A 55,183-nucleotide genomic window follows, 5' to 3' on the forward strand; every position below is an offset into this window, starting at 1 on the left:
CCTTGCCTTGAGATTTGGTACAGATATGGAACAAGACGATCAAAGATAGATAGATATATTTAAAAAAAAAAACAATAATGTGACAGCCAGATTAAGCCCCAGGATGAAAGAATTTAATCTTGTCCTATCTTCTTGTCAAAGCATATGGGAACCTTTTAGGTCTGTATGGAACTTAATGGCATTTACATCCCGATAACACTTTCCTTTTTTTGTGATTGCAGCCAGTAAGCAGTGATTGTAGTTGAACCTCTGCATTTGCTGAAATGAAATTATGAGTTTTGATTCTTTGCAAACAATTACAGCCTAGAGGTCCATTCAAATCTATATCTTTCTCAACGGATTTTGGCTGCTCCAGATCCTGAACCAGCTTGGGGGCACAACCTAAACTTTTTAAAAAATATTTTTATTAAGATTTTCATAATGTAAAATACAAATGAAAATAAAGATGGGGGGGGAAGGGGAAAGAAAAATGTGGGATGAAGAAGAAGAGAGGAAAAAGCAGTGATTTCCAACTTTTGTTCAGCACAGTAAAACGCAAAATAAAACTTTTAACTTTTACGCATTTAATAAGCACGTCAATTTATTAAAACTACGCCCTACACCCTACGCCTTTTGATCCTGGTGCTTTCCAAAATAGGTAGTTGTGAAGATCATCGCAAGGAATCTTCCAATCGCTTTTAAGGAAGTGCCTAATAGTTAGAGATCGGCTCTTTGTGCGTGCGGGTGTTTTTGCGTGTGTCATTCCACAAAAGCAAACCCTTTCTGAAAATGCCAGCTGTTGGGCTGGTGCAAAACCAGAAAGCTGGAAAAGAGAAAAAAAGAAGTCCTTGGGTACGTGTAGATACAATGAGTTCTGGTTTAAATGGACATTTTCAAGGGGAATTTTGATAATCCTCTATAACTCTATAAACCTCTATAACTCCTGTTTGGGCGGGGGGAGGGGTTGGACTAGATGACCTATAAGGTCCCTTCCAACCCTGTTATTCTAATTCTAATTCAACCCTCAACCCCTCTTTGAAAGAATGTCTCCAAGCCACCCAACAGCCCCATAGCTGTTTTCTGCCCCTCTTCTCTGCCTTGGTAAACAGATCCCCATGATTAAAAATCTGAGCTCTCCATGGTTATCACACACAAAAGTATGCATTACACACCCTGTCACAGCAGGTTGTCATTATAGAGTCGCAGGCTAGGAAAAATAAATGCCTCACTGAACAAAGTGGAAGGCAGACATTTTTCACTGTCGGGGTGGAAAAGCTTTAACAACTGAGAGAGAAGAGGAAAAGGCTGGATCGCCACAGTCCTCTTTCTTTCTAATCCCTTTTTTCAGAATATTTACAGATAGAGAAAAATAAATACTTCAGAGGAGGAAAAGGGCTCCTTAGGGGATCTTACCCTAAGCAGATTTACTTGTACTCACTTGCTGATGAGATTGCTGTTCCTTCCTTTCTGAGTTGTGCTTTTCTATTATTTTTTTTGAAAGCTGGGACTAAACAGTGTGACGCCTGAGTAAGTCGTTAGTTCAGGCTAACGGGGAAATATTCACCGATCTTTAACGTTCCAATATTCGAGTAGGAAAAATGAAAAAAGGTGCTCACTAAAAGAATGCAGTTGGTCTAATGTTGTGGTATATATCAAACAAACACCAAAGCACACCCACACACCAACCATTATTTCCCTTTGTTGACGAACGGCACCATCACAGAGATGGAGTTGATAGAATCAAAGCTTGAGAGATGCAAAGAAAGGTGCAAGGGTGTAAAGAAAAATCAGGTTTGTTAACCAGTTGTTAGATTTGTATTCTGCCTTTTTTTCAGGAACTTAAGACTTGTAGGTAGATAGATTGATAGAGATAGATAGATAGATAGATAGATAGATAGATAGATAGATAGATAGACAGATAATAGACAGATGATAGAAGAGAAGATAGATAAGAGTCAGATACATACAAATAAATAACAGACAAGACAGATAGCTAGCTAGCTAGCTAGCTAGCAGATAGTTAGATAGGATGGCTAGCTAGATAAAAGATGGATAGATAGATAATAGACAGATAATAGAAGATAGATAGATAAGAGTCAGATACATACAAATAAATAACAGACAAGATAGATAGATACCAAGTAAAAGAACTTTTATAGGTTCAAACTTATCCAGAAATTCCATTTTGATACCCAAATGGACACTGTTTGTCACCAGCCCTTTATGCTCTCTTTTTTGAAAGAACTTCTGTGTAGGTTATAGGTTGACCAGCAACCTATCTTAAAGACCATCCTGTAAGATAGTTGACATAGAAAGTTTGATTAGCCTAAGTGATTATAGAACTATTTTTGTAACCAAAAGGGATTCAGGGACTTTTCCCATTCCATCAACCCCGAGAAATACAATGACCTTCAGCTTGGATGTCCAACACCATGACAGAAAACTTTCCCACCTTCCCCAATGCTGAAGGACATCTTCAAGATCATCCGACATTCTAATTCCCGTACATATATTGTATGCAAGTCTCATGACACGAGAACAATGCTTTCCCCCCCAATACAATATGATAAATAGAATTAATAACGTTGCTAAAATAAGATCCAGCCAACACGGCTAAAAATACAATCTCCCCATAAAATGTTCTTGGCTCCTGAACAATGTGGAGCAACGGAGTACAAATTGAAATTGTTTATTTGTGTCTATTCAGTAACGTTCCTTCCATCATAAATGGATTTGTCAAACATCATTAGCCTTGCCCTTTCAAACCAAAACCAACAAAACTTTTATTTGATTCAGCGGCTGCATATTCTTGGACCCTCACTAAAGCACAGCATTATGAGGACTGCTGAATTTCCATTTGGACATCTTCACGTGCCTTTGTGTTTGCCCCTCCTGATGTTAACGTCTGCATTCTTCTGAGGTAGGGGCCTTCAAACCTAGCAACTTTAAGACCTGTGGGCTTCAACTCCCAGAATTCCTCAGCCAGCTGAAGCCCACGAGTCTTAAAGTTGCCAAGTTTGGGGACTCCCGTTTTAAGGTCATCTTTGGTCCAGCTCCTTCTTGCAAGCTGATTACTGAGCAGGCATTGGGTTTGCAAGCGTAGACCCCAAGATTGACACATTTCTTCAGGATGTGTCAATACAGGTAGCCCTCAAATTACCACCACAACTGAGCCCAGATTTTTTGTTGCTAAGCAAGAAGTTGTTAAGTGGGTTTTGACCCAATTTACGACCTTCTTTGCTCTGGTTGTTAAATGAATCACTGTGGTTGTTAAGTTAGTAACACGGTTGTTAAGTGAATCTGGCTTCCGCACTGACTTTGCTCGTCAGAAGGACACAAAAGGGGAACACGTGACCCCCCCAGGACGCTGCAACTGTCATAAATATGAGTCAGTTGCCCGGCGTTTCAATTTTGATCACATTCCCATGTGTGCAATGGTCATAAGTGTGAAAAACAGTCATAAGTCATGTTTTTCGGAGCTATTGTAACTTTGAATGGTCCCTGAATAAACTGTTGTAACTTGGGGACTATTTGTAAAGTCAAGATGGTTTCCCCAATGGGATGGTCAAAGTTCTTTCTGTTTTATATCTTCATTTTTGACCGCTCCAGTTAAGAGAAATCGTCCTCTAAGTTCTGCCAAGTGCTTTATTTCATTATTCTCAAACACATCGTAGATATTTTTATTCCCTTTTCTTTTTCAAGTACAAGTTTATCTGTTTAACACAAATAGATACAATGGGGAGTAAGTTAATCCTATTAGTTCCTGAAGATCCCCAGCTACAATGGAAGATTAGGGCTAATCTTGGTGATTGTTATTATGTTGTTTTATTCTATTGGTTTTTATGCCTACCTTTTACTCATATGTATCTACGTTAGGTGAATATATTGCTCTAGAGGTAGTCCTTGAATTACACCCATTCGTTTAGCCACGGTTCAAAGTTACAACGGTACTGAGACAGGTGATTTAGGACCAGTCCTTGTCCTAACAACCGCAATTCCATCCACAGACACAGCGAGCAACAACCAGCCTACAAACCCCTCAGAATCCAAATTAACCACACAACTGACCAGAGACAACACTGGCCTTCAACCATCCCAGACAGTTCAGAAACCAACCCACAAGCTCAGAGAATGAACTTCCACCCTCATCCTAACAACCGTCTCAGCATCTTCAAGGTCACGTGATTAAAATTTGGGTGTTTGGCAACTAGCATCTATTTAGGATGGTTGCAGTATCTTGGGTCACATGACTGCTGATTACGACCTCCCAGCTGGCTTCTAACAAGCCAGGTCAACGGAGGGAAGTCAACCATGCTGGCTGGGGAATTCTGGGAGTCGAAGTCCAGGGTCTCAAAGTTGTCAAATCCAAGGGCTTAAACAAAGAAGCAGAAGCACCATGAATTCTCGACTTAAGAAGTCTCCTCCTAAATATTCTAAAGCATCTTTACCTCTGTAAACTAAAGAATTTCAGCCTTCGGATCCCATTCGTGGGGTTTGCTCCGCAGTTTTGCACGGAGCTTTTCCTGGAAACCTGCATTCTGTTCATGCTCCACAGGTTTTTCAAGGATACATCATGCCTCTCCTCTCTCCACAGACACATCCTGCTGTGTACAGTTTCATGCACTCACCAAGTCTCCGCGGGTCTTTTGCACGGAGGAAAGGTAAAAAGTTCACCCTGCCAGCTCTGTCTCTTTCGCACTGATAAGCAGCTTTTCAGCTATCAAAATTGGTGAATCTTTTGGCACATCATCAACAGAAATCTTTCCAAACATCAGAGAAGGGGGGGGTGAGATGGAGAATTTAGTGTTATGCCCAGCGTAAAGTTCCAAATCAGCCCACTAGTTTATTGAGGAGGAGGAGGAGGAAGAGGAAGAAGAGGAGACAGTGGATGGTCTCCATCAGAGTGGTGAATGGGGTACCCTTGGAAGACCAAGTTAGTGGAGATTGTCCTGGAAATAGCTTAGTTAATATCTTAGTTCAGAATTGCACTCCTCTTGTTTGCAATATATATATATATATATGTATGTATGTATGTATGTATGTATGTATGTATGTATGTATGTATATATCTTCCATTGGAAATGCATCCAAGCAAAATAAAAATAGAAAAGAAAAGAAGCGGGGGGGGGGGGGAGAGAGAGAGAAAGAAAATCATAAAAATCTTTCGCTGTGGCTGCCTGAGGCGTATTTTAGTATTTGGTTGGTTGCCAAGCTCAATTTATTTCACTGTTTCACTTTTAATCGCTCACTTAGTTGAACGTAAGTAAAAACACACACAGAGTTTGTTTTCGGGGTAGTTTCCTCGCCGCTGCTTCAGTCTAAATATATTGCTAACAGCCTCAAAAGCTGTAATAATTTGCTTTGAATTCTGCAGGAGCGAGAGAAATTTCTCCTCCTTCGTTTTCACAGAACTGGGTACCACAGTGTGGCTTAGAACCACACACAGCCTGAAGGCAAGACAAGTTTTTTTCCTAGGAAAAAGTTTTTAAAACAACAACAACAAAAAAAAAACAACAACAATCCTCCGGCAAGGCTTTTATTTCTAAAATACAAATAGTCAAGAGTTCAAACTCATTTGCAAGCCAAAACGCTGAATGAAAAGATCCTGTGGATTAGCTGGTTAAAAAGAAGAAGAGAAAAAAAAGTGGTCCAGAACCATTCAACTCTATAAGCACTCAGAAAAGCTACTCTTTGATTTGAAAAAAATCAACTTTCAACACAGAATCGGTTTCAACTTGAGAGATGATTCTTTTTCATTGGTCTGTACAGAATAACAGAATAATGTAGTTGGAAGGGACCTTGGAGGTCATCTAGTCCAACCCCGTGCTCAAGCAGGAGACCATTTCAGACAAATGGCTGTCCAGTCTCTTCTTAAAACCTTCCAGTGTTGGAGCATTCACAACTTCTGGAGGCAGGTCGTTCCACTGGTTAATTGTTCTCACTGTCAGGAAATTTCTCCTTAGTTCCAGGTTGCTTCTCTCCTTGTCTAGTTTCCATCCATTGTTTCTGGTCCTGGCTTCAGGTGCTTTGGAGACTAGGTTGACCCCCCCCCTCTTCTTTTTGGCAGCCCCTCAAATATTGGAACACAGCTATCATGTCACCCCTAGGGTTAGTAGAAATAGCGCTCAACTTACAACTATTTACTGACCATTTGAAGATACAACAGCGCTGAAAAAAGAGAATTACGTCTGTTCTTTGCACTGAAGGCCATCTCAGCATCTGCAAGGTCACGTGATCGTTTTCAGAAGGAGCCGTTTTAAGCAATTCTAGCCACAAAAAGGAGGATATGGCTGTAACAAAGCCCCTCTACTTATTGACAGAACATCTGTTGGTATTTAAAAGAAGGCTTTCTTGGGCATGTGAAGTAAGATATTTTACACTTATGCCCTCAGGAGCTAGAGAAGTGTGGTCAGTGCTGGAAATAATAGGTTTCCTGTCTCAAAACGTGGAAGAAGAAAAAAAGAGAGGGAGAAAAAAAAACCTGCAACCCCAAAACAGAACATTATCTATCCTCCCCTCCCAAAGCGCATCGTTTGCTCCAAGTCTACTATTAGATTACTCCCCTTGTTAGGCAGTGCTTCCTGCCACTTACCGTCCAATCTAATTCATCCAGAGAGGGAGGATTGTAAAGATCAGCACTGGGAAAGACGTACCTGAGTGTGCAACATGTAGTGCACATGTGTTCTTCTGCATGTTATGTAAAAGACAGCCGGCCATATTTAAAGCTGTGTCACTACCAGCAGGTATCTTTAGTTCAATTGAATATATATTTCATTTAGGGAGTTCTTGATGTTCTCTGAGATTGGCTGTTTGATTGCAGACGTTTCACGACCCAGCTAGGTAGCCTCATCCATTTGTGAGATGGGCGGCTCTGCATGTATGATGGATAAATAAAAGGATAAAAATAAATGATAGGCAGGGAGCTGGGTTAGTCTAAGTAGGGTATCTGGATGCGCAAAGGAGGAACTGGGCAAAATCTGCAGCATCAGATCGGCGTGGCATAATGGGAGCTGCGACAGGTGAAAGGTTTTGCTAATGAATAAACTGAGGCGCCTGGCTAGACCGCGAGTTCTAGTTCTGCCTGGGGGACCTGCAGCTAGTCATTCTCTCTCAGCCCAACTCCCCTCACAGGGTTGCTTGTTGCGGGGGAAATAAGAGGAGGAAGTAGATATGTTTGCTGCTTTTAGTTATTTGTAAAAATAATGGCATGATATAAATAAACATATGCAAATGTCAATTGGAAAACGTGTTTCTCCTTTTTTTTTTTTTTTTTTTTAAAAAAAAGCTTTTTGCAGGGAGGGGACAAAGCACTTCCAAACCTTTTTTTTTTTTCTCAACATGGCCTACCTCAAAGGGCTGGCGTTATGTTTGCCTTCCCTTCCATATGCACATTGCTGGGAGGAGGACGAGGGCCCCTTCTGTTTCCTCAGCCTGCTTGCATGCCTCCCTCCCTCCCTCCCTTCGACGACAAGTCCCATCCTCCTCTACCTGGGGAACATGGGTCCGGCGCAGGGAGCTCCGCGAAGGCGCGCCTGGCTGCTTTAAACCAGGCTGGGAGAACCGGAAGTGGAGCTTCCGGACTGCAACTCCCGGCCTGCCTCGTCGCCCTCCTGCCGCGCAAGGGTTTCTGGGAGTTGTAGTTGGCTTGCGGCCGAATGGCCGCGCAGCCCGCCAGCAGGACGGGGAGACAGGAGGGCCTCGCTTCTTTCCAAGGTAGACTGCCTCTGGATGGGGAAATTGCAGACCATGCCCGGCCCTCTCCCAGCGCCCCAGGGAGGGTCCTTGATCCAAATCAAACGGGAAGGGTTGTTGCAAAGCTTCGCCTTGGCCTTCGGTCCGCTTTCTTTGCAAAAGTCAACCGTGCAAAATCTCATCCTTTCTCCGCCCCAGAATTGCACTTTTGCCTATTGAAGCATCGGATGGGAAAGTCTTCCCAGCAGGCAAGGGCCCCGGGCCAGCCGCGGGCGTTGCAAGGTTCCTTTTTGCAGCTTGTAAAGAGGAGGGGGAGGAAGAGGAAGAGGAGGAGATGGAAAAGAGGAGGAGGAGGAAGAGGGGAAAATGAAGAGGAGGAGGAGGGGGAGATGGAGGAGGAGAAGGAAGTGGAGGGGGAAAACGAAGAGGAGGAGATGGAAGAGAAGGAGAAGGAAGAGAAGGAGGAGGTTCTAGGTGGTGTCACTTTGCCCCTTACCCTTCCCATTGGGCATGCTGGCTGAAGCCTGAGTTCAGCCACATTGGCCTGGCCGTATCCTGACCCTCTGTGCCACAAGCGTGCCACGAGACTTCTAAGTGCAGAGAGTCCACCCTATGCAGATAGTCCTCAAGTTACAACCATTCATTTGGGGATTGGTCGAAGTTACAACGGCTTTGAAAAAAGTGACTTACAACCAATCCTCACCCTTACGACTGTTGCGTCTTCCCAATGCTCACATGATTAAAATCCGGGCACTTGGCAACTGGCATGTACTTAAGACAGTTGCAGCATCCCAGGGTCATGCGATCGTCATTTGCAACTTTCCTAGCCGGCTTCCAATAAAGTCAAGGGGAGGAGAACTGGACTCTCTTAACAACCGTATGCTTCCCTTAACAACTCTGTGATTTGCTTATCAGCCGTAGCCCAAAAAATCATAAAAATGGGATGTGACTCACATGCTTAGCAAAGGAAATTGTGGTCTCCATTGCCGTCGCGAGTTCAAGAGTATCTGTACTTAATTCTGACTTTATTCTTTTTTTGGCGCAGAGAGGAGAGGATCCAGGAGAGAATCACCCTGCAGGAAAATAAAGTTTGCCTGCCTCTCCTTCCGACAACCTTACGCCGGGCTGGTTTTGAATGACGTCAAAACCATCGAGAGCCGTTGGCGCCCAGTGCTGGCAAACCACCAGGGTGGGACGGTGGCCGTCCACATCGCGTTTAGAGACTGGGAAGATGACAGCTGGAGAGACCTCCTCTTGAACAGACTTGGGTGGACTTCGGCTCAGATTGAAGATTTGTTAGCGGAGGGGGAGAAGTTAGGCCGAGGGGTTATCGCTGGTACGACCTGTCTCTTCAACCAAGCCGGGGTAGCAGCCAGATTCACGCTGTTACGGGGTGGCCCAGCATGGTTTCTTTGGTTCTTGGCCTAGGACTTTGCAGGAGCCCAGCTCTTGGGTCTTGCAAACCATGGCTGGTGACTTTTTATACTTCTAAACCCAGCATTGTTGCTGGTTTGCAAAAGTATGGTTGACTTAATACCATAGATTAATGTTTGTCAGCCTTGTCACCTTTATGATGGATGGACATCAGCTCCCAGAATTCCCCCAGCCAGCTATGCTGGCTGGGCGAATTCTGGGAGTTGAAGTCCACCCACCCTAAAGGGCTGGCTGGAGAATTTTGGCCCAAATCTCCCTAAAAATCACTAAATCTTACCAAGTTTTGGTATTTCCCCACCCCTGAAATTTTAAAGGGCTCGTCAAGAAAAGTACCCAAACCTCACAAGATCTCATGTATACCCCAAAGCCTATAAGGCTGGGTAAATTTGCAAGATTTGGGCTATTTTATTTTTGTGCCCTGACAGCTTGCACCCACGGAACCACAGACTAGCCTAAGAATTTACTAGCAAACCACGATGGAACGCAACATATAAAGCTGGCCACGGTTGTTGCAAGTATGTTTTTCTACGTGTTCTAAGCTTGTCAAGAATCGCCTCACAAAGAGGCGATCCTAGGTCACAGCAGAAATTTCTTGGGGCGCAAAGAGAAAATTATCTGCTGTGAACCCCCCCCCCCATAGGCATCAGGAAGGGCATTCGGCCAGCAAACGCTCAGCTCCATTCAGTGACCCTGACTCCAGACACACACACACTCACACACACAAACACACACACACGGTACAAGGGATTGCAGGATCGTTAAAAGAATATAAGAGGAAAAGAAGAGGAAAAAGAAATAATTTTCTTTGGGGAAAAAAAATAAATCATGTGTTTGGATCTTCCACCATAGGTCTTATTGACGTTGGGGAGACTTTTAAGTGCATGGACTGTTTGCCTCCCGAAGACATTTTGCTATTGGAAAACAAAGCTCTTCTCCGTGGTCTTGAAGGAAAATACTTGACGGAGATTTCCAACCCCAGATGGCTGCGGAGATCCATTCCTGCACGAGGACACAAGGACATGTGGGAGGTGAATATCCCAGAAGATCTGATCCCTTCCGTTGAATCCGGTTGAACTTTTCCCTCAGGACTTGCTATTCTTCTGGTGATGGGATTGAACGGAACAACTGTTCTCAGTTTCGGTCACGGCAGATTTTAACTTTTTTTTTTTAAGTTTATTATTTTTTTAACAGAGTTCAATAATCATTATTCAACAAAAGCGTGTTGTCTGAGTATCTTATTCACTAATAGAAATTAAATTCCTAATCCCTAAATCTTTGATAAAATAGGTCCCAAGTTTGAAAATATTCTGTTTCTTCTTTTTCTTTCAACCTTAAAGTAAGTCTGTCCATTTCCGCACAGTCTAATTTTTTATTATTATTTCTTCTTCTGGAGGTATTTCTTCGTTCTTCCACAAATTTTAACTCTTGTGTTCAGAACTGCTGTGCGATTCCTCATCGTTGGACTTGGGATAAATTCAGTCTCCAGGGAATTCTGCACTGTTCCAAAGGTGTTATTATTGGATGCCATCAAGCTGAAGTTCATTTCATTAGAAGTACTGGCTTTTTTTTTTAATTGTAAAACATGTTTTTCTCTTCCTCCACGCATACATTATCCAGTAACATACATTTTCGTCGCATAAATGAGGTGATCTGCTTTGAAGCATTTCATTATTCACATTTTTAGATTTCAAATCATTAGCACGCAATAGGATTACAGGAATTCTCCTGGCCAAATTTAATGGTCCTTGACTTAAGATCAATCACTTAGCAAAGTTACGATGGATCCGCTCCAAAAGGTACTTAATCCAGTTCTGTAGTCACATAACCACATTTTGGGCTCTTCACAATTGCATTTATCATTGTTACAGCGTCCTGCAGTCACAACGACCACAATTACAGTTGTAAGTTGAGGACTATTTCTCATGCTCCCTCCCTGCTCCCGCCACCTTTACCAGAGAAGCCTACAAACAAAATCACACCCAAGGAGGAGAAATTTGTGGCCTTCCAGAATTGTTGACCTCCCAAATCCCTGCATTCCTACAGGCTACGTCATCTGGGAAGTCTTTCAGACATGTTTGTAGGACCTCAAGTTCTCCAACTCTGGTCCTGGGCATGCTTACGATGAAAGAGTCATTTTTTCCCCATACATTTAAGAGAAGCAATGGAGCCTCCAAAACCTATGCCATTAATGCTGATTGTGTACTATTTTTCTATCTAATGGAAGCCCATTCCTCAAAAAGCTAGACGTTCCACCCTCTCTCTTTGTGTGGTTTCATGCCCTATTTTTAATATGTGCTTCTATAGTGTCTATGTAAACTCTTGAAAGCAATGAGAGAATTTGGCAGCGTTGAGGGAATTTTTCAAGTCTGAACAAATTAGTCTGAATCTACAATTTTAAAATATTCCCCTAGTGCCTTAAATTACAGGGCTCTGCAGCTCTCAAATCGGTGAGTTTGAAAGGAGGTTTCAGCAACTTAGGCAATTCAGATGTAAATATGACAATTTGACTTTTTTCCTTGCTATCCCACTTGTGAAGGATTTAACAGAACCATTGTTCTCAATTTAGATCACAATAAATTTAACGGCACATTTAGGACTGCCATGTCACTCCTTATCATTGGATGTGGGATAAATGCAGTATCCAGAGAATTCTAAAAAAAAAAAAAAAAAACTTAGATGGCATAAAGCTGAAGTTCATTTAATTAAAAGCACTGATTTTTTTTTAAACATTTTTCTCTTTCTCCGTGCATACATTATCCAGTAACCTACATTCTCGTTGCATAAATGAGGTGATCTGCTTTGAAGCATTTCATTATTCACATTTTAGATCTCAAATCGTCAGCGTACCATGTTACTACAGGATTCTTTTTGCCCAAATTTAACGTTACTGAACTTTGTGGCACCATGTTGAGTAAAAGCAAATACTTTGGGTAACAAATCTGAGGCTGTTGATAAAATGAACTCCTGCTTGGTTAATACATAGCTGAAAATTATGAAAATAGCTGAAATCTCTTTAAGAAGACAAATGTTAATCAAAAAATATGAGAACCGCCCCACAGTTTATAAATAATGTGTCAGAGATGACTTCCCATCCAAACTAAATATTTGCTAGGATTACAGTACAAGGTTTTCTTAGCTTACATCCTGCAGTTCTTGATGTTAATTTTTGTCTAGCATTTTTATTAAAGGAATAAAGTTCAAATTTGCAATATCCATGAATATCAAAAGAAATGTGTTTTAGGAAAGCAAAGCAAACCCAGAATCATGTAGATGTTTTAGCCAATTTAAATACATTTAGAGTAAAGTGTGCTTCTGGCTACTCAAAGTATTAATTTGCTGTATTAAAAAAAGAAAGAGAAATCAAATAAACTGAACAGAAGAAACAAGATGAGCATTATTAAAAATCAGTCAATAACTTGCAACGTAAGTCGTCATCTTGACTTCACCAGATCTTCAAAGTTGATGAAGCCCAGATCCAAGCTGAGAATTTATAAATATTATACAGGAAGGTCACAATAGCAACAAATTAAAATGTATTGATGAATTCGCTGTTGGTCCTTTGACTACGTATCTTCCCATTGTTTTGTCCTTCGCTAGATTCAATAAACTTTTGCCCCCCCCCCCCACCTTTTAGAAAATGCGAACAAGATCTAGGTACACAATAAAAAAATCTCACAATTCAGCCATGTTTTCTTGAACCAATCACTCTCCCTTAAGCATCAAGGTCAAAATCTGTTCAGGTAATTGTCTTCTCGTTGCGTAAACCCACGGAGATCTCAGTAGACTGAACAGATTCGTAGTAACAACTTAGGAAGGGGTTAACTTTTAGTGTTTCTCAACCTTGCCCCCTTGAAGATGCGTGGACTTCAACACACAGAATTCCTCACATCGTCAAGGGGTCAAGACTGAGAAACACACTTTTATTCTCTAGGATACCTACCTTGAGAATCGGGAGGGCAACGCCCCCAAGACAATGACAATGACAACACACAGGTCATTGTGACTCACCCACTATAACACCATGTCACACATTGTTCCCAGAATCAACCTTTGCAAGCATCCTTCACTCTTCTTTCCTTTCCAAGTTCTGGTGCCATGACCAATTCTCTAGATTTTTAACCGGTTAAATGATCTCCTCTGCAGATTTTAAAAACCCTTCGATGTCCCGTGAGCTATTTACATCAAATTGTTCCTAACCACAATTGGCCAACTTCAAAATGTTGCCTGCAGAGGCCAAGAACTCTAAAATGGATTTTGTTGAGGAAAAAAAACAACAACCTGTGGCAACAAAAATGGGAAGCTATTAATCCAAACCTAGGCAATTACTTCCCTAGCTACTTCTCCCCAATTTATACATTTAACAAGGAAACCTTTGAGGGGAACATCCTTCTTGTGTTATCCATGATGAAAGAAATACAAAGAAGTTAACCTAGGTAAACCAGACAGGAAGAACAAAAGTTTATTCTTCAGTCCACGCCATGGTTGAATTCCCTTATTTTTAAGTAGATTCGAAATGTCTCCAGCCTTCTCCTGTCCTTTTTTTTTACCGATGGTACCCAGCATATTCTGCCGTTTTGGGTCCAGCTCCTTTGGAAGCGGACGGGGTATTGGACATACAGTTGCAGTTGGGACAATGGTGGTAGGAAGGAGTTCGGAGGTGATGGGAAGACCTGGACATGGAAATGGCCGAAGCGGCTGCTATCATCGGCATGGAGAACCACGGATTGCAAAAAGGGAGGATGCTGGCCCAGTGAGCTTGCATGGCTGATAAGTCTGGATACATGGTTGGGAAGGTGGGCAGCCCCATCATTGGCGCAAAGGGACTGTTGGGGACAGGCGGGATGACGTGATACAAAGAGGTAGCCGAGGTGGTAGTGGTGGAATCGATCTCGTGGGTGTTGACTCGAGCATGGCTGGGGTGCTGGGGTAAGTGGAAAGGAGCCAGCTGGTTGATCTTGTTCTCAGTGTCTTCAGGTGACCCCTGATCTGAAGACTTCAAAGGACTTGGAGAAACAGCAAACCCACTTCTCAGACGACCTACCGTTCCAGCCAGGCCTTTGGTCACGGGTGGCTTCCGGAGAGCAGATTTGTGCATCTTGTCCTTGGGAGAAGTTGTAAGGAAACTATTTTCCCTGGAAGACGATCCCAGAGAAGGTGGACCTTCTGGGCTTCTGGATCTGCTCTTCAAGCAGATTTCGCCAAAGTCTTCCTCTAGGGAGAAAGCCATGGGTGGCATGTTTTTGATTCCAACTCTTCGCTTGCACCTCGCAAGTAGGTGAGGGCATCCTCTCTTGAAATTGGGGTTATGGTAGAACTGGAGCTAGAATGGGGGGGAAAAAGTGGGAAGTGGTTAATCTTCTGAGGAGGAATCAAAAGCTGAGACATTTCTCATTTCTCGATGTTTACCTCTGACCCTGAATATCAATGGTCTAGAATAGATCAGGGGTAGGCAACCTTGGCTCTTTTATGACTTGTGGACTTCAACTCCCAGAATTCCTGAGCCAGCATTGCCTACCCCTGGTCTAGATGGAGCAAAGTGGTTTGCGTGTATTTTTTCGTGATTTATAATGGTCCATTTACAGTCCTTCTCATGAATACGAGGGGATATTGTAGCCCAGAGAATATCATGGGCCTACAGTTAGTGGTGTTGCCCAAACGTTTGGAGAGCAGCTCATAATATTAAAAGACAGGGCAAGTGCTGCCTGCAGAATGAAGGAGGACTTGGGGGACCAGCTAAAAGCCACTGAATTGTCTGCTAGATGGAAAATTATGCATTTCACCTACATGAGCCACTTCAAAAATGAAATAGTCAAAACAAGACAGGAGGCACCTGTCCTGATGTTGCCCCCATCCAGTGTCCTGTATCATAGGAATAATTGTGCACCAGGATATTGAATACTGAAGATGAATTATACTGCTACAATTGCGGTGCAATATAAAACAACGTTTTTTTATGTTTGCTTTACAAGCTCTAATTGCAACAAGAGTCTGCTTGAAATACACTTGTCCAACTTACTGCTTTTCTACAAAACTAGCATCAAACAGTTGTCTGAATAGCTTAGCAGAATTGGCTCATTCAAGTATCTGCTCTTGCTTTACTGAAATAAACCATCTTTATAGTGGCTTAATGCTAACGATTCACAGGCTGCAATAATCCAGCACATAAAGCCGTAGGACGCTTAGCCTTTGAAAAAGCTGTAATCTTGTGTGAATTTAGCCACAAGAAAGATGTCTAGTAGGCTGTAACAAACCTACCCTGTACAGGGAGTCCTCAGCTTATGACCTCAGCTGAGCCCAAAATTTCTGTTGCTAAGCGAATCGCTGCAGTTGGTAAATCAGTAACACGGTTGTTAAGTGAAACTAGCTTTCCCATTGTCGTTGCTTGTCAGAAGATCGGCAAAAGGGGACACCGCAACTGTCATCAATACAAGTCAGCTGCCCAGCATCTGAATTTTGATCACGTGACCACGAGGGGGGAGATACTGCAATGGTTGTACGTGTAGAAAAACAGTCATAAGTCCCTTTTTTCAGTGATGTTGTAACTTGGTCACTAAATGAACTGTTGTAAATGGAGGACTGCCTGTATTCAGTTAGCACCTTCCCCACCTTCAGTGAAACGTATTTTCTGTTTACTGGCATCGCTCTCAGGACAGGACTAGGAAACATCCCGTTCTTTTGTCAATTGATTTCATGCCATGTACAGGATTTTATTTTTTTTGAGTCACGTCCACTCCCAATTATGACAACCCTTTTTGCCACGAGCCACCGGCACGCTGTGCCCGTGGGGGAAGGAAGGCGACGGTGGTGGGCCCAGCAGGGTGGATGCAAGAGGGTGGAACCACCATGGCCGGTTTCGCAAAAGGACGGCCTGAGCCCACGCCGTGGTGGATCTACAGCAAGGTCGAACCCACGGTTAAGTGGGTTTTGCAAAAGCTGGGCCTTACCTTGCTAAAGGCGTAGGCGGCCTTTTCTTCCGCTAAAAACTCGACGAGGGAGGCCGACCGTTGGAAATTCTGCCTCATCTTGCTGAAGCCATAGAGGTTCAGCTGGCGGATGAAGCTCTTCATGCAGTCCGTCTCGAAGATGCGCAGGGGCCCTTTGCGCTCCAGCACCTCCTTCTTGAACAGCTCCTCGTCGATCACCACGCAGTGGCCCTCATCGTCCCACCAGAGGGACTTAAACTGCTCGCTTTCCACGATCTTCCAGAGCTTCTTCGGGAAAGTGAGTGAGAGGAAATCGTTGTCCTCCAGGGCGGCGGCATCCTCGCAGAGGGCCAGGCGGGGCCGCTTCGCCCAGGGACCGTCGCTCAGTGCTTGGAAGGCGTCCTCTTCGATCATGGACCTCAGGGCGAAGTCACCGGCGGCCGTTTTGTCGTGCAAGGGCGCGGAGGAGAGGGAAACGGCAGGAGGGGCCGTCTCATCTTCGTCGGAGATGGGCTGGGCTTGCAGAGGGGGAAGAGCGGCGTCCCGTTCCCTGGGATCGCCCAGGTAACTTTCAGCGGTTGCCATGTTAGGCCGCTTGTCAAACCATGCCGATAAAGGTGCCGGCAGGTCTATTAAAAAAAAGGAAAAAGCAAGAGGCTAGCCAGCAGGAGCTTCAGGAAAGAGTTCTGGAACATCACAATGCTTTTATCTGGGACGGGTGTGACCTCACACAATGGAGGCTGGTTTCCTAGCAGGCGAGATCATAATGGCAGGAAAAGAGAGAGACAGGCTCACGTGCAGCTGCACTGAAGGAGGGGAGAGGATTTTGGGGCGAGGGGAAGAGAGAGGGGGTGGGTTACAGAGCTCGCCTCAAAGTAGCCATTGAAAAAACTAACCAGCATATATATATAAATTGCACTTCGAGGCCAAGAGTGGAGAGACAGAACATGGCAAAAGATCCCACATTGTTAAAAGAGATTCTCCTGAGCAGCTGTGGACCCTGAAAAGGAAATCCAGAAGAGAAATCTGAATCTCACCTCCAAGCCAACTTTACTTAGCATTTGCTCAGAAGTTGCAAGTTTATACAGAAATAAGATTTGGGGGAATCCAAAACATACTTTTCAATGCTAAAGGGCAATTTTCCACCTAGAATGGTGTGTGTGTGTCCAACCTTGGCAACTTTAAGACTCCCAGAATGCAACCCTAAGCATAGCTAGCTGGGGAACTCTGGGAGTTGAAGTCCACAAGTCTTAAATTGCCAAGGTTGGACACCCCTGATCTAGAAACTAAGGATTCCTTGATGGATGCTGCATCAAAACAAGTGTTTTCTTCCATTAAGGGTATTGTAGTCTTTTGCAGTGAGTCGTGCAGTGTTCCCCAATCCTCATCACTACTTTTTTTTCTGTCCTCTCTTGTATATTCTCCTGCGGTGTGGTGGGACATTTTCCTAGCAGCTGCACAATGTCCTTTCTGATTCTCACATTACATTTGTGTTTCTGATCCTGATAAAAATTCTACCAAACTCTCACACCAGCAAAGTCCTCCTTCAATAGCTCTTACCTGACCCTTCCACCCCAGATATTTGAGAAGGTTAAGAGTTTGCTCACGCTTACAAACTCATTCCCGGCTGATATTTTTCAGTTTCCAAGAAAATAGGCTTGCAGAAATCCTGCAGGTGGGTATGCTTCAGACAAAAACAAAGCACTCAGCAAACTTGGGGATGCTTTATTGAACAGTGAGGATGTGAGAAATCAGGATTTGCCCAAATGTAATATTAACAAAAGTGGACATTTTTCTGAAGATCTAGCAGTCTTTCTCCCCACCCCGCCCCACCGCAAATGGTACAAAGACTGGGGCTATTTACAGGGAAATTTACATACCTCTTCCAAGGCAATTTAATCCAGCATGGAAAGTGTCAACAGTCCTACCGAAGACCCGCGTCCGAATAGTGGTAAGATTCATGGTTCAAGGGGAAAAATCGAAATGTGTGAACAGCTCGGTCTAAGGTATTTCAACCGAAAGAGAAGCTGAGAGGAACACGCAACAGCCACGCACCAGTGATGACACATTTCGTACAGCCTTTTAAAAAATACTTTTACATATTTATAATGTACAGACTCGTGTTTCCCCCCTTCCCCCCCAATATATTACACTTCCAAAAGTTCATATAAATACTATGTACAGGGGAACATGACTTCCACCAATGAGGAAGGTTCATACATCAGAAACTTCCTTTTTGGTTTCTCCAAAATACACACCCATCCACTGCAGGATGGTGTGAGCGCAAAGCCCTTCGTGGGCCTTTGTCCAGGGGGAACTGTGGACAGGAAAACTCAGGGTGGGGTGGGGGACTGTGAAACTGGATGACCAGTGGCAAACTATGACTTTGATGCTGAGAACAGAGCTCAAATCTAAGTCTGTCGTTCTGTGAAGGCAGATTCGACCGTTTCCATCGCTGAATGCTGCCAGAGTTACTGGTTTCTTCCTGCTTTTCCTGGGCCGATATTTTGCACCCAAGACGGACACTTCTCAAGGAAATGACACGAATGCAAATTCACAGTGCCAGCTGCCGAGGCCCCAATCCTTAGTTATCAACAAAGTAAGAGAAAGGCATGAATTAAAAAAAAAATATAAGAATAAGAATAAGGATTGGCCACGGATACCCAGTGGTGATTATCACATGGAGACATCTGTCCTTTCAGAGTTCGTTTTTAATCCGGCATGTCGATATTTAGTTTGGGTGGCGGTATGACGTACTTCCCGGGACTCTGCGTAATGACCACTCCGGCTTTTTTGCGAAACATCGGAGCAATTTTGGGAGCTTCCGGAACTGGAGTTTCTTCCGTTTCCTCGTTATCTTCGTAATGCAAATCGTACGAAATGTTGCCGTACTCTCTCAGGAACGGGAAGATCTCGAGGAGGAACTGGCAGAAGTCTTTGCGAACGCCGAACCACCCTGCGCAAAGGGAAGTCGTTGGCAGTCACTCACCCGTCCCATTGGAGGAGTCCCGCCTCTTCCCTCTTTGAGGGGGTCCTGGGTGGTCTCTGAGCTTGGCTTGTTTTCTTACAGCTGTTTCTTGAACTGACTAGGTAACGTCATCAGTGATGGGAAGGGGTGGGGTTTGCTTTCAGTTTATATTCTAGTGCAAAGGTGTCAAACTGCCGGCCCGTGGGCCAGATGCGTCATGCCGAAACCGTGCCCACCCCAGCCCTAGCAATAGGGAAATAGTTGTGATATGTCATGACACGTCACGTGACGTGGCAAGTTTGACACCCCTGTTCTAGTGGCTGGCCCTGTCCGTGTTGGTGGGGATGGTCTTGGAGTGTCTTTGGTTGGGCTGTTTACTGACATGGCGAGGCACTAGAATATAAACTGAGAGCAAACCCCACCCCTTACTAGCGCTGATGATGTTACCTAGACGGGTCATGAAACGTCTGCAAAGAAACCATCAAATTCAGACAGCAGCCAAGGACCCCACAGTCTTCCTCCTCCCCCTCTCTGCAAACCCCACTCCTTTCTAGCACTGATGATGTTACCTAGGTGGGTCGTGAAACATCTGCAAGAAAACCACCAAGCTCAAAGAGCACCAAGGATCTTCCACCGTTCAACCCTGAGCTACAAAGATTCTCTTTTATTTTTTCCCTTCTCTGCACTTGAATCCCAGTTGGAAGAAGGAAGCAGAGCTCTGCGGTAGATACTTACAGTGATTGCCCCCTTTCTGGCCAAACGTTGTGGCCATCAAGGTTATCAGCGAAAGCCACAGTGGAACAAAGACGGGTATGTAGGAGAAGGAGTTATGCCCATCCAGTCTGTGAACCAGCAGGATCTAAAGAGACAAATGGACAGCTTCAGGAGGGAACAGAAACCTAGCTAGTATCAAACCCTTCTTTAGCTAATCCTTGGCTTACAACTGGTTGCTTAGGGACTGTTTAAAGCTACAACCTACCGGGGAAAAAAGGGACGTAAAACCCAGATCCAAAGCTCTGAGGTCAGTTGCTCTAGGCAACTCTGCTGCATTTATAACTGTTTGCAGAGTCTCCCAGTAGTCAGGCAATCACATTTTTGTAATGGTTTTGCTGAAAACTGGCGCTGACTTTGTTTTTGGCAAAATTACCCCAGACTATCGGTTCGCTTCCAAACTGCCGTGTTCGCTTAACGACCGCTGCAAATAAAGTCATAATTCACGGGCTCCCTTGGCCCACACAAGTAGTATTGCGATATTTGGTTTCTAAAGACTTTCACGACATGCAGAGCAGGCTCGACCCCCTTTCTGCCATGTTAATCCTATTTGCAGCCGTAGGTATAACTGGGCAGTTTTTGAGAAAAGGGAGCCTATTTCAAAAGATTAAAAAGAAAAATAAATGGTTCACCTACTTCAAAGGTGAGCAACGGAACCACGATTGTCATCCAGCTGATTGCCATAGTAATGTGTGTTCTTCTTTGTTCGGCAATCACGTCCATCGAGCGTAAGAACAAGACTGACCAGACAATATAATACAGCACGACCAAACAGAGAAAGGACATCAGGATCCACAGAGGGACACAAACAACCTAGAAATTAAAACAGGGGGGAGGGAGGGGAGAGAGAGAGAGAGACAGTCACCTGTCACTCAAAAGGACTATTCATTTCCATTCTACCCATCAAATGTTCGAAAATCCAGGCTCTAGCAAGGAGTATGAATGTTTTGAAATATTTATGTGGGGTTCCTTTTAGCACTGATGTTATTAATAGGTTGGGTCATGAAACATCTGCAAGATAACAACCAAACTCAGAGAGAACCAAGGACCTCACAATCTTCCTCCTCCTCCTCTCCACAACCCCACTCCCTTCTAGCACTGATGATGTCATGAAATGTCTGCAAGAAAACCACCAAGCTCAGAGAGCACCAAGGACCCCACAGTTCAACCCTGAGCTACAAAGATTCTTTTCTATTGAAGTGTTTATTTTTGGTAGCATGCAAGGATTTCTCTTCTTTTTTTAACTTAACATTCCCTAAAACGCTTCCTACAATTTTACCTCCAGTCCCACCTACAGGCTGGATTTTCCTAGAGGAGTTATCATTCAAGTCCTAATTAGATCTTACACTGCTTAACTTCTTCAGGTGACGATGCTGATTTTCGATTCTGCAACTACGTCACCGTCTCAAAAATCTACAGTCCTGATTTTGGTGTGCCGGCTGCTACCCACCTAACCACCCTGACATTCGGAAAAGAGAATGACGTGTAATCACGGTTTACGTACAAGCCACGGCCACTTGATGATTTCGTCCAATCGGAGGGCAATAAATATGAACTGGAGTATATTGACAGAACACAGGATTTCCAGCTGGGAGAGAAGAAAAGCAAATGTGTTACAGTCAAATAGATTTTGCTGCAACCAGCAGAGCTACAAGTTACAAAGTACCTTGCAACTTAATGCAGAATACTCCAGTTGAATAAAAAGTCTGCTCTTTCTTTAATTGAGGGGAACATTCTCTCTCTCTCTCTCTCTCTCTCTCTCTCTCTCTCTCTCTCTCTCTCTCTCTCACACACACACACACACACACAAAATAATTATTCTGAATTATAAAACTTATTGTTGGGCTCCCAGGAATAGCACATGGAGTTCCTTAAGAGTAGTTTACTTTATTGTTCTTCACCTAGAGACAGAATCTTGCCAGACTAAAGCAACTATCTGTATAACTACTGATATACTCAGGGATGAGGTACAGAGGAGCTGTTTTAACCCTCCTTCTGCTGATCAAATTTTCCAAGCTGCCTCTCTACCTGCTGGGAAACCGCCCCTCTTTCCTGGGAATCCAGACCGCATTCCACCCCACCTATAGCCCAGTACTTCTAAAGATGTCACACTGCTCCAAAGGCAACACAATGCCAATCAATCTACATCTACAAAAAACAAAAACAAAAAAACCATCCACAACCTAACTAAAATTTGGGACTAGCTTTGAATTATGACTCACTCCTCCGTTTTCTAACGTGGACCGTCCTCACCTCCAGAGATCTGTCATGCCGGAAGCCCCACACACAAGCAGCCACGGAGACCGGAGACACGAAGAAGAGGGGCATGAAGACCAGCAGCCAGAAACGGGTCCCTCGCTCGATTCCATCACAGACCAGAACTTCAAACATCAGCAGGAGGAGGTGGATGCCGACGGCAATTAGCATGGCTTTGAACTCCACACACGTTTCCCCTTCTGCTCTAAAGAGTACAATTTGAGTTCTGTCAGCTCACACGTACTACAAGTTTCCCCCAATGTTTCCTGATGTTTGTTCATCACGGGTCCTGTGTGAACCTTCCAAAGAAGATTTGCAAAAAAGACTCACACAATACATTTGCAAAGCAAGCATGGGTCACTCTTACCGATATTGTGGGTTGCGGGCCCATACTCCAGTCCCCACGGAGGCCCCCACAATAACCATTAATTTCCACAGCCATATCGGAGCAAAGACTGCCCAGTAGCTCCACTCGATCTTGTTATCCAGCCGGAGAGACAGCAAAATTGAGAAGAGCAGCAGGCAGGCATAAATAAGAAATTTGCTATGGAAGGAAAAAAAAAAATAAGAGGGAAGAGATGATCAATTTCTGACATTTACCGCCTTCAGAATCATTGTGTGTAGTTTATACCTCAACAAAAAAACCCACCCACCTGAGTCATTAAGAAGAGGCGAACAGATTCCTAATAACACACTGAAACTTCTTAATTTTAAATCCCTTTCAGCAGCTTCCAGTGCGCTTTGAAATCATAATCTTAATTCTCCAGTTAACCGATGCCAAAGATATATTGTTTTAAACCAGTGTTTCTCAACCTTAGCTATTTAAGATATCTGGATTTCAACTCCCATAATTCTGGGAGTTGAAGTCCAGGCATCTGTAAATACACCAAGTTGAGAAATACTATTTTAAACTAAACCAAATAAGTTCCTACTGGGCCACAAAGCTCTTTAGGTAACATATACAGTGCTGTTTCCTGAGAACCAGGTTGTTATTCACATATGCTGAGATTGATACTAGGGATGGATAGAACCCCACACGTAGGGAACTAGCGCCTTATAAAACAAAAAGCACAGCTGTCTCGTCCCACAGGGATTCTGACATCCAGCTCTTTGTAATTCCTTACTTCAGCCACCCCAAGCTGTTTCATCTTCCCCAATGACAGCTGTGAAGTATTGCAATACACCGCAATAAAAATCAAAGCAGAAACTTTTTCAGGACTGGATACTCCCCCACCATTTTTCCATGAGGACTTCAGACAGTTTCCTTTCTGTTCCGATTATCCACAGCTCATTCGGTTCTCCAAAAATATATCTGAATTATACTGGTTATATTTGGAAAAAATAACAAAAAAACCAGATTATTATTTGGCCTGAAAGCTGAGCAAGTCAGCCTAAGCGTCTGATCCTACAAATCCTCAGTGGAATTCTGGGTATTCTACAGAAGTTTCAGATACTTTCCAATTTCTTAAAATCCAACTAAATATACAGTTAAAACAATTCATTTAGTGACCGTTCAAAGATACCACGGCACTGAGAAAAATGACTTACTACTGTTTTTCACACTTGCAACCGTTGCTGATCCCCATGATGACGTGATCAAAATTCGAACGCTTGGCAACTGATTGTACTTATGACGGTTGCAGTGTCCTGGGGGGGGGGTGTCATGTGATCACTTTTCGCAACCTTCTGACAAGCAACCTCAATGGGGAAGTTAGATTCGCTTAACAACCATGGTAACGAAGGTCGTAAAACGGGGGCTGAAACTCACTTAACAAGTGTCTTGCTTAGTGACGGACATTTTGGGATCAATTGTGGTGGTAAGTAGGGCAGTAACCAATGGAACCACCTGCCTCCAGAAGGTGAATGCTCCAGCACTGGAAGTTTTTAAGAAAAGACTGGACGGCCATTTGTCTGAAATGGTGTAGGGTTTCCTGCCTGAGCAGGGGGTTGGACTAGATGACCTCCAAGGTCCCTTCCATCTTTATTATTATTAACTGTTCCACAGGACACCAAAACGTATCTGCTAGCTCCAAAAGTGGACTTTGTGGGATGCTACACAAGACCCTGAGTGGTAAAACCACACAAACACACTCTCCTTTGATGCAGTGTTTGCCCTCCTCTCAGTTTGGAAAAAAGAAAAGACAAAATTCATTAGCAGGAATGCAGGCGGCTTCCTTCCCAGGCCTCCCACCAGGAAGCAGAGTAACACGACAGCAGCTGCCTTCAGGCTGTCATTATTCAGTCAACACAGAGCAAGGAAGATTAGGAGTTAGGAAGCCGATAGCTACGATTCAGCGGCAATTACAGATGTTCATAAAAACAAGAGTGAAGAGGGTTGCAAGGGCGACAACACGATGTGATTGGAAACGATCAGAAATGTTTGTAAGCTCAGCTGATGAGATTGTTTTGCGCGGGTTTGCTCTCCGAGCGTGCCGTTTTGCTCCTTACGATTATAGGGAAGCGATTTTTCAAGTTATTGTCCATCTCTTAGTTCTTTTATCCACTCTAGTTTCATCCCACCCAAGAATGGGATGTTTTTGGATGGCTTAATGTCTAGGATAATAATGGGCGAACCTGGTTATGTTCTTCAAGTGCAATAAAGGCAGACTGGTTAATCTGTGGGGAGCACCAGATGTATTGTCAGCTGAAACAACACTGCTGGAGAGAGGAAGGAAGGAAGGAAGGAAGGAAGGAAGGAAGGAAGGAAGGAAGGAAGGAAGGAAGGAAGGAAGGAAGGAAGGAAGGAAGGAAGGAAGGAAAATAGAGGCATTTTGAGAGTTTACAAGGTTGATACTGTAGGGAAGGAAACTGTGACTGAATCTTCCAGCTTCCAGACTGGGTAAAAGAGTTCCAATTTTGCCTTGGCAGGCTCCCCTCTGCCTTGTTTGGCTCCCCCAGAGCGATGGCAGTGACATGACTGGGAAACTTTGTTTCAAAGGGCCAAGCAAGCTCATAAGGCTCAATTTGTATTCAGTGATTTAGCTGTTCTGTAAAAAGAAGCCTGGATACAACACCCTGTTCCTAGCTTCAGAAGGCTGCAGAGGCGAGGGGTTATTCTAACGAGTGAAAATGAAGAAGGATGCAATCCACCACGGTGTGCAAGGTGCAAAGAGAAAAAGGAAGTCAATGTTTTTACCATATCCCTTTTATGAGAAAAGTCGGAATGTTTTTCCATGTGAGAATGCTCTTCCGTGTGAGAAACTAAAAAAGGGAATCAATTCTGAAAGCTCCTTCCTCCTTAGTAGACCTACTGTTTTATTTACATAGTTTCCTCTAGCCCAGGGACTTGGTGTAGAGCTCTACAAATGCTTGCTGAAACTACAGTTTTACTCTGTCAAAAGACAGTCTGCACTCCCCTCAACGCTTCAGATTCTCCCAAATCCCATCAGCCAGACCCACATCAAAATTGGTGGGTGCTACCAGTCTGACACTACTCATAAACTAATTTTTAAACCCAGGATATTATTTTTAGATTACTTTCCTAGTGCTACAGCTGTACTCTATATCCCATAGGTAAGAATGAACTTTTCCTTGTTAAAACAGATCCCCCCCCCCAATACTTAAAAACATTAGCCCTGTGGCAAGGCAAGTTTTGACTTTCCTTTTTTTATCTAATACTTAAGATTTAAAATTACAGCTCAAATAGGGCACAATAGAAGTGATAAATATTCCATTATCCAATGCAAGTCACAACAGTGGCTAGGGCAAGGGTAGGCAACCTTGGCTCTTTTATGACTTTTATGATTCCCAGAATTCCTTGAGCCAGCCATGCTGAGGGGAAAGGGAGAGGTTTCCAAGTTGAGCTATGGTGGCTCAGGAATTCTGGGAGTTGAAGTCCACGAGTCCTAAAAGAGCCAGAGTTGCCTACCCCTGGCCAGGGAATTCCAGGAGTTGGAAGTCCGCATGTTATAAATGTACTAATTGAAAACTCACAATAAAAATGAAGTCTGATCTGTATGGCATTGTTTTCTCAGTATGGGCAGATGGGTGGGTACCACTGTCAGGCTGATATCCTTCCTCCCCTGCCCTTCTCAAGATCTCCATCCCTAAGTCCAAGGAAGGATTGAGGGCATGTCTACTATGAGAGGTCTAGGACAACTCACAGTGGGCAACTTCCCGCGAGACTATCCATGTGGAACAATTCAATGAGACAGATGTTATCCGCCCGTGTTTCTTTGACATTATTTCCATTGGCAAACATGGGAATAATGTAGAAGAAACAGTGGTATTGCATTGAGTTATTCCTCATGGATTGTCCCAGAGCAAATGTGGTATTGTGAGAAGCCTTGAAGCCTAAGACCAACTTCCCTCCTAAACAATAAAGCCCCCCACTACCACAAAGATTACATTTTTTAAAATTTCATTTATTTATTAAGTGTACATGCCAACCCATCTCACGTATCCTACATTAGGGAACTCTAGGGTGGCAAAGCTATTTGCATGGTTGGGAAGACATGGGTTCAAATTCCCGGGTGCTTGTAGCATCACCTTGACCAGCTGCCCTCTCTCAGCTCCAACCTGCCTCGCAGGGTTGTTGTTGAGGGGATACAAACCAAGGGGGAGCCCCTCCCCCCGCATGCCACCCACCCTCTAGGGGGAGGCCATGAACTTCCAAAAGGAAAAAGGGGACGTTTTTCCAAAATACAATTGGCCAAGGCCAAGTCATCTGGAAGGATCCAGGTACTCTGAAGATGGCTGTGCGTTATGGGAACTGGGCTGTGGCTTATGGGGATTATAATCCAGACCTATCTCAAAGGGGTGGATCTCTTTCCCCACCCCCAAATACTGGCTGTGCCTTATGGGGATTATAATCCAAAGCTATCCCACAGGGCTAGATTTTTCGACCCCAGCCCCAAATATTGGCTTGCACTGCAAGGTCGGCTTCCCACCCCCACCGCCCCCCCTCCCAGGGCTCCCGGCTCCCCTCGCTGGCCCCGCCCCTTCCGCCAGGCCCCGCCCATTTCCGGCCTCTCCTCACCTCGGATTGAAATCTTGAAACAGGCCCCTCAGGTTCATGGCGCTCCGCCCGGCCTCGCCGCTCCTGCCGCTCGGTCACCACGGCCACATGGCGGTCCAGCCCGAAGCCTCCCGCAAAGAAACCCGGGCTCCCCGCCTCAGCTCCCGCAACCATCCGCCGCGTCCCCTCGACTCCGCGGCCGGGTCGCACTGCGGCTGCGCCGAGACCGGGCCGCGCACGCGCGGACCTCAGAAGCGGGCCCCGCCCCAACCTCTCGGCATCGAGTCTTTCCTTCCGCGCCTTCGCGCTCCGCCCCTGACGCTAGAAGAGTGACGTAGTGACGCAGCGAAGCCGTGCCCTCTTATGGGTGTGCCGGGCGGAAGTCTCTTCAAGGGCGGCTCAATTTTGTGCGAGGGCGGATTCTGACAGTGGCCAAATACGTGTCTGGAGGGTTGCTATTTATGTGGGGCAGCAGTGGGTGAATAAACTTGATTTATTGCAGAGGGGAGGCACAGACATTAAAGGAAAGAGCACTGATATGCACTGAATTCCTGGATGAAAAGGATATAAATGTACCACTGAAATGAAATAATCAGATTGCCGAGGATGTTCGAGGCAGATCCAGACAACGTGGGTTCCCCGGAGGGAAGACCCTGACTTCGTTTTGTTCGAGGGACTGATTGCATTTGTTCGCTTGACTTTTCTCTGGTATGCAAACCTGTCCATTTTATCTGCCTTTTAAGTTCGCTTTTATTGTTATTTTATTTGCCCCATGACAGTTCTGTATATCACGATTGCTCTGCGTGCTGTTGATTTAAAGGGCAAATGCATGGAATCCATCAAATGCCAACCCTTGTGAGTGGCAGCCTTCCGATCAAGCTGCTGGGCAGGACTGGTTCTTGAGGGATGAGTGCCATCTGGTGATCAACTGGTAGAAGGATCGATCGAAGAGGATCTCAGGGTTGAACTTGTGGGTTCCTTGGTGCTCTCTGAGCCTGTTGTCTTGCAGACGTTTCATTACCAAACTGGGTAATGTTATCAGTGTTAGAAGGGAGTGGGGTTTGCAGAGAGGAGGAGGAGGAGAACAACAACTCTGGGTCCTGGGTAACAGGACGCAATTCCTACGAAGGGCTGCAAAACCCAGCTCGGCGCGCATTAGCGCCTCCGCAAAGCAGCTCGGCGCGCCCTGGAATCTCCGCCGTCGCCCCGCCGTTGGGGTGGCGCTTGGGAAGAAGCCCTGCCCGCCGCCGCTTCCTCCTCCTCCTCCGGAGACGGCTCGGGAGCCTGGCTGGGCGGCGAGAGACCTTCCCCGGCGCGGCCATGGCGCCGGACAGGCTCCTGCAAGCGGCTTCGCTCCGTCTCCTGGTCGCCGTCTGGCTGGGCTCCCCGAGGGCTGCAGGTGAGGCTCCAGGCCAGCCTCTGTGAGTAGTTGTGTGCAGCTATTCCCAACCGCAGCTAAATAACTCTTTTTTATCAGCTACTAAAACCAAATTAATCTTTTTTTGTTGTTCCATTTCAGCATTGGAAAGCCACTGACATTCAGGTTTTTTTTTTCCAATGGTCTTCCATTGGATTATGCTTTTAATAAATGTGTTTATGAAACTCTCTCCCCTCCCACAAGAGTGCTTAAAAATGTGGGGATGATTCATAATAACATGAGAAAACCACCGTTTAAACCAGGACATGTACAGAAGCTGCTAAAACTTCCCTATGTTAAATGCTCTTGCAGTGTCTCTAAAGCAGAAGTGAAGATTTTTGGGAATTGTAGCCTCTCTTGTCTTCTCAATAGTCTTTTTTCCCTTTCCTTCCCTTTCCTTACCATAGGGCAATTAGATGAGATGATTAGGCTATCAAAATCAAATCCAATTAACTCTGTGCATTGTCTTCTTCGAAGGATGTTGTTTGTTTTTGGCATTCATAAACGTTTATGCTTCCTGAAGTTTAGGGAATTAATCTTTGAAAGTATTCAGTATACGGTACTAAACCACTGCTACCTTTTTTGTTTAAGAGGGGTTAACAGGCTAAAATGACCTGCTTTGCGCTTCCACCGTGGTCCTTCTTCCTCCCATTAGGATCGGCTGCTGGTGCTCAGAGACCTGTCCATGATTTTCAGCCCGGAGGCTTAAATATCCTCTTTGTGATTGCCGACGACTTGCGCCCTGCCCTGGGGTCTTATGGGGACCCCCTGGTGAGATCACCCAACATCGATCAGCTGGCCTCTAAAAGTGTGGTGTTCCAGAATGCTTTTGTCCAGGTAATTGATGTCATCTTCATTATTTATTTAATTTTTGTGGGAGGGGGCGTCTTGGTTGTCTCTGCTATCTGAGCAACATCACAGATCAGGTTTTCCTCCCTCCCTCCTTCTCTCTCTCTCTCCCTCCGTCCCCACCCCTCTCTCTCTCCTTCCATCTCTTTTTCTCTTTTTCATTTCCTCCATCCCTTTCTCTCTCCCCCTCCCTCCTACTCTCCATATCTCTATCTTCACCCCTCTCTCTTTCTCCCTTTCACCTCTCCCTCTCTTTCTCTCCCTCTCTCTCCCTCCTTACATCTCTCCCTCCCTCCCTCTGTCCCTCTCTCTCCCTTCCTCTGTCCCTCCATCTCCCTCCCTCTCTCTCTCCCTCCTTCCATCTCTCTTTCTCTCTTCCCCTCCGTCCCTCCATTTCTCTCTCTCTCTCCCTCCATCTCTGCCTCCCTCCCTCCCTCCCCCCCTCTCTTTGTGTGTGTGTGTATGTTTGTGTCTTTTTTTGCCTCCAGCAAGCCGTCTGCGCCCCAAGCAGAGTCTCCTTTCTCACGGGCCGTAGACCTGACTCCACCAGGCTGTATGATTTTAACTCGTACTGGCGAACACACGCAGGAAACTACACCACGTTGCCGCAGTACTTCAAGGAGAATGGGTATATCACCCTGTCCGTTGGGAAGGTTTTCCACCCAGGTGAGCTTCCCAAGACATGGGGGGGAGTAGTGGGGGGGTGGCTTCCGTATGAAAGTGTTCAATATCCAGATCCAAAAATTGGGGCCAAACTCTGTTCTGGCTTCCGTTTCTCAGGCATCTCCTCAAACCACAGCGACGATTATCCGTACAGTTGGTCCATCCCGGCTTTTCATCCGTCTTCTGAAAAATACGAAAACACGAAGGTAGACGGGCACGACGGTTGTTGACAATCAGCGGTCACTGATCATACAAGTTGTCCTCGACTTAACGACCATAATTTCTGTGGCTAAGGGAGACATTTGTTTAGCGAGATTTGCTCCATTTTCCCACCTTTCTTGCCCCGGTTGTTCAGAGGATCACTGCCGTTGTTTAAGTTACTAAAATGGTCGTTAAGCGCAACTGGCTTCTCCCATTGACTTCGCTTACTTTTTTATTTATTTTATTACTTTATTTTATTTTATTATTTTATTTATTTTATTTATTTTATTTTATTATTTTATTACTTATTATTTATTTTATTTTATTTTTATTTTTATTATTTTATTGGAAAATTTATATTGCCGCCCACTCGCAACACGGTGACTCAAGGCAGCTGACACGGATCCAAGAATGCCATGTAAAAGCAGCAAAGATAAGAATAAAAATAAAATAATAATATAGATCGTCAAAAGAGAGGACGGTGAAGTCTTTTTTTTTTTCTTAACCTGTTGCTGGGCCAACCTTGAGAGTTGACTTTTCCGCCACTGATTTGAAGAAGTGGTGACAATTCCTTCGCCGCTGGAGTAAGGAGTAGTAGAGAGGGGGTAGCACTTGCTCTCTCCTGCCTCTTACTGCTTTTCTCTCGCCTTGTTGAGCTTGCCCTGGCCCAACAACCAGATTTCTTTATGCCGGTTGCCTTCCAGGTTTGCAAAGGGAAAGACGGAAAGCTTCACGCCAACTTGATCTGTCCTGTGGATGTGGCCAAGATGCCTGAGGCTACTTTGCCGGATATTCAGAGCACCGAGGAGGCCGTCCGTTTGTTGAAGACTCTGACAAGAATCAAGAGGACGTTTTTTCTGGCTGTCGGCTATCATAAGCCCCACATCCCATTCAGATACCCTCGGGTAAGTGACATTTCTCTTAGGTGGGTCTTCAAAAAGATCGCTCCTAGAAGGGTCTTGAAAAGAAAGAAGAGGTTGGTGCTGAAGAAGTCAAAAGGACTTGGCTGGTTGATTATCTAAACCAGGGTTTCTCACCCTTGGCAACTTAAAAGATGTGTGGACTGAAGAAAGATTGTGTGGATTGAAGTCCACAATCTTCAGTCGGCAGAAGTGAGAAACACTGATGCAACGTATACATCATAGAGGGTTTGCTGTATTTTTATGGCTGGCTAAATTTCCCCCCAAAATCCGAGCATTGTGTTCCATAGAGTCATCAACAACTGGGAGAAAAAAAAATGGAAATTGGGTGAGGTTCCATGAGTAGAATTAACACTTTCACTGGTTGAGTTGCCTAAGTTAAAAGAAGTAGATGTAAGAAAATATCTCTTGCTAGGAAAATATGTATTTATTGTAAAAGTAACAGAGCCCAGCCTGAAGGATAGAGACTCGTTAGAAAGCAAATCAAATCTAACCTCTCCTCTCTAGAAATTTCTCAAATTATATCCCTTGGAAAACGTCACCTTGGCTCCCGATCCAGCCGTTCCTAAAGGACTTCCTTCCGTGGCCTACAATCCCTGGATGGACCTACGGCGGAGAGAGGATGTGGCAGCCTTGAATCTCAGTTTCCCTTACGGGCCCATCCCAGAACACTTCCAGGTAGAGTTGCCGAAGCCCGTTCTGTCACATTTCCATTAGATGAAAATGGAGGGTCTGACTCTGAAAGACACTGGTGGGATAGGGAGGTGGGTGGCCGATCTCCTGTTTTTCTCTTACAGGCAGTCCTCAACTTACAACGGTTCATTTAGTGACCATTCAAAGTTACAACGACACTGAGAAAAGGAACGTATAACTGTTTTTCACACTTAGGATCATTGCAGCGTCCCCAGGGTCACATAATCACAACTTGGATGTTTGGCAACTAACATGTACTTATGGCTGTTGCAAACGTCCCCGTGATCACGTGATCAAAATTTGAGTGCTTGGCAACTGGCATATATTTATGACAGTTGCAATGTCCCGGGGTCACCGTATCGCTTCTTGCAACAAGCAAAGTCAATAGGGATGCCAAGTTCACTTAACAACCGGGCCACTAACTTAACAAGGGGTGGCAAGAAAATTTGTAAAATGGGGCAAAACTCACTTAATAACATTGCTTTGCTTAATTTGGGCAGACAGGCAGTCATAAACGAATCTGCTTCCTAAAAAACAACAACACCTTCCAGTCCTCTCGGGGGCTGCTTGAATTGACCGCGTAGCAGGCTACAACTCACTTTCCTTCCCGTTGCAAACCGTTTTGTAGCGGAAGATTCGTCAGAGTTATTTTGCCTCCATCTCCTACGTTGATACGCTGGTGGGGAAGTTGCTGAATGCCCTGGATGAGGCGAAGCTGTCTCACAACACGATGGTGGTTTTCACCGCAGATCACGGTAAGACGTCCGTGTGGCTTGGAGACAGCTGCAAATGCCACAGCTTTGTTTTCCGGAGAAGGTTCTTGAACGTAAGGGATTTTAGCTCTTGCGTCAAGATCAGCCTGCTCTGTGAACCAGCTCGTACACAATGGGCTATCCATTGCAATGAGTTATGTCAGGGTTTCCCAACCTTGATACCTTTAAGACTCACAAACATCAACTCCCCAGCAGGCTGGGGAATTCTGGGAGTTGAAATCCATTCATCTTAAAAGTTGCCCCATTTGGGAAATCCTGAGCTATGTGGAATCTTAGGCAATACTGCGCTCTAAGCCTTGGTTGCTTAGAGATGAAATTATTAAATTATTAAATACATGGGGAGGAATCATACTAATCAGGACTACAGCACTCATAATCTCCAGCTGGCTGAACAAGGAGGGGAAGTCCAGCTAGGGAAAGAGAGAGTACTGCAGATCTGTATTAGTTAGATCTGCTTTGCTGTGTCACTGCTTTGTCGAGACTTGCTCACGCGTAAGACGAAGACAGTGTCTTTTGTCCTTGCATTCAGTCTACAGATATCATTTACAATCTTTATTGAGGCAGCTAAAGTGATGGCTGTAGCATCAGACACACCATGTTTGTCTCTCATTGCTCTTTCTGTACCCATCAGGTGTAAAGCAAAACACACGAGTATAAAATAGCAACTTCATTCTTAATGCCTATTTCACAGGAATCTTCCCAGATTGGCAGTTTGCACCTGGGAAGGACTAGATAAAGTTTAATGGCATTCAAGAGGGGTGGGACTTGCCCTCTTATCCCTACGTAATCTTTCCAGACTAATTCCCCGTTTGACTCCTCAATTCAGCCAGTCTCTTTCCAACATCATCTCCTACTTTGTTCTAAGACTAACTGAAGAGTTTTGGAGGTTTTAAAAGCTCGCTTGTTTTTTGATTTCTTTGTGGTCGATCCTAATCAAGGTACTATACTCAATTCTTGATTCTTCTTCTTTTATTCCCCTGGATGGATCCACAGGACTGCTCTCAATGTTGTCTCTCCTCATGGTTCTTGATTTCATTTAGGCTGGTCGCTGGGTGAACATGGCGAGTGGGCGAAATACAGCAACTTTGATGTAGCCACACGAGTGCCGCTGATGTTCTACGTGCCAGGAGTAACAACTCCGAGCTCTGATCCAGGACAGAAAGTTTTCCCATTCATTGACCCCTTTGCTCAAGATCTCCCATCTGGGCTTTCAGGTAAAAAAAACCCAGCATTAACCGTGCAAAAATTAAAAGTGCAACCTTTTATTTCTGATTTAATTAGGTCTTCCCTGCTTTTTTCTTGTTAGATTTTATTTAACGCCAATATATATTTTAGCATGAAAATTCTGCTGGCCTGCTTTTGGTTTTGTAAGCTGTTCTGGGGAAAAAACACTGAAAGTAGATGCCTTTCTTTTACATTCCATGGCTTCAGTTCAGTTATAATTGCAAAGCCACAAAATGGCTCTGCTTTGCCAAGGCTGGGCATCAACAGAACTCACATTCTGTTTGGCATAAAACACATAATGCCGAACACAGAAGAATGGATGCAGGTTGCAGGAGGACCAATTCTGATTGAAGGTTGGGAGAAAAATGAGTCTTAAAGATAAAGACTATTTGACAGGGGAACCAATTCCTTGAATTAGACTCAAGTTGGTCAACCAGCTATTGGTTATCCTTGTCCTTGATTGATTTCAATGAACTCAACTCAAGGATTCCACTTAAGTTCCAATGTATTTCGATCTTGGCTGGATTCCCGGGCAATGGTCATCTATTAATTGGGTCTGCCATTCTTCTGCCTGGAGTGGCACAGAGTCTGGATCCCAGGAGGGAAGGGTTGAATTCCAGGTGGGGCCAAGAGACAGCGTAGCTTAGTTTGGTAGGGAGGAAGCAAGTTAAGAAGTCTCCTGCCTAGTGATTCTCAAAGTGTATCTTTGGCGATGCTAGTACTTTCTTTAGTTTGGCACAATTTCTCTCCATGGGTGAGGAACAATAAAGGAGACTACTCAGAAGTAACTCCAGGTGTCGTTCTTGGACCTGACACTCTACTCTAACTTTTCTCCTATCCCACTCCAGGAAAACCTAAAGAAATGGTTGAGTTGGTGTCTCTGTTCCCAACGCTTGCAGAACTGGCTGGACTGACCGTTCCTCCTGCGTGTCCTCAGCCTTCCTTTCACATCCCCCTTTGTAGCGAAGGGAAGAGCTTGGTCCAGTATTTCCCATCCTCCAGTGGAGGACAGAAGAACCATGGCTGCACACAGAACGAAACCCCGGTTGCCTTCAGCCAGTATCCCCGTCCTGGAGACATCCCTGCACTGAATTCTGATTTGCCATTGCTTCAAGACATAAGAGTCATGGGCTATTCCATTCGTACAGCCGATTACAGGTGTACTGTCTGGTTTGGGTTTAATCCCAACAACTTCACAATCGATGTGAACGACATCCACGGGGGAGAGCTGTATTTTGAAAAAAGCGACCCCAACGAAGATCACAACTGGTACAGCGAAGTCCCGCGTGGATTCCCCATTCCCAAGCTTTGCAACGTAACCGATTATTTGAAATTGGAATCAACTTCAATTCGATGAAGCTCCATGAAGGAATTGACTGCTACGTGGCTTGTGTATACGTCCTGCTTTGTGTTGTACACAAAGAAGTCTCCAGGAATGACCGTTTTTATATCAAATATAAAATATGTTCATTAAAAGAAATCTCCTTGTATGTATTAAATAGTTCTGGAGAAAATAACAATAATAGAAAGAAGGTAGAAAAGAAATACTAAGTGATCTAAGTGTAGTTCTCTGCATGTTCTCTTGGAGACCAAGGAACATGCTACTTGGGAATTCTGGCAGATGCCCCCAAATACCTGGAGGGACCAGGATGGGAAATCTGAATCGCACCACTAGGGAGCCAGTGGTGGTCCTTCTTTTTAAGTTTTTGTCAAGTGCGAAGAATCAAGACTCCATGTTAAACTCCAGTTAAGATGATTGCTCATGTCTATAAACAAGAATCTAGTCAACTAATGGTCAACACTAAATGGGCCCTAGTTAAGAGTTAATGGACTTGGAACATTTGTGTGCATGTACTGATTCTAGGCTGGGTCCTCTCTTGATCCCACTCCTCCCTTCCCTCCTACTGTTTTGAAGAAACATCTGGCTATCTAGAGAAATAGAATGTCCGCGGTCTTGTTCCAGATCTATTAAGGTTGTTCTGATGTCCTTTCTTCCACATGGTTTTGACTAGCTAATTTTCCTGGGAAGCTGTTTTTCTAGTTTCCCGGAGTTTCTCTATTTCACCCAAACTGTGCACAATTTGTACTCTGAATATATTTCGGAAGGAATGGGCTTCTTCACCGGAGGACAGCAGCTGTGCAGGCAAATCTTTCCATGATACGGTTCATCAACAGTAGATCCCCAAAACAAATCTATTCAAGGCATTTTTATGGTTGCCTCAAAGAACTAAAATAGGAAAGAGCTTTCAGGCCATTTTATGGCTAATGCCCTGATTTATTTAACTGTAAGAAAGAAGTGAGAGTAATAAAAAGATTCTCGAGGTTCGGTTAAATTCCAATTTTTGTCATTTATTTAAAGGGATAGTTGAAAGTAGGCATGCTTTAGGAATCTCTTTTCAAAGATCAGCCAAAATGGCTAGAGAGGGACATCAACATTCAGCTGGCTCCTATTGATGGATATTTTTTGTTTTGTTTTACTGTAGTTTTTAAAATTATTTCTCTCTCGAGTGGGAAACTCAGCTGAGTTTTGTTTAGAGGAGGCAGTCCTATTTATTGATTTCATTTTGATAGCTGCCCATTCCAGTGATGACTGATGGGCAGCATACAACATATTAACAAGATGAGATCCAGATGAGATCCAGGATTCTGGGACTTGACTTACTTTTTTCCTGATAGATCTAGCAAGGGGGTGAAGAGAAGGATGAGGGGGGACATGATAGCAGTGTTTGAATATCTCAGGGGCTGCCACAAAGAAGAGGGAGTCAAGCTATTCTCCAAGGTGCCTGAAGGCAGGACAAGAAGCAACGGATGGAAACTGATCAAGGAGAGAAGCAACTTAGAACTAAGGAGAAACTTCCTGACAGTTAGAACAATTAACCAATGGAACAACCTGCCTCCAACTCTGGGAGTTAAGATCCAGAGATGCTGGCTGGGGATTCTGGCAGTTAAGGTCCAAAGATGCTGACTGGGGGACTCTGGGTGCTGAAATCCACACATCTTAAAAGTTGTTAAAGTTGAGAAACATTGTGTTATGCTGCTGAAAAGCAGCAGGGTGTAAATCTAGCCTCATCCACTAGAGGTCACTAGGACTATGGAGAAAAATTGCTTTAATCCCAACTCTTTCAACTCCAGAATTATTATTATTGGCTCACTTATCCCCTTTCCTTTTATTTGATGGCCAAGATGGACAGAGGACTGCCCTTCTCTAACATCACAGGCATTTGTGCAAAGTAATCCAGTAGCTCTAAAGGACATCTGAATGCATAGGATTGCAAAAGTAACTTAGGGCAGCAACCGGGAGGACAGAGATGGCATTGAGAGAAATATGGGGGTAGGTGTTGCTGTGTAGAAGAATCACAATTTCAGGTTGTTACAGTTTGGGAAACCTCTTACTTGCAAAGCCACTAACAACAAACCAACCAACCAACCAACCAAGATCAAAAGACATATAATAGGAAATAGATATTGTATTTGCAAGTCAAAAATGCCCAATTCTGTCAATTAATTTTTGACCGAACCATTAAGAATGCCTCTCCATCAGGTTTGGCACAGAAAAGATCAACATAGAACAATTGAGCATTTTATTTCATTTCTCTTGACTGTTGACAGCAAAGCGAGTCTAGCAACTTCTACAAATCTTGTTTTGCTTTCTACCTGCATGTTTTTAATAGTAGGAAAAAATACTCCACAGTAGTCATATTTTTGTTGGGAAATTCAATGTCTCTTCCCCTTTCTCCTGGCTAATTCTTGAGCATAACCCAAATCCAGTTTGTTATTTTTCCTCGGATGCAAAAAACGTGGAATTGCCACTTTATACTTAGAGAGAAACCAGCAATTTGGCCCCAGGAAATAAACCCTGATTCATGTACCCAGCATCACAAAACCTAGTTACCAGACAATATGTTCAGAGCAACTCATTGGCATCTGTTAATGACCTCCAAAATCATTTTTCCCCTCTGAATTATTATTGTTGGGAATAACAGCAGAAGTGGGCTAATGAACAAAATGTCATCCTTGTTGACTTCCTAATTTCCTTTGATTTGATCCAGTCTGACAGAGTTCCTGCCACTTTTTCTCTGCCAACGAATGGCAGCCAAGAAACAAACGGGATTTCCAAAATTCAGGCTTCACTCTTTCCCTAGATGTTGATGACTGCACGGATGAATTGAACATTGCAAACGGCGCAGGGTTAAGATCAGTGCAAAAACAAAGAATGGAAACAGAGACAAGTCATCAAATAGGCTTTAAGCCGAAATTTATTCAACAGGTTTAATAAAATTATATTTCAGTAATCCACTGACAAATGCCGGCTGGGTTCCTACATCATCCTTGGCCATTTGTTTCTCAACTGTGGCAACTTTTAAGAGTTATGGACTTCTACTCCCAGAATGTAAGGGAGGCTGCAACTGTTGTAAATGCATCCCATTGCCAAACATCTAAATTCAGCACGTTTTCAGTGCTGTTGTAACTTCCTTTGTCCCACGAGGTGATCAATGGGCTTATATGGATTTGAGGGCAGTTATTGAATCTGCCCTGTCCTGAGACTTTGTAAGGCTTTGTTTTTATTATTTTATTTACATTCCACCTTTATTATTATTATTTTTATAAACAATTCAAAGCAGAAAACGTACCTAATACTCCTTCTTCCTCCTATTTTCCATGCAACAACGACAACCCTATGAGCTGGTTTGGGCTGAGAGAGAGGGACTGACACAAAGTCACCTGGCTGGCTTTCATGCCAAAGGCAGGACTAGAACTCACCATCACCTGGTGATTGTCCCAAAGTCACCAAGATGGCTTTCATGGCTAAGGCAGGACTAGAACTCACCATCACCTGGTGATTGTCCCAAAGTCACCAAGATGGCTTTCATGGCTAAGGCAGGACTAGAACTCATTGTCTCCTGGGGATTGGCCCAAAGCCACCCAGCTGACTTTCATGCCTAATAGGACTAGAACTCACAGTCTCCCAGTTTCTAGCCTGGTGCCTTAACCACTAGACCAGACTGGATCTCTTGATAAGTTTTACAAGATTTCCTCATATTTTATATCAGTCTCGGATGGATTGGAGTGTCAGAAGCCTCCATAGCTGTGGAGAGAATATCTCTAAAGACTCGAGAATCAGATGTTCTACTGATGTTATTGAGGTGCACCTAATGTGGCCTAGCTGGATCGCAGGTCTTATAATATTGTCTCTCTAGCCTGGGTTTTTTTTTTATTGATTGATTATGGCCTTCTGACAAATGGAACTTGGCCCGTAAGACAGCGAAGACGAGAGCCTTCCTTCCATCATCTCCCTACATCTGGCATCGCTATAAATATTTGATGGCGTAAACAACAAATAGCTCTTTATGAAACTCATCCTCCGCTTCCTTCGGGTTGTAGATTATCGCTTCCTCATTTGCATTTTGCATGTTTCCCTTCTTTAAAAATGGCAAATGAAATTGCATTCCCATCCGTCCAAGTGGAAAGCTAAATAATGAAACAGATATTGGAGCATTTCCCAATCAGCGAAAATGATGCCCTGGGTTGGTGGGATCCAGAGATTGTTGTTGGGGCGGGATCCTTAAAATCAAGAGGACTAATTAGAATTCATCTAAATGTATGTAGGGAATGCTTCACCTAGAATTAAATTTGGATCCCACAAAGTGTTTTTAATTATTGCCTTGCTTTATTAGCCAGAAAAAAGTCAGCATCACTATTGTGAAATCATGTCAGTATTAGCGAGGAGAATAACCATTCCGGAAAGATCAATCATATAAACTAACCCACTTGCTTGTCCAATATTTATGCAAAATAACACATCTCAATATGTCATCTCAACCCAGTTAGAAAATTCATCTCTCTAATTTCTCCATCTCTCCCAGTAGTGAAGGGGAAAAAAACACCGTGTTTCATTTCCAAGTTTCTAATATATTTCATTCTTCTGTATATTCTAATCCATATGTCCATTTCAAGTGACTTAATAAAAACAGGTGCTTAATTTGCTAACTAATGGAACTTTCTCCTTCTCTTAAATCCTGGCTCCATGATGAAGTAGTAATATTCCTCATCTCAGATCCAGGAATTGTAGCAAGTATCCCTCTATTAATATTTTAAGAGTTCCGGCATTGTAACCCCCGTTATTTTTTTGCCGATATGACTCCAGTGGGTCTTCATAAGTGATGAATCCATTATTATCTAAACCATTGTTTCACAGCCTTGGCAATTGTAAGAGGTGTGGACTTTGACCCCCAGAATTCTCCATCCTAGATGCGAGCTTTGCATCTGAGTGATAAAGTCTTAAAAAACCTAGGACCGCTTTTACATTATACATTGATCAATGAGGTCCTCTAAGGAAGGCCTATGATGTAGAAAGTTTAGGGGTTACTTATGAATGGCCTTCAAAGTTGTATCTGTGATCTGGGATAGTCTCCCCCTTAAAACGCATAATGACTCTATGGTTTTATCTTTCTCCTTTTAAAGAGTAATATGGTTTTATATTATGTTAGTTATTTTTTCTATTGTTTTCAATCTATCTACTGCATCTGTCTCTGTCTTTATCTCTCTCTCTCCCTCTCTCCCTCTCTCCCTCTATCTGTCTGTCTATCTATCTATCTATCTATCTATCTATCTATCTATCTATCTATCTATCTATCTATCTATCTATCTATTTCAATGGATAGATCAGTGATTCTCAACCTTTCTAATGCCGTGACCCCATAATACAGTTCCCCATGTTGTGGTGAACCCCGAGTGGGTGTGGCCACCAATAAGAGGGAGTAGGACAGCTAGGGAAAAGGGAAAAAAATGGCGGACAGCATGGTTTGGTGACCCCCGTGAAATGGTCATTCGACCCCAAATGGGGTCCCGACCCATAGGTTGAGAACCACTGGGATAGATGGATAGATGGATGATAGAGATAGATAGATCTCTGTCTGTCTGTCTGTCTTTCTCTGTCTGTCTGTCTCTCTGTCTCTGTCTCTGTCCCCCCCCCTCTCTCTCTCTCTTTCTATCTATCACCCCTGCCCCTTTCTCTCATCTATCCATCCATTTTTAAAGCACCTTGAAATCTGTTTTCAAAAGAAGCACCAGAAAATCTCTAACAATAGGTAAAACCAAAGTTGAGATCTCTGTTGAATTAAAAAAGAAAAAAAGAAACATTCTGTTTCCCATCCAAAAAAAAAAAAATAGCAGGAAAAGATATTTCCTATCTCTGAGTTGCACACGTGAGCTTTTTTGGTTTTGTTTGTTTTAATGGCAAAGTTACTTGTCCCATTTTTTTCCAATTTCAGAAATGGAAGTTGATTTCTCTTCCTTGGTTGCCATCTGCTTCTGCTGCTAACAGTCTTCCCGAGTAAGAAGCCATCTGCTGATTCTATCCGAGGAAGCTTTTTATAGAGCAGCGAAGTGGCGAAGCTTTTTTTTTTAAAAAATAATGACTTAGAATAAGTTGGATATGAACACGGGCATGAGTTTATATTTTATTTCTACTAAATGTACCTAAGGCAGGCTGGGTACACATCAACAGATTTCACTATAATAACCTCTTTGGGGTTATCACAACATCTGATTCTGCCTTCTAATGAGGTAGAACTACCCAAAAAGATGCAGTTCAATGGTGAGAGAAGTCAAGTCCTGTGTTTAGGGGGGGGCAAAAAACCAGATCCACAGATGCAGGATACGTAGTTCCTGACTCAACAGTGGTGCCTATGAGAAGCATCTTGTTCCTGGTGGACAACCACATACATGTGAGCCAGCAGTGTGTTACAGCTGCCCCCCAAAAAGACAACACAGTCCTAGGCTGCATCAACAAGGGATAGCATCAAAAAGACAATAAATGATAGTACCATTTGTATTGCATTGGTGAGGCCACATTAGGAATATTGTATCCAACTCTGGTCACCATGATACCCAAAAGATGCTGAGACCTATACAAAGAACTTATGAAGAACAATTGTAGCAATTGGGTATGTTTAGTTTAATTAAAAGAAGGACTAGGGGTGACATGATAGCAGTGTTCTGATATCTAAGGGGCTGTCCCAAAGAAGAGGGAGTCAAGCTATTCTCCAAAGCTCCAGAAGGCAGGACAAGAAGCGACGGATGCAAACTCATCAAGGAGGGAACCAAGCTAGAACTAAGGAGAAATTTCCTGGCAGTTAGAACAATCGATCAATGGAACGATTTGCCTCCAGAAGTTGTGAATGCTCCAACACTGGAAATTTTTAAGAAGAGATTGGATAACAATCTGTCTGAAATGATATAGGGTTTCCTGCCTGAGCAGAGGGTTGGATTAGAACATCTCCAAGGTCCATTCCAACTCTGTTATTCTGACCCTAGAAAGAGCAAAAAAGATGGCCCGGAGGCTACATTCTCCATAATTGCATTGGATACCTCTGTGGGCAAGTGGTGCACAGCGATGGGGTTTCTTGCACTTCCTTATCCCGTAGAAGGCAAGCTGTCACGTCAAGCGTTTAGCAGAAACGCGATGGGAATTGTGAAGCGTTAATGTTTCCCAGACTTGCCGTCTGCCACATTAACAAATCTGTTCCCTTTCCAATAGACAATCCTGCCAATCACGGTGACAGTTTGAAGAGCACCGTTCATTGTTAATTAATTATTAGCTGTCAGCCGAAAGCTTCTGTTGAACTACCTGTGTTCAAGCAGGCTGTGGTTCACCTGTGATTTAAACTTTTCTGTTTAAAAAAAGGATAAGGAATACCTTCAATTACCAGAGGGGGTGGAAATGCTTTCAGATGTTTCTTTTCTTAAGCGATGGCTTCAGGGACAACATTCACGATTAACCATTGCAAGTCGCAAACGTGTCTTGGTGATTTCCTCCAAAGTTGGCAGAAAAAATCTAAAACAGGAAGGAATAAAAGATGCCCGTCCTGACAGCCTGCCCCCCCCCAACTAAACCAGAAAGAAACACGACAAGGTGAACTAATTTGACTCCGTTGTACAGTATAGGAACAGACTCTTGTGAGTCTGAAGACACAAAATTTCCGCCTCCACTGTTGGGACCAGAATTTGCACTGCTGAACATTGTTGAGTGAACTGTGGCTGATTCTGCAACCTCATTTGCTTCGGTTGTTAAGTGAAAATTGCTGAAATTGTTAAGTGGATCTGGCAACATTTCGCTTGTCAAAGAAGGCTGGGAAAGTCACAACCGATGATCACATGACACTAGAAAGCTATGACTATCATAAACACAGGCCTATAAACCCATTTATTTACCCCTAAATACATAGCTGATGACTTAGTTGGATAATGAAAGGCAAGAAGACCGAAGTACCTAAAAACTCGAGTGAAAAACGAATGAGGGTTTGGCCGTTTTTCAGAGAGGGCTAAAGAAAATTTGCCTAATGAGGCAAACCTGTATTCTTCAGTTTTTAAATCACTCTCCTTCGATGTAATTTTTTAAATTTGTGTTTAGATTATTTTTACCTTGTCTTTGTTATTTTTTATAAATAACTCAAAGTGGTGAACATGTTTAATGCTGTCTCCCTATTTTCCCCACAAGAACAACCCTGTGGAACTGGGTTGGGCTGAGAGAGGGGCTGGCCCAAAGTCACTCAGCTGTTTTTTCATGCCTAAAGCAGGACTAGAACTCCCAGTCTCCTGGTGATTGGGCCAAAGTCACTCATCCAGCTTTCATGCCTGAAGATGGACTAGAACTCACTGTCTCCTGGTGATTGGCCACAAATCACTCAGCTGGTTTTTCATGCCTAATATGGGACTAGAATTCCAAGCCTCCTGTTGATTGGGCCAAAGTCATCCAACTGTCTTTCATGTCTAAGGCAGGACTAGAACTCACAAGTCTCCTGGTGGTTAGCCCAAAGTCACACATATGTTTTTTCATACCTAAAGCGGGACTAGAACTCACCATGTCTGGTGAGTGGCTCAAAGTCACCCAGCTGGCTTTCATGCCTTAGGAGGGACTAGAACTCACCGTCTCCCGGTGAGTGGCCCAAAGTCACCCAGCCGGCTTTCATGCCTAAGGTCTCACTAGAATTCACAGTCTCCTGGTTTCTAGCTTAATGCCAGAACTACTAAGCCAAACTGGCTATTTGATAGATAGCAAGTTTTTTTTCCATGTAAAGATATTACTGGGCTAAAATTCTTAGGGATCAGGTTGGGGGATTCTGGGAGATGAAGGACAGAAGCTGAACTAAGGCATCCAAATTCAGGTGTCAGAAAGATGGTATAAGTTCTGGACAATCTGAGAGTAGAAGTCCACACAACTTAAAGTTGTCAAGATTGAGAAACCCTGCTGTAGGCTGACTATCTTTGCTTTATGTGAGATTTTAGTTTATTTGGAGAGGAAAACAAATCCTTGTTTCACAATAGGAAGTGCGTTAATCTTTCTTCTTTAGAAATAGGAGAGAATCTGGATTCCTTTTGTGGAGAGTTGGTCATGACTCTCCAGCCAGCGTAGCTTTAATTCTTGCTGGGATCATCTCAAAAACCCTGCTTAATACCAGCACAGCTCAAAAGTCGGTCAGCACAATTAATTAAACTTTCAGCATGTGTGTCAACACTGCTAACATCGGATGTTTTTGCATTGAGAAATGCATTGACAAATGTAGCCATCTTTTACCTTTTGCTTTTAGAGTTAGATGATGTTGGGAGGGGGGATGTGAACGAGAGTCCAGCTAGACATAACAACACTAACAACACTAGTGTGAGAAACAAGGTTATTATAACCAGAGTTGATAAGGAATTGGCTTGGGCTGGAGAACTGGAGAAGAAGCCTGCGCTTCAAGCTAATTGGGAAATGTGATTTAAGACTGTTAATTGAAGGAGGGAATTGTGCTTTGATACTATGTGCTCAGGGGAGGGGAATTCAGTTTTTAGCTTCAATTATGCAGTGCCGATGTTATGCTACTCAAAATAAAGATTCTTTAAGGTAAACAATGCCTCGAAGTTCTTTTGAAGAGTTTCATCTGTCAGAACCATGACAGTGTGAGTATATAAACCTTACAACAGGCTGAGTGACAATTGGAAGACATTATTTTTCCAGCCACGTGTTCCTATTAGTTTCTGCCTTTGAAGGTTTCCCCAAAAATAATGCACAGTAAACCCTCTCTGAAAATCTGATTTTGCCTCTCCAGTTTTCTATTGATCTTTATAAGATGCTGTTCTCTTCCCGGCTTCCTGTTTCTCTCCTCTAATTCACAATGGTTCTCTCTTTCAAAAGCAAGAAAAAGTAGAGGGGAATCCTTTATCTTTGATGACTCTGACAATTTCCAAGCTTTCCATTACAGCCCGGCATGGCAACATCCTATAGCTCTTTCAGAGCAGATTTGCGAAATTAGAACAATTAAAACGCAACCTGGAGAGATTAAAGAGATTAAAAACATGATCAGGAGCCTCCTGTTCCTTCAGCCAGTTCTGCTTCTGATGAAATTCCGGGAGGTGCTGCAGAAGGAGGATGGTGTTTTGAAGCATAATATCCATCAATCACATAGAAAACTCTTTAAACAAGATGACCTTTAAAGAAAAGGCCTGTAGAGCATTAATTAAAATTTCAAATTTAGTTAACCGGTGGGGAAACTCTTTCTGCCTTGAATGTTGTGGTGGCTGTTCAGGCAACAGGTTGAGACCATAATTGATGGATCAGTCCTTTTCTTCTGGATTCTTGGACTGTAGAACATCTCTATGCTATCAATTTGATTGGCTTAATATTCTGGTTTCTGGGGTACCCTAGGCAATTGCAAAGGAAGGAATGGGAATGTTTAACCAAAAATGGTCAATCTCCAAATCAAAATTTGATTCCTAGGATTGTTAAAGATGGGGAGATAGTGGGGATCAATTCAAGTGATGCCAATTCCAATATTTGAGGGGATGCCACAAAGAAGAAGGTGTGTGTGTGGGGTCAATCTATTCTCCAAAGCCCCTGAAGGCAGGACCAAAAACAATGGATGCAAACTCATCAAGGACAATCATGTCTATTGTCCAGTCTACAGGTCTTCCTTCTGTCTCCCAAGGTCGTTTCCACCTACCGTTATAAGCCCTGAATGCCAGTCCTGAGTTTGGGTTTGCAAAGTAGAGCAGTGATTAAGCCAGACTGGCATTTAGCAATATTGTCAACCCCTTTTTTCTGGCAAGTCAAACTGATCCCTCCTTCTCTGTATGCATTAGCAAGAACAAAGATTGGCAAAACGTTAGCATCTGTCAAGACGATATGAAGAGTTGTAAGGAACTTTAACGAAGCAGCAATACAATAATGAAAGGTGCCACCGTGTATTAATATGACACAGCACCCGTTTTATGCGTTCCAATATATGCTCTTTCATGCAGTTATGAAAGCCAACAACAGATTAGACTGTGAGGTCCCCCCCCATTCCTTTTCTCTCTTAGGAAAATTGTAAATCTACTACGACATACAAAGTCAGGGAAATCCAGACCGTTATTAAAATTGACCTTGATCGTATTGTTTTTTTTTAATGTCAGAAAGAGAGAGAGAGAGAGAGAGAGAGAGAGAGAGAGAAACTGTCTGAAGAGACAAAGTTATCCTGCATTTAGTCCACCTCTTCAGCAATAGGTTTCCATGGCAACAAATCAGATACCATTTCCTATCATTGCTCTTGTCAGCTTCAAAAAAAAAAAAAAAAAGCAGGAATTTAGCATTGAATAATTATAAAGAGACACCCAGATCTTGCAGACGGAGGTAAGCAGGTCATCAGCAATTGACTGGGATGCTGTGTTTTATTTCTAAAATTCCAATTAACCTCACATCAGAGGGAAGAAATCGACACTTCTGTTGATGGCAACTGGGAGGTACGATCCAGACAAGTTGAAAGCCCTATTATTAATTGTATTAATAATAATACAATATGTTAGAAGAGGACAAAGGAAAGGAAAGGAGAAGGACTGCCTCTCCTGACGCCACCCAAGTTTGAAAATTCATACAGAGGAACCAGCGTAGAAATTCAGAGTTCGGCTGGAATATTCCGATAGGAGCCACAAAAGAGATTCCATCTGACTTCTAATTTCTGAAAACATACTAGAGCGAGATCCTGCTTAGTCTCCCACAGCCAATGAGCTATCTAAATTCATAGGCTCCGGCGACATACTTCTGTGCTCATCGCTGAGGAGTTACAATTAGGAGCAAGTTATCAGTAGCCTTTCAGAACTTCTGGGGTAAGTTAAAACTACTTTGGGCCTGCCAATACCCTCTTTAAAGAGGCACAATTGCATGAGAAGAACAGAAGAGTTGGAAGGGACATTGGAGGTAATCTAGTCTAACCCCTTGCTAAAGATGGAGACACTATACCATTTCAGGCAAGTGGCTGTCCAATCTACAGTGATGGAGTCCCCACAACTTCTGGAGGCAAGCAGTTCACTGGTTAATTGTTCCCACTTCAGGAAATTTCTCCTTGGTTCTCCTTGATTAGTTTCCATCCATTGCTTCTTGTCCTGTCTTCAGGTGCTTTGGAGAATAGCTTGAGCCCCTCCTCTTTATGGCAGCCCCTCAAATATGGGAAGACTGCTATCATGTCACCCCTGGTCCTTTTTTACTAGACACTGTTTCTTCCTCAAATGCCTCTCACCTCCTTCCTTTTTTCTTAGTTGAGCAGTAGGATTTTTAAATTTATAACTGTGCTTAGAACTGCAGTGAAGATCGAAGCTTTTGACGTTGACTATTCTTCACGGTTTGGTGACATTGTGCCTGGATTTTTTTTTTTTTTTTACTCCTCAAAGGGGACTGTGTATATTTGGAATAAATTTAAATAGGGTTAGAGGTGTGAGAAATTGGCAGCACTTAAAAGCTCCTGGAACTATCCATCTCCCCATTAATCCTGGAGAAGAAGCGATCATCCTAGGACAAAGGATGATTATATTTGCTGCAAGTTCTCCCAGTCAGTGAGTTGACCTAACAATCCTTGTGCCAGCTGGAACGAGACTGACTTAAAGGTCACTGAAATCCATAACACTTGTATAAAAATACCTTCTTCAGAAACATGGTGCAGTGGAGGGCGATTTGGGTGATGGTGGGGTTCATCGTTTTAGGATAATGGAGTCCATTGTAGGAGTTTCATCTGTACCTATGGTTCATTTAGTGACATTTCAAAGTTACAACAGCATTGAGGAAAGTGTTTCACACGACCATTTGCAGCATCCCCAGGGTCACGTGATCAAAATCCAGATGCTTGGCAACTGGTTCCTATTTATGACCGGGCTCCCCTGAGGTTGTTAAGTTGGAGGGCTGCCTGTACTACGTTCCCACAATACAGTCAATATCGGTTGAAGATCACAGACAACAGTTCAAGGAAGAATCAACTGTAGTGAAAACTTCATTCAAGGAAATGAGGTGCTTCCCCCCTCCTTCTTCTTGCTGGGGGGGGGAAGGTTGACTGCATTAAATAAAAAGAAAATAGCCCCACATCACATTTAAAAGTCGAGTTTATGGGAGTCTCAGTAATGGCACCATGATGGTTATAGGAGCAGATAAATACTGGAATGGAAAAGTCGAAGTGAATTGTCCGTGGGAGAGTAGTAAATGCAAATCTTCAGAAAAATAAAGATTAAGTACTTTGTTAATTAATAGCCAGGGATCCACAGACCTCAAGCAAGGAGTCCTGCTCCGTGACCCACTGTGAGTGAAGCTTCTAAATTTCCTTTTTAAAAAGTTGTAAATGAATGATCTTCATATGGAAGATTTTTTACAGTTACAGGTTTTCCCCCTAAGTATAAAAACAAAGCAGAAAGGTATATACAGTAAGAACTTCATTGACTGGTTTTGCTTTAAACCCCCTCCTCCGTTTTTACAACAATGTCACGTGCTTATTATATTCTTTATTTATTAGGCCTAGGATTTATATACCGCTTTTAATGAAATTAATGATTCTCCTGAATAATGTATACTACATCCTATACAGTGAATTGATCAAGAATCGATCATCCTACCATCCATCCTTCCCTTGCATCCACCTACCCATCCATCCCCCGTTGATCCATCGATCCATCAATCCATTGATACATTCATCGATCCATTGATCCATCCATCCATCGATCCACCCACCCACCCATCCATTCACCCACCCATCAGTCCATCCATCCATTGATGGATCCTTCCTTCCTTCCTTGATCCACCCACCCATCCATTCACCCACTCACCCATCAATCCATCCATCCCTCCATAGATCCATCCATTGATGGATCCTTCCTTCCTTTCTTCTTTCCTTGATCCACCCACCTATCCATCCATCCATCAATCCATTGACTTATCCATTATTTTGTCTATTTGAGTCAGTCTTGATTTTTGGCAGCTGCCTGGATAGATCCCTGAAGTTTTCTTGGCAACATTTTTCAGCAGTGACTAATGTCGCCTTCAGTCGAGCTCGGCTTTGTGACATCAAGCTATGCTGAGAGCAATTCCTGTAAAATGTCTCGGTAGTAATTTCTTGATCATAAATCCATCTTCTCCAGAATCTACTCCTTGGAGGGAAAATTAGTCTAATCTTTGAGAGAGAGAGAGAGACCCCCCCACACACACACTGAACAATTGAAAGGGAAATTTTGGAAAGATATTTTAGATCAGGAGGTCAGCACCCAAAGTTCATTTGATCCAGTCGGTTCTGAAGTTGGACTGGTTTCTGTTATGAATAGGCTTTCGTGGAAAGGTTTATTAATAGGATAAATCAGCAGCCTGATTCCTTTCCTTGATGTGCCAGGACATGTAATTGCTGATCACAGGTTAAATATTATGGAACTGTGGAACAATCATTTTAAAACATTAGAGGAGCAGCTGGAGAAATATAGCTGTTTAATTTTAATGTTCTATAAAGCTAGTTTTCTTTTTTCTGGGCAAAGAAAAAAAAGAGAGACTGTTTTAAAGATTCATGTGCAGAAAATGGGGTGAATGATACATTAATTGATTAATTAATAAATATGAAATGTAGTCAGATGTGCTATGCTGTCTCTTCTTCAGACACTTCACCGTGGCTGATCCAAAACTGCTTTTGTGTGCAGTTAGTTGACAAAGATGCGATTTATGTGTTTGTCTAAAATATTCAATTTAATGTCAAATTTTCCCTCAATGACCCACCGTGAAAACATAAGACAATCTAAAACCATGTACTAGAGCAACTCAGACAAAAGAAAACTAGATTGTGGAGCTATTTTTTTTTGAGGGGGGGGGGCGGTTTTAAAGGAGCTGCAGAAAATAAATCAGGAAATAAAAATTCAGCTCTTACCTCCATCCATCAAAGCTCAACTAAAATGCCTATTTCCACAGAAGGATCTATAGGGCAAGCTAAATATTATAAGAATTACATCTGGTGGTTTATATTCTGCAAAACTGAAGGTCTGATTTTCCTTTTTAATTGTGAGAAGAGGCATATTTCCTTTAAAAAAAAAAACAACCATGTTTTTTGGCCTCTCAGACAAAATGCTGATAATGCAAAGTCAATTCTTATTTTAAAAAAAAATTGCCTCACAGACAAAATACTGATGGTGTGAAAATGTTACTGGAAGAAGAATGGGTGAATGCTTAGGCCCCATTTCCAATTATTTTTTTGGAATCTAGGGTTTTCTGAGAAATTAGATAATTATTTAAGCCTTAGCCCTTGAGTTTCTTTTGGGTTTTCCACTAAAAGAAAATGGGAAAAAAGGAAATTCCTGCTGAATATCTGACTAAAGAGACTGATTTCATCTCTGTGTTATCAGAAGAATCTTCAGATGTGATCAGAAGCACCTAGAATTTTTATAATGATTTCAATCTGCTAGGTAAGGACTATGCTACAACTGTTTTTTTTTGAGGTGGTTACAGCTTGTATGTGTGTATGCTTATAAAAAAAGTCAATAATTGTGAGTCCATGGACACCCCTGGAAAGAAGGAACTAGACCCCAATGTAGAACTCACAGTTTTTAAAGGTTTTTGAGCAGAATCATAAAGCAAGAATCTCTTAGAAAGTTATCCAAACTAACAAAGAGAGAATCTCCCCATCAGATTCCCAGCCAGGTGTAAGCACAACAGAGTGAATCACCATCAACTTCATCCTCAACACTTTATGGCTTTTAGTAAAAAATGACACCTGGAGTTAAAGACCAAGAGACAATGAATGTCCCATCCCCACTTTGTCCTCAACCTGTGCCATTGACAAACGGCCAGTTATGATGTCTTTGCTCTGATTTGTTAACTGGAATTGCTTTGTCAAGGAGCAGATTCATAGTCTGAATTCCCCTTAAGGAGTTAGCCAGGGTCTGAGTCTGCATTCGAAACAGACTGTAGATAAGGCTGAGAATATTAATCAACTTTGCCGGGAGAATTTGCTGAAACCAACTGTGGGGGGTATCCCTTTGGTTCCAGGCATTGCCAGCAGATGGAGCTGTTCTCACTTGGAACAAGGCCCCCAACAGGTCCGCATGTCTGACTGGAACTGTAGAGGTCCCTTAGATTCTATAAGTCTGTTTGTTCCAGTTCTTCTATCAGAAATGTGACAGTTTGGAGTGTGGATAAATGCAGTTCAAATGAAGAACGGAAGACGTTTCTTGGACGAGAAGTGAAATGTCTTCAAGGAAAAACAAAGAAAGCCCAGTTGCCTCTTGAAAAAGGACCTTTGGGACAACCGTGATCCGGAGGATGGAGAATCTCCATGTATTTCGTCATTTTCCCTTTTTATACTATTACATTTTACAATTTGGTGACAAGATGTGAGGCCATCAAATGCATGGATGGGGTCCCACTGTTTTAAATAAAAAAAACTTTGGAACATGGCTTTGGTAAAGATGCCTTGGATTATTGATTGGAGAACATCAAAGTCTTGGACTTATCCTATAAGCCCTGATGTGATATCCATGCTCTTTCTGATGTCCCCTAGACTTCATGTTTCTAGTAGCTACAGAACATCCCCATCTTTCAATCGGTTGAGATAAGATTGGATTTAACATCCCATTCTTCAATTCCTAGCTCGGACTTACAACTCATCCTTCTTGCTCTGTGGATGAAGAACCAGGAGAGCTATCAATCTGTCAACCCCAAGTTCTTCCTTGGGATGTTCTTTGATATAATGACACCTTTTACTGGATATGGACAGGCAGTAGCTGGACAAACCTCTGTTAGGGATGGGCACTAAGCAGGTGACTGCGCTTGGTGGCCTCAATAAACCCATCCCAACTGGTCAACGATCCTACAAACTCTATGAAAAATAAACCGGGATCTCGATCAGGAAGAATATGAATACGAATGAATAATTCCAAGGTTCCTTGACTAGCAGTCTGTATCTTCATTAATGTTATCTACAGAAGCTTTGGCAGAGGTTAACAAATCTCTTGAGTTCATGAAGATTCAAGTGCGTTTGACGGAAATTGCTGAATTTATGCCGTTCCTCCCTTCTAAATACAGCCTCCTTGGCAGAACTCCATTACTTTCAGTTTCAGGTTGAACTTTTGAACCCCAAATGCAGGCTTGGTATAGAATTACTCTCGATGAGCATGCAATTACCAGCAACAGAGCTCCTGGCATCACTCTTTTTAAGAAGAAATCATGAAGGCTGCCGCCAGGATCCCTAGAGATGCTTGAACATGCTCAGAATTCAGCGGGGCCAGAAGAGAACTGAACTTTCCTTTTGGAACCACAAAAATCTCACAGTGGCCTTGCGTGCCATTGTCGTTTTGAAAGACTCTCACTTAAAAAAATAGGTTATGCTTGAAGAAATTGAATGAAGGAATTTGCTGAATGCAGCCGGTCACCTTAATAATAAGTTTTGGACCGGTTAGGACTAAAAGAGCTTTGGGCATCTTTGGATGTGTATGGCCTCCAAATCTCAAAATGGAATAAAAACAAGGCAAGTGAATAGATAATAAAGGAAAAACAGTGTGAGAAGACATATAAGGAGGGTAAAACATATAAAGAACGGTTGCTGGAATTAGGCATGTCTAGTTCAGTGAAAAGAAGGACCAGGGGTGACATGATAGCAGTCTTCCAACATCTCAGGGGTTGCCACAAAGAAGAGGGGGTCAACCTGTCCTCCAAAGCACCTGAAGGCAGGACAAGAAACAATGGATGGAAACTGATCAAGGAGAGAAGCAACCTGGAACTAAGGAGAAATTTCCTAAAAATGAGAACAATTAACCAGTGGGACAGCTTCCCTTCAGAGGTTGTGGGTGCTCCACCACTGGAGGCTTTTAAGAAGAGACAGTGACTTTTCTGTGCTATAGGGTTGGACTGGAAGACCTCCAAGATCCCTTCCACTGTTATTCTAACATAAAAACTGTGTTCCCAGATTGTACTATTAGGTGTTTGTCCAGATTATTATTATTTTGAAATGGAGTGGTCTGGATTTGCTGTCCCACATTTAAGAGCATTTTGAAAAGTTATTTGGAGATTTTAATCATTTTTTTGCGGCTCTTCTGAATTACTAATAGTAGTAATAATGGGAGCGCTTCTAATGAACTCTACTGTGCCTTGGGATTGTTTTTTAATGATGAAAAAGAAATTGTATGCATAAATAAAGGAGGTCAAATGTCATTTTTGCATAAGCAAATTGCTCATATACTAAACATGCAAAATAGTGAAAGGAGATTATATACAGTATATATACGGTATATATATAGATATATATCTGGCTTCATCTCCTGCCAATGCCTTTTCAGTGGAGCTTCTGAATAGAGACTCACAATAAGCTTACCCAGGTCAGGTTAAAAAACAAACAAACAAACAAACTAGTGGATGCATTCTCACTAAAAGCTATGATTTAAATAGTTGTTGGTTTGGTGGCTTGGCTGGAAACTCAATCTTTTGGCTTGTAATTTGACTAAGGTAATGTGAGAATCCAGAAAACAGGTTAATCCCACGCTTTCCGAATATTATTAAAGGCACAGTATGGTTGCATTCTCTGCATAGGTCTCCCTGCATGTTATGTAAATTTGGGGATGACACAGCTTGTAGCCCCAATAAATTTAGGTCAGGGGTCTCCAAACTTGACCACTTTAAGACTCATGGACTTCAACTTCCAGAATTCCTCAGCCATCCATGAAGTCCCCAAGTCTTATAGGTGCCAAAGTTGGAGACCCCTCCTGATCTAGATCAACATCTCTCAACCTCAGCAACTTTAAGACGAGTGGACTTCAACTCCCAGAATTCCCCGGCCAGGACATTTCTCCTTAGTTCTAGCTTGGTTCCTTCCTTGATTCGTTTCCATCCGCTGCTTCTTGTCTTGTCTTCTGGAGTTGGAAGGGACCTTGGAGATAGTCCAACCCTATGCTCAGGCAGGAAACCCTATATCATTTCAGACAAATGGCTGTCCAATCTTTTCCTAAAAATCTCCAGTGTTGGAACTTTCACAACTTCTGGAGGCAGGTTGTTCCACTGGTTAATTGTTCTCACTGTCAGGAAATTCTCCTTAGTTCTAGCTTGATTCCCCCCTTGATTAGTTTTCATCCATTGCTTCTTGTTCTGCCTTTAGGTGCTTTGGACCTTTTCTAGAACTTAAGATTCTCCATCTGAGCACTGAATTTCTGCCAGCCAAACAACTGTGTATCAAACCCTGCTTTTCTTCCCTTCACCAACTAATAGCTTAGCATTTCAAAAAATGCTTGGCAGCTTTGAACCCCTCTCCTGTCACATTATTCAAAGCCACGGAAGAGTCTTTGGTGGTGCAGGCCACCAACTGTTTTGCCAAGAGTCATGGCTCTCCCTGGGGCATGTTCAAGATCACACTGCACACCACATAAAGGGTACCTCTGTGTGGCTGGCTCTCAGCAGCGCTCAGTATTGTGATGCAAATGAGAAACCAGCAAGATGCAAAGTGTGAATGGAAACACAGGCAGCTATGGAACATGGCTTAGCTCAATGAGGGACAGGAAAAAGTGAGATGTTGAACTGGGCGGTGGGGTAAACTTGCAGCTCTGCTCAGTGCCAAGTTCAATCTAGAAACAGAGGAGCAAAATACGATCTGCAATCTTTACTAAAAATGTGGGTTCTTTTACCAGCTAGCAAAGTTTAGGGATGGGATAATTGGATAGAATTCAGCGGAACTCTTTCAATTAGGATTTAATATTTCCATGCAGCAGATGATTAGAATTTAACAGAACAGAATGATAGAGTTGGAAAGGATTGTGGAGGTCTTCTAGTCCAGCTCCCTGCTCAAGCAGGAGATCTTATACCATTTCAGACAAGATGCAACTGGCTGCATTTATTGGTTCGTTGATAACAGATCCGCATTCACAGGAGCACAAAAACAGAAAAAGACATGAACACATGTGAAGATTGCATACCAATATCCTTTTTATGCAGTGGCTTGGTAGAGATCGCTGTGCTTACAATTGTGAAGAAATGCAAAGAGAGATTCTGAACATTTTTGATGGAGTGTGCTTACATATCTCTCTGCAGCTGGAAATTCTGTTGAAACTCTTCCTTTCACACTCTTTCCATCCCAATTTAATTTCTCCTTCAGCGGAAACACCTGCACTGGACATCTATCTATCCAAGCGGAGACCTTCTGGGAGCTGAAATCCCAAAACATCTGGAGGGTATCAG

At 43.2% G+C, this 55,183-nt stretch overlaps 4 protein-coding genes across 5 annotated transcripts; 2 read left to right on the forward strand and 2 right to left on the reverse strand.

The window, feature by feature from the left end:
• Window positions 1-7,516: 7,516 nt before the first annotated feature.
• LOC120313145 (protein EOLA1-like) lies at window positions 7,517-10,410 on the forward strand. Its single transcript, XM_039354702.1, has 3 exons — window positions 7,517-7,692; window positions 8,717-9,007; window positions 9,955-10,410. Exons 1-3 carry the CDS (start codon window positions 7,635-7,637, stop codon window positions 10,176-10,178), a joined length of 573 nt encoding a protein of 190 aa, XP_039210636.1. The 5' UTR covers window positions 7,517-7,634; the 3' UTR covers window positions 10,179-10,410.
• Window positions 10,411-13,548: 3,138 nt separating this feature from the next.
• LOC120313142 (heat shock transcription factor, Y-linked-like) lies at window positions 13,549-17,622 on the reverse strand. The gene is made up of 2 exons (XM_039354699.1): window positions 16,050-17,622; window positions 13,549-14,425 (listed from the first exon to the last, which is right to left on the reverse strand). Exons 1-2 carry the CDS (start codon window positions 16,611-16,613, stop codon window positions 13,649-13,651), a joined length of 1,341 nt encoding a protein of 446 aa, XP_039210633.1. The 5' UTR covers window positions 16,614-17,622; the 3' UTR covers window positions 13,549-13,648.
• A 116-nt stretch (window positions 17,623-17,738) lies between these two features.
• On the reverse strand, window positions 17,739-27,209 carry TMEM185A (transmembrane protein 185A). Of its 2 annotated transcripts, XM_039354700.1 has the most exons (7): window positions 27,002-27,208; window positions 22,391-22,567; window positions 22,021-22,228; window positions 21,272-21,355; window positions 20,404-20,580; window positions 19,732-19,855; window positions 17,739-18,984 (listed from the first exon to the last, which is right to left on the reverse strand). In XM_039354700.1, the coding sequence occupies exons 1-7, from the start codon at window positions 27,037-27,039 to the stop codon at window positions 18,740-18,742; spliced, it is 1,053 nt and encodes a 350-aa protein (XP_039210634.1). In that variant the 5' UTR covers window positions 27,040-27,208; the 3' UTR covers window positions 17,739-18,739. The 2 variants fall into 2 exon arrangements, with proteins under 2 accessions (XP_039210634.1, XP_039210635.1); XM_039354701.1 differs by lacking the exon at window positions 22,391-22,567 and having other exon boundaries at window positions 27,002-27,209.
• Window positions 27,210-28,024: 815 nt separating this feature from the next.
• On the forward strand, window positions 28,025-35,200 carry IDS (iduronate 2-sulfatase). Its single transcript, XM_039354698.1, has 9 exons — window positions 28,025-28,379; window positions 29,053-29,234; window positions 29,735-29,912; window positions 30,027-30,115; window positions 30,815-31,015; window positions 31,538-31,708; window positions 32,352-32,478; window positions 33,537-33,710; window positions 34,569-35,200. Exons 1-9 carry the CDS (start codon window positions 28,301-28,303, stop codon window positions 35,075-35,077), a joined length of 1,710 nt encoding a protein of 569 aa, XP_039210632.1. The 5' UTR covers window positions 28,025-28,300; the 3' UTR covers window positions 35,078-35,200.
• Window positions 35,201-55,183: the final 19,983 nt, after the last annotated feature.

Source organism: Crotalus tigris, unplaced genomic scaffold (genome assembly GCF_016545835.1).
Source record: "Crotalus tigris isolate CLP2741 ecotype Arizona unplaced genomic scaffold, ASM1654583v1 scf7180000018585.330925593:3314079, whole genome shotgun sequence".
Lineage (NCBI taxonomy): Eukaryota > Metazoa > Chordata > Lepidosauria > Squamata > Viperidae > Crotalus > Crotalus tigris.

Excerpts from the sequence above, each read along its gene's own strand:
- IDS (XM_039354698.1), top strand. The coding sequence starts at position 28,301 with ATGGCGCCGGACAGGCTCCTGCAAGCGGCTTCGCTCCGTCTCCTGGTC. Across the intron at positions 28,380-29,052 it reads GGGCTCCCCGAGGGCTGCAG|GATCGGCTGCTGGTGCTCAG; the intron begins GTGAGGCTCCAG and ends TCCTCCCATTAG. Across the intron at positions 31,016-31,537 it reads TCCCATTCAGATACCCTCGG|AAATTTCTCAAATTATATCC; the intron begins GTAAGTGACATT and ends TCTCCTCTCTAG.
- LOC120313142 (XM_039354699.1), bottom strand. The coding sequence starts at position 16,613 with ATGGCAACCGCTGAAAGTTACCTGGGCGATCCCAGGGAACGGGACGCC. Across the intron at positions 14,426-16,049 it reads CCGCCTACGCCTTTAGCAAG|CTCCAGTTCTACCATAACCC; the intron begins GTAAGGCCCAGC and ends CCCCCATTCTAG.
- LOC120313145 (XM_039354702.1), top strand. The coding sequence starts at position 7,635 with ATGGCCGCGCAGCCCGCCAGCAGGACGGGGAGACAGGAGGGCCTCGCT. Across the intron at positions 7,693-8,716 it reads GGGCCTCGCTTCTTTCCAAG|AGAGGAGAGGATCCAGGAGA; the intron begins GTAGACTGCCTC and ends TTTTTGGCGCAG. Across the intron at positions 9,008-9,954 it reads AGGCCGAGGGGTTATCGCTG|GTCTTATTGACGTTGGGGAG; the intron begins GTACGACCTGTC and ends CTTCCACCATAG.
- TMEM185A (XM_039354700.1), bottom strand. The coding sequence starts at position 27,039 with ATGAACCTGAGGGGCCTGTTTCAAGATTTCAATCCGAG. Across the intron at positions 22,568-27,001 it reads TTTCAAGATTTCAATCCGAG|CAAATTTCTTATTTATGCCT; the intron begins GTGAGGAGAGGC and ends TTCCTTCCATAG. Across the intron at positions 18,985-19,731 it reads CCAGAAAGGGGGCAATCACT|GGTGGTTCGGCGTTCGCAAA; the intron begins GTAAGTATCTAC and ends CCCTTTGCGCAG.